This window comes from Prionailurus bengalensis, chromosome D2, assembly GCF_016509475.1.
Source record: "Prionailurus bengalensis isolate Pbe53 chromosome D2, Fcat_Pben_1.1_paternal_pri, whole genome shotgun sequence".
Lineage (NCBI taxonomy): Eukaryota > Metazoa > Chordata > Mammalia > Carnivora > Felidae > Prionailurus > Prionailurus bengalensis.
Window position 1 is genome coordinate 45,138,629 of NC_057351.1, and position 59,925 is coordinate 45,198,553.

At 44.3% G+C, this 59,925-nt stretch overlaps 2 long non-coding RNA genes across 2 annotated transcripts; both read right to left on the reverse strand.

Annotated features, from left to right (window-relative positions):
* Positions 1-2,130: 2,130 nt before the first annotated feature.
* On the reverse strand, positions 2,131-14,043 carry LOC122492950. The gene is made up of 3 exons (XR_006299790.1): positions 13,975-14,043; positions 12,478-12,555; positions 2,131-2,692 (listed from the first exon to the last, which is right to left on the reverse strand). It is a non-coding gene; the product is annotated as an uncharacterized LOC122492950 (long non-coding RNA).
* Positions 14,044-14,172: 129 nt separating this feature from the next.
* Positions 14,173-30,974, reverse strand: LOC122492951. The gene is made up of 5 exons (XR_006299791.1): positions 30,815-30,974; positions 29,526-29,597; positions 26,289-26,504; positions 25,162-25,238; positions 14,173-15,410 (listed from the first exon to the last, which is right to left on the reverse strand). It is a non-coding gene; the product is annotated as an uncharacterized LOC122492951 (long non-coding RNA).
* Positions 30,975-59,925: the final 28,951 nt, after the last annotated feature.

Below are 59,925 nucleotides of genomic sequence, written 5' to 3' on the forward strand. Positions count from 1 at the left end.
TTCTAGGTTTTTCAAGCCTGGCACAAAGGTTGCATACTCAGAAGCCATTCTGTTTAATCTCTAGGATTTCTATCTTTGCTAGTCGAACCCTCCATGGGGAGTTAAGTTCCCTGAAGTCTTTGAATTCTGTGAGGTCACAGACCTCATCAGTATATGGCACAGTGCTGCCATTTCACAACTGAGGAGGCTTGGAAAAGGCAGAGAGGCAGGACAGCTCTAGAGCCTTTGAATGGGTAATAAACAACGACAACAACAACAACAACAAAAACACGTGCTTTTCATATCATGGGGTGTGTGATGGTTCATTCTTCACAATGAAGCACTTCCTAGGTTGGTTAGTAGAACCCTGGTTGGCAGCCCAAGAAGGGTGGGACCTGAGGGAGAAGTATCCCCTTTGATAGGGAAGGGTGAAAGTGGTCAAAGGTCCTGTTAACATGGGGAGTTCAGTTTCAGAGTTTCAAAAATCATTACTTCATGATCCCATGCCCTAGGGCTCATAAAAGGTTGGACAGTCTGGGATTATTTTGTAGTTTCTTTCATTGTAAAACATGGTGTAGTACTGAAATATGTCTGTGTGGCTCAGGGGGTTGTCTTGCCGAGCTCAGACTGAAAAGAACCAAAAACAAGAAAAGCCTTTTTCAGGACACATAACAGAGACACGAAGATGAGTAAATAGTGTCAGGGGGTGACAGCCCAGAATGAACTGAGGCTATTGAGCACAGTGGAGGGACAGCAAAGGGCTCCTTAAGATTGCATAGGAACAAGGAGAACAAGGGCTGCATACATCCACTGGAATGTCTGGCTGGGAACCGTCTCTAGTGGCAAAGGGCATGGGTAGGTCCACGTAGGAAGAAGGAGCAAGGCAGCACCAAGCTGCTGTGCCTGTGATCTCCTGACTCAGAACTCACTGGCCAGGGCATGATGTGATCCCAGAGGTGACATCACGCATCTGCACAGGTCACCTGAGTGCTGGATCACAGGTCATCTGAGTGCTGGATCACAGGGGAGGTGCATGGAGCCTGGAGCTGGATGAGACCCAGAGTCTGATGCTGACCCTGGGAAAGGGCCTGTGAGTCCTTCAACAAGAAGAGACGAGCATCAGGAGCTAGCACAGGCTCACTGGGGACAGGCCACGCCAGGCACATGTCATTTTCGGCTGTGAGAGGTTTCAATCTGGTAATGTCATAGACAGTGGACCAGTTAAATTTGTTTTAATGTTTATTTATTTTTGAGAGAGACCGAGACAGAATGAGAGTGGGTTAGGGGCAGAGAGAGAGGGAGACACAGAATCAGAAGCACACTCCAGGCTCTGAGCTGTCAGCACAAAGCCCAACAAGGGGCTCGAACTCACGAGCTGTGAGATCATGACCTGACCTGAAGTCGGACGCTCAACCCACTGAGCTACCCGGGTGCCCCAAGAGTGGACCAGTAAGAGGGAGCCCCAGACAGAGTTTTGTAGGACATTGTTTGCACTTGCCTGAGTGACCTTACCTCAGCAGTGCTGATGCATGAGACAGAGGTGACCCTCCGGGAGCTTGGTGATACCAAAGGTCTCCAGCCAGTTCAGTACTCTCCTCCTTTTCATCTTCTTCCTCCTCCTTGTTCTTCTATTTTCATCTCTTTTTCTTCCTCTATTTTCTTTTTCATCTTCTATTTTCATCTTTTTTTCCTCCTCCTCCTTGTATAATAGTTATTATTATTATTATTATTACATCATCTCATTTTCATCTCCCCCTTCTTATTACTATTATTATATATTCATCATACGATTTCTTCCTCCTCCTCTTGTTCCCATTAGTAAGACTTGGGTGATACCATAGATGGAGCTGGAACTATGGATATCTAACACTGCAATTGGCAGAATCTAGACACACAATGGTCTCAAGAATCTGGGAGGCTGTGTTTAGGAACGTGGCATTTGGTGGGTTGGAGATGATGCACATGTGGCTTCCTATGTGTGGTTGTTAGAAAAATTACATGCAATAAAGAGAATTAAGCCTTCAGCATGTAGACACTTATGTAGTCAATAAATGGTGACTTCTGTAAAGGAGACACCATTATTCCCATCTTTTCAATGAGGAAATTAAAGCAGAGATAAGTAACAGCCAGTGAGTGGAGAAATGGGTTGCATTCACATTTCAAAGATCTTTTGGGCTTTTCACAAAGAACAACATTTGACTCAGACCCCATGCATCCAAGCCCTTCATGACAGATGAAGACCAAGCTGTGGGGAGTGGGGCACATCCATGTCTGTATCCATACATACCAAGGTGCTTTGTCCTGGCAGAAAGAGTATAGATACATTTCCTACAGTGGCACAATGCTCAAAAAGTAACAAACTCTCTTGTTGATAAGCAACAATTTTAACTCCTTTAGACCGTAAACCAAGACTCAATTTCTCTGTCCAATTTGGTACACAAAGAGCTCTTAACATTCTTGGGTCTTGGGGGTTTTAGAGGCTGGGCTATGGGGCTAGGAGTGGCAAAGTAGTTCTGGAGAGCGCGTGGGCAGGGGGAGGCAGCAGTGGCAGCATCCTGGAGGGTGGCCGGGAGCATATGGGAGAGGGGTGTTGGCACCATGAGCAGCAGTTATGGAGAGAGAAGCATTCCTGGCTGGCTGTAAGGCAGATGTTTGAGCCACAGGGCAACTGCCTGCAGAGGAGATTCACTAAAGTAAAGTTGAGGCATCGACCCTGCAGGGAAGAGAAGAGAGAAGTCACTGCGAATACATTGGAGCTAGAACCAGAAAGCTGTGGTGCCCTTGGCTCAAGAGGTTCAGGCTCATGACCCATCAGGACCCACATGGTAGGACCTTCATGATGCTCTTCCTCTTCCTGGGTGCTGGCCTCCAGGCTGGGCTGTTATTTCAAGGCTCAGTTGGAGTCTGCCCTGCCTCCTCCAGGCAGCCCCAGTATTCTGACCCTGGACTCCTTCTGTTCTGGTATTGAACTTGTCTGCTCCTCCCTGGACTGGGAGACTCAGGAACAAGAACAAAGCCTGACTGCCGCAGCAGCATGAGCCTTGCCCAGACTTCCCTCCCTCACCGAATGTGTGCTGAAGGGTTAAGTCCTCACTACAACTCTCAGGCCAGGCTCTGGGCTCCCAGGACAAGGGCAGCTAGGGGCATCCTTGGATTGGAGATGGGCTGTGGAGGCAGCAGCAAACATGAACCCCTTGGTTTGGGAAGAGAACAACATAGATGCTTCAGGACAGTAAACTTTGCCCCTAGTTTACTGTCATCTCCTCCTTGTCCCTAGCTCTGAATCAGCTGAGGACTCCTGGGTGAAAGGCTCAGATAAGCCAGAGAGGGTGGCCTGGGCACACTGGCCATCTGCCAGTATCTCTGGCCACTCTAGACAGTGGATAAGAAAGGGCCTGCATCTTCCATAGGCAGCACACCTGAGAGGAGGGAGACCATGTTGGCTTTTCCCAGACCTCTAGCTCCCTTCTAGCAAGTAGTTCCTCTAGGGCCACAGGGTCTGCTTTTAACTCAAACAAACCTACCAGCACACCAAGGTAGTCAGACCTTTAGGAACACTGACTGGGCAAAGTCTCTGGGCATGGCCCTTCCTTAGTGTGGTCTTTGCACACCCCCCTCCACAACATGTACACTTGCACCTTCAGGTCCTTATGACCCACTGCTCATTCTGTGCTGCACAAGGTGCAAAGTGCCAAATTGGACAGTCCCTGCTCTCAAAGGAGCTTCTAGTTCATTGGCTTGCTGTGGTCACTTGAACAATGGCCCTGAAAGATACCCAGGTCCTGGTCCTTGGAACCTGTAGCTGTTTTGGGTTACACTGGAAAAGGGCCTTTGTGTGATTAAGTTAAGGATCTTGAGATGAGGAGGTTATCCCGGGTTATCTGGGTGGCCTGCAGGCGACCACAGGGTTCCTGTGAGAAGGTGATTTAACCACCGAAGAGGAGAAGGTGTTGGGAGGGGTGAGAGGAAGGGAGATTTAAGGTGCTGCTCTGCTGACATATAAATGGAGAAAAGGGCCAGGAGCCAGGGAACCCTGGGAATGCAGCTCCAAAAGTAGAAAAGGCAGGAAGGGGATTATTCCCAGACCCTCCAAAACGAGAGCAGTTCTGGCGAGAACTGGATTTCTGCTCAGGAAAACCCATTTCACGCTGCCAGGCTCCAGGACTGTGAGAACTCTGGAACTGAAAACCTATTGCTTTCTGCTACTAAGTTGGTGACACTTTGTTAGAGCAGCACAGGAAAGTAGTGCACTTGCTCAACTGAGGACTCACAATGCGAGCAGTCATGCAAAGTGCTGGAGGAAAGAGCAGACTTAGCCTGGAGAGCACACCCCGTTTAGGATTCATGCTGAATCTTTGGAGTTGTGCACACCATTCCCCTGCCAGCTCCCACTTGTGGTGTGCATGTATTATGAGTGGCTCAGGCCACGAGTAGGGTTTCATCCACAGAGGAGGCGGGCAGACTCAGGAAGCAGGAGAGGGGGGTACCAGTTCTGGCCCAGCTGTCTTTTGCCTGAGGGGGCCTGGGTAGGCTTTGACCCTCAGTGTTTTTCTCTGGAAAATACAGATCATGCTGCCAGGGATACAGCAGGGATGAGATTAAGGCAGCAGACGTGAAAGAGCTGTGTTAATGACACGTGTGGTGACAGGCCAGTTAATGACAATACTGTACATACGGAGTGACCTAAGGATAGGGAGAGAGCTGTTGCTATGACATACAGGTGCTTCTGTGCCCCACCTGGGCTGGGCCCCTTGTCCTGGCTTCTGTAGCACCCCTGCCCCCCAATTCTGATGTCTGCTGTCACGGTCCTTACATGTCCCCATTTGTGGCCTGTCTCACTCTTCCCTATGGTCTTTTGCCTTGACTTCCAGTGGCCACAACCAGCTGTTAGGGCAGCCTGCACATGAAGACTCACAGGCTCCAGCACAAGGAGAAAAGGCTTTTCCTGGATGAGAGAATGCATGTCCTCTGGCACAAACTTGTGGCTGAGTGAGATGCTGTGTCTGAGCAGCTGTCAAGCCAATAATGTCACAGCCAGACTCACAGTGGAACTGAAGAGAAGCCAAAGAGAACAGAATGGGGAGGCTTCATGTCCATGCTATGTTCCTGATCTGGAGTCTCCTGGGAATGGAGAAGGATACAGGGGCCTCGGGAATGCTGGATGCTACAGCTCTTTGTCATTTTTAACATGGGTTTATTCAGGCCTCTATTCAGTGTGGATGCTGTAAGTGCTCATGGGCCATATACAAGAATGACTGCACTGCCATAGGATTTATTTTTCCCCAAATACCTGTTCTCCCCTTTGCCAGTGTGCTGATGCTAATCTGGTAGTAAGTGTGCTCTGTTCCACCCAGAACAGGCTGCACAGAAAAGACTTTACTTCAAAGAAAGCTGGTGGGGGAGGGGGCTGACAGGTGTGAAGAAAGACAGGAAAAAAGTGGTTCCTGATGCACTGGATGCCTGTCTTCAGAGGTCCCCATCCCTCTATGCTCTGGACAGCTTCAGGCCCATCCCTGGCCCATGGGCACACATCAACAAAGGCCATCCGTACCTCACACAACAGCTGCAAGACACACAGTTTTCTCTCCAAGTTTCTCTGGGTTATTATGTCTTTCTGTGAAAAGTTGATTTGGAAAAGCACTAAATGTTGCACACTCTATGTGAAGGGGAAAGAGCTGGTTCCTATTGTGTCTCTGACCACAGGCAAGTCACTCGGTATCTTGGTAACTATTTTCCCATCCTTAATATGGGGCTAAAATCTTTAATGTGGTGAGTGGGGAATGGCCATGTCCATTCTTCCTGTATTCCTTGGTAACAAAGACCTGATTTTGTTGGGGGAGGCAATGCACTCAGCTGTAAAATGACATTTCCAAGTCTCCTTTGCTGATCAAGATGGCCATGTAAATCAACTCTGGCCAATGGAAGGAAGATGGGGTTGTTGGGTAGTGATTTGTAGAAAGCCCCTGTGCCTTTCCTCCATCTTTCTCCCTGGAATGTGGATGTGATAGCTGGAGCTCCAGAAGCAATCTTGTAAGCATGAAGGCAAATAGAGATCCTGGACTATTAAAGATTAGGTAGGTTTCTCAAAAGGCTATGCTCTGGAGCTTAGGATGCAAGCAATCTGATAAAAGTCTTTCTCAGAACCACTAAGTTCCCATTTATCAGTTTTTGCTCAGGTTGTTCTGTCTCTGTGGAGTGCCTTTTTTATCTGGCCTGCCTAGGGGATTCCTAACCACCTTTCAAGACTGACTTTTCAGCCTTTCCATGTTCCAAGACCCAAAGCCCTGATGAATTGCTTGGCTCTTTTCTCTTCTTGGAAGGACTTCTGATTTTCACTCTATGGACTTCTTATCAATTGGCTCTCAGCTTAAATGTACTGTCACTGAGATTCTGCTCTGGCAACCAGGCACTAGGCATACTCATGACTTTCAAGTCTCTAGACAGTGTTTTTCACCACCTGATACTCTTCAAAAGAAATGCATGACATGGCTCCTACTCCCTCTTCCTGACAGGAGATAGCTTTTTTTCTGGCTAACCTCTGTCTCCCAGCAGCTGACATGCAATAAATCTTTGTTGAATTAATGGATACAGTTCAATCTGTGAATACGAACTTTTGTGATTTCCTTCCTCTGGTTTAATGCTTACCTAGACACCTAACCTTAAATAAATATTTGTTTGCATTTTATTCTATTACTATGAGTTAAAGCTTTTTAAATATTTAACTTTCAAAGGTACTTGGAATTTATGTTATGTTGTTAAATGTGCTTTAATTTGTATTTTTCCCCAAGAGCTTGCCAAATTAAAAAAAATCATGTTACAGAAAAGACTCCAAATAGCAAAGCAATCTTGAAAAAGAAAACCAAAGCTGGAGGCATCACAATCCCTCATTTTAAGCTGTATTACAAAGCTATCGTCGTCAAGACAGTATGGTACTGGCAGAAGAACAGAGACTCAGATCAATGGAACAGAATAGAGAGCCCAGAAATGGACCCACAAACATATGGCCAACTAATCTTTGAAAAAAACAGGAAAGAATAGCCGATGGAAAAAAGATTCTCTTCAGCAAACGGTGCTGGGAAAACTGGACAGCGACATTCAGAAGAATGAATCTGGACCACTTTCTTACACCATACACAAAAATAAACTCAAAATGGATGAAAGACCTAAATGTAAGACAGGAAGCCATCAAATTCCCACAGGAGAAAAAGGCAACAACCTCTTTGACCTTGGCCGCAGCAACTTTTTACCGGACATGTCTCTAGAGGTAAGGGAAACAGAAGCAAAAACGAACTATTGGGACCTCATCAAGGTAAAAAGCTTCTGCACAGAATAGGAAATAATCAGCAAAACTAAAAGGCAACTGACAGAATTGGAGAAGACATTTTCAAATGACATATCAGATAAAGGGTTAGTATCTAAAATCTATAAAGACCTTATCAAACTCAACACCCAAAAAACAAATAATCCAGTAAGAAATGGGCAAAAGACATGAATAGACAATTTTCCAAAGAAGACATCCATATGGCTAACTGACACATGAAAAAATGCTCAACATCACTCATCATCAGGGAAATACAATCAAAACCACAATGAGATACCACTTCACACATCACAGAATGGCTAGAATTAACAATTTAGGAAACAACAGATGAACAGATGTTGGCAAGGGTGTGGAGAAAGAGGAACCCTTTTGCACTGCTGGTGGGAATGCAAATGGGTGTAGCCACTCTGGAAAACAGTATGGAGGTTCTTCAAAAAGTTAAAAATAGAACTACCCTATGACCCAGCAATTGCACCACTAGGTATTTATCCAAAGAATACAAAATTGCTGATTCAAAGTGGGTACACGCACCCCAATGTTTACAGCAGCACCATCAACAATAGCCAAATTATGGAAAGAGCCCACATGTCGTTCAACTGATGAATGGATAAAGATGTAGTATGTATATATATGTATACACACACACACACACACACACACACACACACACACACACTGGACTATTACTTGGCAATAAAAAGAATGAAACTTTATCATTTACAAAAATGTGGATGGAACTAGAATGTATTATGCTAAGGGAGATTCATCAGAGAAAGACAAAAATATGACTTCAATCATATGTGGAATGTAAGATACAAAACAGATGAACACAAGGGAAGGGAAAGCAAAAATAATATAAAAACAGGGAGACAAACCATAAGAGACTCTTAAATACAGAGACCAAACTGAGGGTTGTTGGAGGGGTTCTGGGTGGGGGGTTGGGCTAAATGGGCAAGAGGCAGTAAGAAGGACACATTTTGGGATGAGCAGTGGGTGTTATATGTAAGTGATGAATCACTAAACTTTACTCCTGAAACCATTATTACACTACATGTTATATAACTTGTATATAAATGAAAAAAACATAACAAAAAAAGATAAAACCAAAAAAATATCATGTCAATAATTAAACATATGTGAGTACTCTCAAGTTCACGTGCTCACACAGATGTGCAAACACACATACTCTCACCAACTGGGGCCATTCCTTATTTATACAATCGCTTCCAGTGTATAAGTGTTTAGTTGAATTGAGGCCATTATTCTATAGGATCATTATATTTATTCTTTAAATTGCTGGAGCTTAATGTTTTAGTATATGATAAGGTAAATATTGCATTGTTTACTTTTCCAAAAATTCTTAAATGTCTATTTTTAGAGGAGAATTTTAAACGAGTTTGATCAAATTCCCTAAGCATGTTCATTACAATTACACTAAAGGAGAGCTAAGACCATGAGTTCCTCTGGGAAAAGCTGACGATGTGGTCTAGGTTTTCACATATTCAAATCTTCTGTTATAGCAGTGAGTGAAGGTTTGTGATTTCATTATAGGTCAGTACACTTGTGTTACACGTGTGCATGGGTGTGCTGCTACTGAGAACAGCAGAATCTTTATCTTTATTTCAGGCTCTTTTATTTCTGCTTATTTACTCCTGAGCATAAACAGATTATCTAGACCTAGTAACCGCTGTGGGATCTCTCTGATTTCATCAAGGGATGACTGTGGGGCACCTGTGCTGAGCCCGTCCTGTCTCCCACGCCTGAGTCCATCTCCGGGAGCTGCAGGCTGCATCTTCCCATGGACTGCTGGGAGAAAAGAGGGGCCCTACGTGGCAGGGGGAACGCGGAGGGCCAGAGAGACCCTGAGACTGTGTTGCAAGTGTCATGGGGAGTGGTGGAGGGGTCTGAGGGTAGAGGGGAGTCTCCTTCCTCTCTGCCTTCCTACCATTTGATGACCTAAGGCAGTGACCAATTACTGTTTACATCAGTTCAGTGCTGCACAGTGAAGGGATTAATCTTGGATCCACTGGCAAATGGGTCACTGCTAGCCTGAATCTCCATGCTTTGGGGCATGGGCTCCATTACCTCATTTCCTGCTACTTCATGGGGAATGTGTGCATGTGTCAGCATGTCCTTGCACATGCTTGGGTTGCCTGTGTGTGTGTGTGTGTGTGTGTGAGCATGTGTGTGTGTTTGAGTTTCGGGTCAGGGGGAGGAGAGGGTTGCAGAACACAGGAGAGCCAGCTGCATCACAATCCCAAGGTTATGATCTGAGATCTTCTCAAAGTTCACTGGCTTGACAGACAGCTATCAAGTTCAGTCTTCCTGGAGAGGGGAAACTACATCCCAGCTTTGTCACACCCCCCTCCCTGATGGAGCTCCCTCCGTGCTGCAAGGATGGGTGACGATGGGCAAGGACAGAGGACTCAAGAACTCCTTGGCATGAATACATCATAAGGCCGATCTGTACCCAGGTTCTAATTGTTCCATGGAAGAACACTTTCCCAGCAAACATACATGAGCTCATATTTAGAAGGAGGTCTGTTATCAGCATACTATCAAAATAACAGTGACATTCACAATTGTTTGCATATATAACACACTGCGCTGTGGACAGATGGACTCTGTGGACTCTGTGGACAGAGCCCAGATATTTCCCTATGACTCTGGCAGCATGATATGGGTGTTGGAGCCTAGACTTGTACGTGAACCTTCCGGGGGTCATCACCTGCCCTGCCGCACCTCTCCGCAGCCCCGTCACATTGAGTCCATCACGAAAATTCATGCACTCAGTTTCCACAGCTGTGACATGCAGAGAAGTGACCACCTTGCTAGAAGAGAAGGAGCCAGGCTGGCAGTGAGGCGTCAGCTCCTGATGTTGGCCCTAGGGCTTCTGGGCAGGAGACTTAACTGTGCGGGGCCTCAGCTTTCTCCCCATGGAATTGTGGGGGGAGTGTTGTATTAAACACTTAGAACAGTGTCTGGCCTTGGGAAGCTCTGTCACGGGCAGGTGTGATCCCTGCGGGGTGGCTGTGAGGAGGAAAGGAGACGCTGTGCACAGGGCGTTGTGTGGGGGACACACAGGGTATGTGCACTGGGACACAGCACTGTGACCGTGCATCACGTGCAGTGGGGGAGGGTAAGGTTGGCCACTGTTGGCCTGATTTCCTGGCGGACCAGTCGGTGAGCTAAAGGGCTTTCCTAGCTCACCAGTCGGTGAGCTAAAGGGCTTCCCTGGGATAAAGCAACAAAGGAAAAGAATAAGGACCTTGGATGGAAGCCAGGGTTTGACTCAAGATTAAGAAACTAGACTGAGTCTTGTTGGGTCATTCTGTATATGTGTGTAGGGAGAGACGGTCTTGAAGAAAACAGCCACACTCGAGTCTCCAGGAAGATGGTCAGAGGGACAAAGTCACATAGGAGGGACCCAGGAGTGGGAAGGGAGCCCACACCCAAAGGGCCTACTTATGGGCTCTCAGCTCTGCTCAGGATGAAGGGGGTTACTTTAGATGGCCCCGGGTGTTGCCACTTGCTCTCTGGGGGGCCTCTGTGACTTTGCTGGCCTCTCAGGACTGTTTTCCCATCAGCAAACAAACAGGGTCACTGTGACTCCCAGCTTGAAAGAATACTGGGCTGACTCCAGAGCTGGCACGGTAGGGGCATGGCAGAGCTCTGGGCAGCTGCAAGTGCCCCACAATCCGTGACATTCCCAGTGGGGTCTTGGGAAAGGGACCATATCAGAGGGTGCCCAGTGCCCCTGCTCTCCCCTCGATGGGGTAGGATGGCCCTTTCTGGTATCTCTCCCTTGTCTTCCCTCTGGTCTTGGACCTCCCTCCATGTCTTGCTCTGTCCCTCTGCCCGGAGTGGACGTGGCTGGGTGGGTTCAGGGCACAAGGCCGGTGTGGTGCTAGTGACCATAATGGGGCTGTGCCCCTGGAAGAGGCTCCAGGAGATCCAGATGCAGAATGGGCATCTGTGCAAACATGGCTGAGACCGCGAGCTCTGTTCAGACTCAGAGCCAGGAGCCCAGTGGTCTCCTGAGGAGCCTTGAAACCTCTGACAGCAGACATGGCCCTGCTGGGTGTCAACACACATCCATGTGTCTCCTCAGCAGGGTCCCCACCCCCAGGCGTGCCCAGGACTCCTAATGCTCACCTGGCCACCAGGGACAGTCATGCTTGCCTGAACTAAGAAATGACTAATGCAGCCCTCACTATAGATACTGGGGACACCACGTCCTCCAGGCACCTGGCCCAGTCTGAGGTTCTGATCATGGGGAAGCTTAGGCACATGATTCCCAGGCAAGCCAGGAGCATGCTCTTCATGGGCCCTAATTCTGAGCCCTGCATTGGTTTTGGGGAAACCATTATGGTTTCATGAGTGCTGACCTGGTGGGGGCAGGGCAGTGAGAAGGGTGGAGGCAGGCCCTGGGGTTCAAGGCCAGCTCTGCCACTCCCAAGTTCTGTGACCTGGGGCAAGTTGCTTGATTTCTCTGTGCCTTGGTCCCTCCTTGGTAAAACTGGCATATTAGTAGTACCTGCACGTACAGTTACTGGCAGGATTGAATGTGAAATTATGGAAAGTTCTTAGACTGGCAGCTGGCATAGGAGGAACTCTAACAATTAGCTGTCACAACCATTAAATTCCAGGGGACACCTGTAACATGCAGGCTTCTCCCCGTTGTCACAGGCAGTGGCACGTGGAGGGACTCTATTGGCTGGCAAAAGCATGCAATGTTGGCCAACAACATGGGGGTGTCACCATGCCCTCCAGCATTCCTGGCACATGAGGGAGCCGCCCAGGAGAGTCTCAGAGGATGAGGGTGTGGATCCAGCAGACACAGGTTGGGGAGCTCGGTGGGGAGGGATGATGGCTGGGGGTCAGGAGAACTTGCTGGCCTGCCTCCTTCTCCAGCCTCTTTCACTTAAGCTTGGAGGCACTGGGTAACACTCTCCCCAAGAAAGCTTCTAGTCCTTCTGATGGGGACCAGGAAGGAAATGCAGGCGCCCCATCCAGAATCCACACGGGAGGCTCATGAGCACCGCGTCTCCTCGTCTGGGGCATCCTCCCGGAAGATGCCTGGACAGGGCTCTCTGACCCATAGTCCCTGAGCTCAGCTGCCAAGGACAAAGAGAAAAGGGCGCCTGCCCAGGGAACATCCCTGTGCTCCTGCTTACCGCGTTCCTGGGCTGACACCACATCAATGGGATCTGGTTGCAGCTTTGCACAAAGTCACACAAGGTGTCCAGTTCGCCCTGAAAAGCAGATGTGGCTGTGAGGAGGGTCCAGGGCCTGGCCGTCACCTCCAGAGGGGTAGAGGGCCTTCTGCCTGAAATGGCTCCAGAGGGCTCTGTCCCCAGGAACACACTGAGGCCGCTCTGTAGTCTCTGCCTGGGGAAGGGGCCTGGTGGCCTTGCGTGTTTCAGGGAAGGCAGTGTCACTGTAGGTCACAGATTGTTTTGGAACCCGAAATGAGTCTGTATTTCTGGTGTAGGAGGAGAAGGCAGGGGCTACTTTGAGAGGAAGGGTCTAAGGTGGGGGACATGCAGGGTCGCAAGGAGAGGTCTTGCAGGGGAAGGTGATGTGGGCATCAGGGAGCTGGGCAGGAGCTGGGAGAAGGCGACAAGAACCTGAAGTGGGGCACACCATAGGCAGAAGGGGAAGAGGGCTGATCCCGGGGTTGCTGGGGAGACAGGAAGGGAGGGCACCGGCAAGAGGCCCTGGACCTAGGGACAGGTGGCCTCAGGACTTCAGGCCTCTCTGGACGCTACTGAGGGGGCAGGTGGGGCTGTGTCTTGTGAGCAGGAACAAGCCCCATGACCTCTGCCCTGTCTGGAGGTGGTTTGGCTTCTTTGAATCCCCAGCTGACTGTCTGCAGGCTGTCCTGTTGCCATCTGGGGCTCCTTGCAGGGTCAATAGGGAGACAGCCGGACTAGGACTAACATGCCCGGGCCCTGGTAGAATGGTTCCAACAGGTGCATCACCTGAGATGCAGGACCAGGAGGAGGGCATAGCCCATAAAGGAAGAATATGGGGTACTTCCTTTCTCAGCCAGGGCTGCCTGGGGCCTCCCCACCCTGTCTTCATGCCCCCCTGCAGGGCCTGGAGCTCCCACCCAGGGTGCGGCCCTAGCACTTCCTGTGAGGATGTTTCCTCACAGCCTCCTCCTCCTTGAGGCCCTTGTCCCCATGTCAGTGCGTCCAAGGACAATGTAGTTAGTTTAGTCCCTCACTCTGCTGAGCTGACTCATGGAACAAACTTTGCTCAGAATTTTCCTTAAAGGATTCTTTTTCTGACCTGTGGGAGACTGTTTGTGATTGAGCTTGTGTTTTACTCCTCTGCCTGGTGGCCAGGAAAATGGAAGCCATTGTTGGAGCCACTGACAACCTCAGACAGCCTGGGACTGGCGGGCTGTGGCCAGCCACGAACATCTGAAAACCTGGGCCCCTTCCAAGCCTGGTGCCGGGCTCCAAGTGGTGTTGGTGACAGCAAGAGTCCTCACACTCTTTGCCCTCTCCTGGGACCCGGGATCGGATGGCCTCTGCAGTTTTTCCCATGCCCAGGGATCGATGTAGTGCCCACAAAGGTCATCTCCACCCAAGCCACGGTTCATGTGGGGCCATGGACTGGCTGCCCTCCCTTGTCCCTCAGCCCCACCTAAAGGCCCTTCTCACCTCTATCCGTCTTATAGTGTCTTCCTGGTACATACAAGAAGGGACTATCACCGGGGTACATGTCTGTATACATGTCTCTGGCTTCTAGGAAGAGAAAGCACATTCTGCCGTTTTGTCTGGGAGCTTCTGGTGCAAACATATAACATCTGTCGCTCCCGCACCTCTTAATGGCCACTCAGCAATGGTGCATTGGGAGATTTTAAGGACACATCAGTAGCATCCTACACTATGGCAGTGTCCCACATGGTAAAAACCAGGAAATACAATTTATTTGTAAATATGACCTTTTCCCCAAAGGCTGACAAAGTCTCTCCTGTCCCTTTGGTCCCGGGGTCTGCCTTTGGTGGAAAATCCTGGTCTTAGGGCTGTGCAGTGGACAGGAGGGCTGTCAGGGTGGGAGCATTTGCAGGGGCCCGGGCTGCATTCATTTGCCCCTGGCAGATCCAGCCTCCTCAGGCAACAGTGCCATCAGTCAGTACAGCGCTGGCCAGTGGGGTCTTTTTCCTACCCAAACCCAGGCCCGGTCCCCTTCCTCTGACATAGTGTCCTGCTATAACTACTTCCTCTGGATCTCTTTTAGGCTTCTACCCTGAGGATCCACAGACAGCTCACTGGCCCTGGCTCCTTGTGCTCATCTGGGCCGGGCCTGCCTCACAGCTTAATGCCAAGTAACACACTCTCCTCCAACCTCCCCAGCCTGTAGTCACTAAAATATAATTGTGGCCAAACCTCTTGCCCTGGCGGGTGACAGGGATGGAGATCAACAAAATGCAGCCCAACATACATCAGAGCCTGGGCAGGGACCAAGTTCTGAAAGCGAAGGCTCCTTTTCTGAATGGTCACCTGTGTATTGTAATAATCTTCCCTCAGCATCAGAGGCCTCCTCTGGTGCTTGGTCTCCCTGAGTCCTTCAGAAGCCTGGCTGCTGTGATGCCTCCCTTGTCACTAGGTACTGGGGTGACTTCTCCCCAGAGGACAGGGTAGCTCATAGGCCACTTCTGGACACAAGCATGAAGCAGGGGGTCCCTGAGATGCAAGCTGAGTCTCTGCCCAGGAATGGTAGACACAGTCTGTGCCTGCGTTTGCTCATGTGATGAACTGGGAGCTGATGGGAACCTGCCCACTGGCAGGATCAGGGGGTGAGTCGGGCTTGGTTACCTTGTGGCCTGGGGACAGTTTGTGTCATAGGGCCGTGTGGATCACTCACAGGGGTCACTCACCTTCCTGCAGCAACAGAGACAGCAGATCACCACCACGATAATGATCAGGGTTGGGACGAACAATGGGAATAGGTAGTCAAGGGTAGGCTTTTCTGTGACAGCCATGGGTGCTGGTGCCTCCTGTGTGACAACTGTGGGCACTGTTGTCTTCTGTGTGACAACTGTGGGGACTGAAGTCTCCTCCTTTGGGGCATCTGTGGGCTCCGATGTATTGCCCTGCAAGAAGCACCAAAGTCAGAGTCCTGGGTGGGTCTGGATGGCCCTCACTGGGTGCCTCCCCCCAGCACCTTACACAACACCCGCACATCAGCGTGTTCCCACTCACCTCAGATTTCCCCACCTCCAGGGAGCACTGAAGGCCTGGAGGACAAGACTGCACTCAAAGAGCCGCTGTAGAGCCCTGGGCCACAGAGCCCACCACTGGCTTCGTTCCGAGGCTCTGGCCCAGAGCCCTGACAAGGACCAGAATCCCCATGTGTGACATGCCAGCCCTCACTGCACGCCTCAGCCGCACGCGGTACAGTCCTGCCCTAAACCAAATGCACGGCTTTCCCTGAGGCAGGGGAGCTACAGGGGACGGAGTCTGTGCCCAGGAGGGGGAAGCAGGGTGGGGGCCCATGAACTCAGGCTCCTCCTGAGTTCTTTCCTAAATGTGCCTGCTGAGGGCAGCCTGTCAGTTAGGCTCCTGAGGGACAAATGGCTGAGTGTGGTCTGCTGGTCGGTGAGTGCCTGTCCTGGCACAAGCGAACACACAGTCAGAGGGCTGTCCGTGCTCCTGGAACCCTCCCAGCTGGGACTGGACACTAGGCTGGTGGCAATCAGGCACGGGCATCGCTCCTCCCAGGCAGCCCTCTTCCTGTGCCTAACGTGCTCTGTCGCCCATGTCATGCTGCCCCGCCCCAGGTGCCCGGGTGATGTGGAGCTCCGAGAAGTGGGCACCTGGGAGCAGCACCCTCTTTCCCACATGCCCATCCCTGAGCTGAGTCCCAGGCCCTCCCCACAGCCCTGGCAGCTTCCCACCAAGTGCCGGAGAGCAAAGTCCAGCAGAGGTCAGAGAGTTAGCGGAGAGGGATGGCTGAGGAGCACAAGAAAGCAGCAGAGGCAGAGGGGAGGCTGATACCCTCTGCAAAATGACAGGGGTGTTCCTCAAGTGGGCTTGGGCTTGCGGGCAGTGATGGGCGTGTGTGGGTTCAGCTGTGTCAGCAGCTGCTGAAACACCCTGATTGCACAGGGCCACAGTGGGTCCCACCTTCACAGAGATCCCCTGTGTCTGGGGCCTGGGTTTGGAGCACCCCGCTGTCCCCAGATGTCCTGGACTCAGGCTCCTAACACACTAGCCTCCCAGCCTCTCCCACTTGCCCAGCTGGAATGCAGGATGGAGCCCTGAGCTCCCCACCACTATTCTTGGGCCAGCGGAGGTGGCAAGGGGCGAGGCGGGGTGGCAGAGCCCCAGCACCATTTCTGGACTCTGCTTAGAGCTCTAACCATTCCCTTTCCTGTGCCTTCAGGGACACCTGGTTCCCAGAGAGAGACAGCAGAGGTTCTGCAGGACCTGGACAGGAGGCTACATGGCAGGTGCTCTTGTGGAAGCACTCCCAGGGCACCTCACAAGCCCGATGTGTGGACAGCTTTCTGATGATCGGCTGAGGGCCCCAAGCTGGCTGTGAGAAGTTGTCCCAGCTGCCTGTCTGCACAAAGTAGTTGCTCGGACTGCCTGGGACATTTCCCCTTCTTTTGCCTCCCTTGGTGTCAGCTCCTCCCGTACAGTGGTCCTGGACAGTCCAGGAGGGAGGCCGAAGCCCCACCCTTGCCCTCACACAGTCGGTGCCAATGAAAATCATGTTGCCTCTGAATGTTTTGCCACTTTCCAGGCTGTATTGCACGACGAGGGTCCTAAAGCATAGAAAAGGAATATGGTAACCACCAATATAGATAGGTATAGTTCTTGCAGTAGGCTCAGCTGTAATCAGCAGCTTTCTATATTGCAATGATTTTGATCACCAGGCATTGGGTCCATCAGTGGGCACATGGCATGAGTAAGGAGGACTCACCCCAATTCCTACAAGATCAACCTCTGCACTGAAGTGTGTCCAGGCACAAGGAGCCCTGCATGGAGACAGATGCCTTTCCAGGGAGGGTGGCTTGGTATCACCAACACTGACTCTTTTCTATTTACAGTGCATGTCGACTTGGCTCTTGAATGGCTGTCTGCAGCACAGTTACCATCCCCAGGGACATCATCCTCCCAATCCTACCTTTCCCAGCAGAGCCTGGGCTGAGAGAATCCTTGAGTGCCTCTGGGAACCACCACCAGGGCAGGTGGCCAGGATGCCTTGAGTCCTCCCTAAGTTAGGCACGTACTGCCCATGACATGGCATCCCACACTCTGTACACCTCATGGTGGCAAAAATGCCCATCTGACCCCCAACCTGGGGTACTTACTCTCCATCTGTCTTAAATTCATGGCCAGGGCAAAGTACTGAGTCTCCTTTTGGAGGGTAAGGTTTATTAGCTAAGAGAAAACCACAAGAGAATAATGTCAATGAGCATGTCCATCCATCCATCTCCCCTCAGCTGGTCCCTGACAAGCAGACTAACAACATTCTGGTAGATGTGAGCTTCCCTTTGCTGCCTTCCTCTGAGTCCCTGCTACGCACCAGGCCCTGTGCAATGCCTGGTTGGAATGGAAAAGGCAGGCTGAGTTCCTGCCCTCAAGGGCCCTATGTTTGAGGGATGGGAGGGAGACAGACAATGAAATAACTAACAAAGAACAAAATAAATGCAGAGAGTGACAAGTCATGAGACAATCATAAGCCACAGAAGGCATAGAGAACAGAAGGGAAGGGACAGCTACTTAGGAATGCAGGGCCTGTCCTGTCCTTTAGAGAAACCGTTTCCCTTAGGGGAACTGAAACATTTATCCCACAATGATGTGATGGTTGGGATTTGCTTCAAAGTAATTCCTGATGAAGGCATCAACAAAAACAGACTAGGCAGTGTTGATTATTGAAAGTAGGTGAAGCTGTGTCAAGTTCATGATACCATTTTTGCTACTTTTGTATATGGTTGAAAATTTCCATGAAAAATAAAGTACCTTTGAGGAGGAGATCCAGAAGGGGAAACCAGGTGAGGGGAAATCTGAGGAAATATTCAAGGGAAGAGTGTCCAACCTGTTGAGTGGCATGTGCCAAGGGCCTGGGGCAGAGCTAGCTGAGCTTATTGAGGAAAGACGTGAGTGAGGAGAGGTGTGCAGGGCATTGTGGGCCCTCAGAAGGGGTTTGGGTTTTATTCTAAGAATGATGGCTCTGACAAGGGGCTGCCCCAGATCCACTGGGGCAGCAGGACTCGTTGGTGGACTAGATACGGAGTGAGAGCAAAGAGGAACTACAGTTGATGGGCAGGGTTTGGCTGGAACGACTGGGATGGTGGTACCATTTAATGAGATAGCAAAGCCTGAGGAAGGAAGAGGGGCTTTGTTTTGTTTTGTGCTTAAGCGGGAGCTGGGAGGTGGCACTCAAGAGGCCCAGAACAATTCTGTCTCTTGTAGCTGTGGCACTCTCTCTCTCCTGAGGCCTAACTCTTTTCATACCCCGAACTTTGGTCACAAGTCATGTATATTCCCTCAGAATGGTTCATTTTCTTGTGGGTGAGCTTTGGCCCTAACTCACCCATCAGATTAGCTATAAGCTCCTGACCCTTTCACTGGGATGATAACAAAAGTTCATCGCCACGTATGGTTATGGGAAAAGAGTTGTATCGGCGAGGTAGGATGGTTGGGGTTAGTGGGGAAAAAATCCCTAAGAAATGCAGTTTACTTGACAGTAGGGTGTTCCCAGCAGAGAATAGCTGATGGCAGGCAGCCAGCATACTAAGGCCCAGAAGCTTGCCAGAGTGTAAAGTTTTCAAACCACTATTAACTGATTAAATTGAATACTTAATTTGCCATGTTACAGAATTGCTTAAAACATAAAAACATTATACACTAAAGACAGAAAAGATAAAACACAAAGAAATGTTAATTTTAACACTTTCTATAAGCTTCTCTATATTTTCTAAAATGTTTTCTCAGATGTGTAAATCTCAGAAAAATGTAATTAGAAAAAAAATCAAATCACTCCTCATCAGTGCATCAGAGGTCTTGGCAATAAAAAAAAAATCCTGCTGGGCCACTTCCGACCAGCCTCTGAATGGATTCAGACTGGCCATCAGCTGAGATGCACAGGAATTTATGCTGGATTCTCCCACGTGAGGCCCTGGCACAGGTCCACACTGAAGAGAAACACTGGTGATCTCCAGAGTGGGAACCAGTACAGTCACAGACCACAGGGGAAGTATCTGTGCACATTTCCTAGGAGACAGGTTGTGTCTAATGTTCCCCAAGAACTATCAACTCAGCAAGGCAAAGGCCCAGACTAGGCAATCAGATCACCTATCTATTTTCTGGCTCTTCCTACACTGGCTCCTGGCCTTGAGCAAAATCATTAATTGCCCCTGTGCCTCATTCCACAGCTCTACAGAGAAATGACAGTAGGTCTATTTGAGAATTTTGGGGATAGCATACGCAAGGTACTTAGCACATTACCTGATGTAGTGAGTGCACTATCAATATTGGTTCTCCATGTAAGTCATACTCAGTCCCTAAGCCACTCCCGAGGAAGTACAGAACAAAGAAAACTCATTTCCTGAGGACATCTACACACTGCAAGTGTGGAAATGTGGCAACAGTTCCCTGCCCCATTCTGTGTACCCATGGAAAGGAGAGGGGCTAGAGATGCTCTGGGGGAGAGGATTTGCTATGGGTTTACCAGATGGCCTTGCAGTAAGACTTCACTGCATATAATCTCATCAGGTCCAATGGATGCACTGGGGGCTCAGTGGGAGACAGTCCTACTGTATCACCCTGCTCTCTGGGGAGAATCACACCCACCTCAGTGGTGAGGGCACATCTGTCTGCCCAACTGTGTGCTTCCTCTGACCGCTCACCCACCATGGAAGAACACCTGATGCCTGAGCATTTCCCAATTATAGGCCTACATACGTGATATGACTTAGTCAGCCCAGCTACCATATTGGCTTCATTTTACAGTAGAGGAAAAAGAGGTTGAGAACAGACCCCTCGTTTGGTCAAGGTCACACATGTGATGTGTGCCTGTGCCAGGATTCCAGGGTCCTGTTCTGGCAGCTGGCATCCTCTCTCAATCCCAGATGCACGCATTCTCCTGGGAGGCTACCAGTGAACCTGGCCCAGACTCGAAGTCCTAGGGCTGCCTGTGTTTCTCTTCAGCAGACTCAATGGATTTGGGTCCTTGTCTCTCAAGGTGAGTGAGAGCTGAGCCAAGGGAGGGGGAATACAGCTCTGGGGCAAACCCAGCACAGCACAGCCATTCTTGGCAGGGGTTAAAGCCCTGCTCTGAGAGGCTCTTGTGGTGTTGGGGGTTGATGACTTCCCAGCTTTGAGGTGTAGGTGACCAGGCTTCCCAGTCAGGTCCCTCCTTCTACGTGTCCATGCTGATCTATCCTCACAGTGCCCACAGTGAATGGCCAGCAAGGGCATTGAAGGCCTAGGTGGCTGAGGGGAAGGCAGCCTTTTGTAGGGCATTTGTCACTTGGAGACACCAAGGGGTATACTTCCTGAAGACAGTGATGTTGTTCTTAACATATTTGCAAAGAAGTTGTTTATTATTGGTTAGATCCACGCCAATTACGAAAAATTGTGCATATGTGGTTCTGCAAACGAAACATCCAAAGATCTTGTGAGGTAGTGCTGAGGGCTGCCTTCCCTCTGATTCTTCCCAGTGACTCCTGGGAGAAAGCAAACATGTCGAAACCTAGATGCGGGACTCCCTGGGGCCCGATCTTCACCCAGTCTCACTCTGAGGGTCCATTCTGAGAGAAAAGGGGCCTTGAGTATTCAGGGCCACTCTCCACTCCTGACTCTGGGACACCATTAAAGGCATTCAGCCTCAGTCTTGCATAGGGGCAATGCCAGCCATAAATTTCTGACCCTGAAATGCCCAAGTACATGCTGAAGTGTGCAGACAGTCCTCTCCATGGGGTCTCCCACATTAATGAGAGAAGACCCAGGACAATGAAGCTGGAGACCCCAGGAACAGGGCTGGGACTCAGATGAGGCAGACAAAGAGCCCAGGACCCTGCACAGAAGTAAAGATAAGTTAAAGTAAAGGTAAGTTCTGTCTTAGCTGTGGTTCTGGAAGTCTCACATGATTGTTCTTCCCCTGCCTTTGCCTGAGGCTTCATGGACTACACACAACCCACCCGGGATTCAACAAGCACTTCCTCTTTCAGTGTGGAGACACTAATATGTGAGGTGCAGGTCTAGACCCTAGACCTTCCCCAGGCTGCTGAGCCTCCCCTGAAGCAAACACCAGGGGTAGAGAAGACAGCTGGTAGACTGGATCCCTAAGGATTTAGCCAGGATAGCATGTGGGTCTTTAACTGCAAGCCCAAGGTCATTAGCCTCCATCACTGCCTCCTGTCCCAGACTGGGTCATTCCAATTCTGGAAGCTTGGTTTGCCCTAGCGCAATTTATTTATTTACACAACCTTTATTATAGCACAACCTTGGACCTGGCTGCCCTTATTTCTCCTGCTTCAGGTCTCCCTGCAACTCCCATTGATCAGGGCAGTGTTTGCAAATTCTCTGCTTTGAAGAAAATAGATTCTGAGCCTGTGGCCCAATGCTGGCTGCTGTTGTGGTTTGTTAGGCATTCAAGTGTCTTCCAAAAAAAGCCTGCACATTTTCCCTAATAACCCAGATCACTAGCATTCTTCAAAAATGGGAACACCTGGAAATGGTGGGTTCATACTTCTGCATGTCAACCATTGTCTGGGCCCTGTTCACATCAGGGGAGCTCCTCAGGGGCCAGCGCCTTCCTTACTGCACTACACCCCACATGCAGTCAACCATCCTTGGCTTGGCCTGACACATGCTTCCTGCTCACGGCACCAGCCTGGCCCCCGAGGGCACTGATGGCAGTGGTCCACCCAGCGGAGGCTTGATGTCTGTAAGTGACACGTCCTCTCCCACACACAGTAACCAACAGTACAATGCTGCTTTGAACTCAGTTGTGCCAGGCTGCCTGCTCAAGGCTCACACTTCATAAGGACCCTTCCCACCATGACACAGGGCTCTGTGATTGGCTTGGAAGGAGCAGTTGGGCTCATCTCCTGTGCACCCTTTCGCCAGCCGGGCTAGGGCCACCCTGAGCAGAGCTTTGGCTCTCAGTCTCAAGGAAGTGTCATCTGCAATTTATATTCCAGGATTTTTTATTGCAAAGAAGCATTTCCTTGCAAGACAGAACTGTAAATTGACAGCCCACACTGTAACTAGATACAGGCAGAGAAGGGAACAGCCAGCTGCATGTGGACAGATCAGGCTCCAGAGGAGGCAAAAATAGTGAGTAGATCCTTCCTGCCACAAGCACACAGACAGAAGGAACCGGAAGTGGGCAAATCTGTGCCAGGCCAAGCCATGTAACACTGGTGTTCATCCAAAATGACACTCCTCACTAACTGAGCATATACTATGGGCAGATCTACACTTTCCTTAACCTCTAATACCCGTGAGCTAGGCATTCCTACCCAAGCTTACAGAGAGAGAACCTGAGGCTAAGAGAGAGCAGGTGGCCTCCTGTACCCCTGGCAGGTACAGGGCCAGGATCTGACTTCAAGTACCCATTCCAGGACCCACTTCTGCCCCCTTTGCTCTTGTCTTAGTTCTGAGCAGCTATCATGAGGCTGCTTCAGAGGGATGGCCCCGCAGCGCCTGCACTTTTCGGGAAGAGCACATGCTCTCCATATGCCTGTGACTCCCTTCCCACCGTGCACTCCCTGCAGCCTTCAGGCCCTGCTCAGTCACCACTTCTCCTCACAGCAGGACCTCCTGTGTCCCTAGGCACTGCTGCTCTCAGAGGGTCTTGTCACTCTGGCAAGTGTTGGTACATGGAAGCAGGGTGATGGTGTCAGACTTTCAAGCAAAAGACATGTGGAGTTAAAGGATTTTGCTTTGTCTAGTAGTTTCTCCTTCTGCTCCAACACCCCTCACCCAATTTCTCCAACGGTAACACACACAGGAGGAGAATGAAGCCAAGGATGGATGAACACTGGCTTTCAGGGAGCTGTGTCTCCTAGGTAGACTCCCACTGTGTACCCGCTCTCAGGTGGCACAGGGACCATCCAGTCCCTGGCAGGGAAACCGATCCTTCTTTATGAGAGCTTTCTTTCTGGAGGAAGAGTTCTACATCAGGCCTCCTGGGGCTCCAGAGAGAGGAGCTGGGAAGGCAGACAGCCCGCTGACAAGGTCAGGAGGAAGCCAAGCAGTGAGGAAGGACAACCAACCAACCATGAGACTGACAAGGGCACCGGGTGGAAGTGACCTGCCCTGGGAGGGTCAGGCTCTGGGACACCACCTGCTGCTCAGCACCGGCTCTTTGGGAGAAATTCAACTCTACTGACCAACGTTTAAGCTGTGTGTCCTCTTAATGATGCAATTCTACTTCTGGAATTGATCCGGGGAATCCTGACCCACGCCCACAGAGAGGTGAGCCTCAGGGCGTGCACAGCCTGCTGTAGCCACATATTAGGAACCACCACAATATCGACCAGGGGAGACTAATGAAAGAAGTTTCCTCCATCCATGTAATGGAGTATGTGCAGATGGCTGGAAAATGTTATGAACTGCATGATCCCATTAATGTAAAAATACCTTGAAAAGCATATATAAATAGCTATTTGCATCTATATGATCAATTATATATGGTAGCTATTTCTGGGAGGCAGTAATAGTAGAAAAAGGGTAACTTTATGATCATAGAGGGACAGTAGCTATCCACATTGGTGAAAGTTGTGTCTTTGCACTGCATAGTGGGTCCTGCCTTCGCCCTTTGGGTCCTAATGCCCCAGAGTCCGCTCTACCCTCTGCACACAGTGAGTCTCTTGGCCACCCTGTGGGACCTGTCCACCGGATCTCGGAAGAAAGTCTTCCTCTGCCCTGTGTCCTACTGTGTACCCCCACTGATGTGCCCTGGATATTGGGGTTCTTTGCAGACAGGACACATCAATGATGGCACATATTAGGGCCATCTCTCTGGGCCATCACGTGGAGGAAAAAGAATGACAGCGTGCCAGCCACAGCCTGCCACAGTGGTGAAAAAGCCTCGAGTATACCCAGCAGACACACAGGAGGGATAAATCTCCAAATCACCATGCTAAGTGCATCGACAAAACACAGTGTTAATACCACATGGACCCATTAAAGAGAGGTTTTTATAGAGCAGCCAATGGATGGACAATCAGAACATTAAGTGCCTTTAGGTTTCAGGAGGAAGTTTTGCCAAACAAGGGTATAGAGTGAATTTTCTAGAAGCAAGTGTAATGGTCTGTGTTTTCATGGGGGTGTAGTCACACATCGGTTGTGCACATTTGTCAGAACTCATCAAATGATACACTTACATTTGTCCTATTTCATAAAAATAACTCTTAACAAATATAGGTCCCTAGTTCAAGATATGCATATGAAGGGTTTGGTAGCAGAGTAGGCTGATGCATGTAATTTACCTTAAAATGTGACAAAAATTAATATGAATTGATGGAGAGAGAGAGAGAGAGAGAGCAAGATACTAGACAGTGGCTTGTCTTATGCCATGTTAGACTCCAAGGGCCAGACCCTGACCTTGGCCAGCAGCCCACCATTAAGGAAGGGAAAGCCCTTACACCTGCACATGGGTGTGGAGTGGCTACCTGCTGCCCAGACACTAGGGGTGGGTTAGAGAAGAATCCTCTGGTTACCTATTCAGAATTACCTGGTTTCTGTCATATTTGTCGAATGCCACAAAGTAAACTAGGGACTGCTTTCTCACAGCTTTTCTAACCTAAGAGAAATAAGGCTTTCAGTACAAAATACCCAAATGTATGCAACAAAATACTGGTAATGATGGGCGGGACTCACTTGGATCTTAGTCTTCTGAAGTGATGTTGTTGATAGTGGTGTGGTGGTCGTAGCGATAATCAGGCTAGGCACAGGGGCTGCAGAGGAGGCAGAGAGTGGTCTGGTCAGTAAAGGCACCCAAGTGACACTCTGCAGGCTGCTGGGTCCACAGCACTTCTCCTCACACCTCATCCTCCAGAGGACAGGCACCCAACCCGAGCACCCACTATCAGAAGGGCCTAGAGGACTAGAAGCCCAATCCTGGAGGGAGGAGGGGCCTTAGACAGGAACCACATTATAGACGGCACTGAGCCCTGCTCCTACTACTGAACTGTCCTTCCTGAACGGCCCTTCCTACTGAACTGTCACTACGACCAGACGCACAACCTTTGCTCTGAAAGGCAACTCTATTGACTTCACTGGACAAGCGTCAGCGTTTTAGATAAGCAAAGGGAGTGACAGCCAGACTCGATTGTACAAGGTGTCCTACAGCTCGGTGGAAGGTGGGGCTCTGGATCAGGGCAGCACATACAGAAAGACCTGTTGTATCCGTAGGCCCAGGGATCCAGAAGGTAAGGTCAGAGGCTCTCGGGCTGAGGATGCTGTGCCCAGCTCAGTGCCTTTCCCCACCAGGCCCATGTTTCTTTCCTGGCAAGGTCTGGGGCCCTAACCTAGATGAACATGATTCCGGGCAGAGCACAGCCGTTTCCAGTGTTGGAGGCACAGTCACAGGACGACATCAACCAAAGGGAAGGAACCGCAGGGAAAAGGCATCAGGGCCAGAGAGGTGATGGAGACAAAGTGTGGGCAAGGGGGAAATCCAGGTCTTTTTTTCTGAAAACAGAATCCTGTCTGCTCCTGGTTCCCTTGGCTTTTCTTGTTCAGGCAGCCCAAGTGTTGGTCAAGCACCTCACAGTTACCAAGAGCCTAGATGGTACACACATGATCCCATGTGGTTCTGAGACTCATCACTGGGGGTGGTTTTCATCCTCACTGCATAGAGGAGGAACCTGTGACACAGAGAAGCCAAGCACTATGCTCCAAGAGTCAGCAATAGGAAAGGGGCTGAGGAGGGTCTGCACCTTGCTGAGGCCCAGGCCTGGCTCTGTCCCCACACCTGCCCATAATGAAGTCACCAGGAAGCTTACATTTGTGCCACTGATTATTAATCTGCTCATTTGACTGCTAGGATATGAAGGAGTGTTGGCGGGGGCAGTGGGAGGACCCAGGATACTCTAAGAACTCCAGAAAGCAGAGATCCTCAGAGCTCTAGATTCGGTACCTCCATAAATGCATACTCTATGTTTGTCTCTCCTGAAGGCTCTAGATTCTTAAGGTCTTTAAGAATGTTTCCTACTTTCTCCCTGAAAAAAAAAAATTAGAAAAGATTTTGAGGTCTAATTTGGGGTTGAATTTACAAGCAGCCCAAGCCGTCCTGGAGCCACTGTGCACTGTGCAGACTTGCCTAGTCAGGACAGGACACCAGTCAAGTAGCCTGGTTGTGACCTTATGCTCTGTGTCCTTGATATGGACAGGTCTTGCTCAGGCCTTCTCTGTCCCCTATCTGGTGAGCATGGTGTGGGGGGAGGCTGCTTTGCTGCTCCCATGGGTATGGCCTGGCTTTCTCTGCACTCACCACTGTCTCAGGCACACTACCTGGGGGACCCTCAAGAGCCCTGCCTTGACCATCCGTGGTGAATGTGGGGCACACCCATGGATGTGCCACTGTGAATCTGTACTCACAGTGTAACTGGAAGGGCTTCTAGCACCTACTGGGTCCCTTGGGAAGGCACACTCTTCCTTCAGCAGGTAAGGCTGAGTTTGGAAAAGGTCATCCGGCTGATAGCTCTGCTCTGTCCCATCCTCCCCTGTCACAGAATCCTGAGATTGACTAGCACCTGCCCCAAGCCTCTTCCCCTTCTGGATTGGCACCAAAGGAAGGAGAAAGCTCCTTAATGAGAGAACTAGGGCTCCTGGGTTCACATACTCCTGAAGAAAAAGGCCAAAAGCTGGGGAAGTGCCTTGAGGGCTACCCATGGAGGGGCAGTGCTCCCCTGGATGACAAGGGTATGTGGCCAGTTGGCTGCTGTTAAGGGGGATTTCACGGGTGGGACTGGGGCCCTAGATTCAGGCTAATCCCATGTGACAAGCCGAGTTAGCACAGCAAGGCTAGGAGAACTGGGACCCTGAGAGGGGTTCTCACTGTGGGGAGTGGAGGTGTTTCTGTGGGGTGAGACCTGAGAGCCTTGATTGGAGCTGGGATCAGCCTGGGATTGGCTTTCCTAACATGCCCCACTGCCTAGGATTTGAGGAGGCCTGTGGTGGGGTGCCTGGGAGGGACCTCATGCAGAGAGAATCCAGGAGGGGACACTAGTGCCTAATACAGGTGTGATCTAGCCCTGCCAAGCCCAGGAGGTGAGGCCTGGCACCCATGACCAGTGGAGGTGAAACCAGGTGCTGCTCCACTCAGCAGAAGCCCTCTCCCTCCCTCACCACATACCAGATTTTCTTCTACCCCTTCTCAGTGTCTGGCCCAGGAGCCCCCAGGCTTTTTCTTGCCCAAGCAGGCTCTCCCCAGGGAGTGTTGCCCCTCTAACCCTGCCCCCAGCTATGTCCACGGAGGGGATACCAGCTCCTTGTCCTCTAGTAGTCCTTCTTACTCTTTAACACCTGTCTCAACCCCTTGGATCCCCTCCATCTCTTCCCTGTTGTCACCCTCCTCGCCATCAACCCTGGGGGCTTCCTATCCTCTGGGCCCCTGGGTTTTCTAGTGCCCAGAACAAGCCCCCTTTCAACTGTGTCTCCTCAGCCTACTCTCTCTTAGCAGAAAGGGCTCAGAAAGCATTAAGCAGGGTTCCATCCCTGCTCCCACATTCTCTGCAGACCCTCAAGAGTCACACCTATATCAGGCTCTAGTGTCCCCTCCTGGATTCTCTCTGCATGAGGTCCTTCCCAGGCTCTCTGCCACAAACCTCCTCAACTCCTAGGCAGTGGGGCATGTTTAGGAAGGCCAATCCCAGGCTGAGCTCAGTTCCAGTCAAGGTCCTATGGGGGTTTGGGAGCTGGCAGCTTTAGGGCCCTGATCTGAGTGTGAGCTGTCTTCCCAGCTGCACATCTTTCCCCCTTACCCTTATTTCACCTCATTTCCACTCCCTTAGGCCTCACTCCCACTCCTGAACCCTGGCTTGGGGGAGATGTTACTTTGTTCACTCTCCAGAGATGACCATGAAGACCCTACCTGGGCTCTCCCACAGCTTCTCACATCTGGGCTCTGAGTCCCCTACCACGGAGGAGGCAGAGGTCTTACCCTCCCCAGCGGGCAGCAGCTTCTCCAGAGCCTCCCTGCCCAGCAGCCCTGCATCTCTCTGCCACCTGCCAGCGTCTCTCCCAATGGACTTGCTTCCTTCCACTTTGAACCTATTCAGGTCTCTCTGTCCTAAATGCAAAACCCCACCTATGCACAAATTTATGCCTCTCCTAGTGCTTGGGACAGCCAGCCCTTTCTCCCTGCTTGTCCTTGAGTCAGGCAGAAGAGTGCCACCTCCATGCATTGACATCACCACTCTGCTATTCCTGGCTTCTCTCCATGGTCCTGAATGGTGGCTCTGCCACAAATACTGGGGCCCATTCAGTTCTAAGGGTGCTCAACTTCTCTTTGGTCCTTCACTGTCTCTAAATTGGGTTCCAGTCATTTGTGTCCATGAGAATCAACATCTCAACTACTCAGAAGTTCCATTATTTCCTATTTCCAGGTTTTTGGGCAAACTGTTTGCCCCACCATGTTCCACCTCAAGCACCTTATCCTAGCTTTGTGTTCAGGACCCCACTCATGGGCTCCCCTGCCTCAGACACACCAAAGGGCAAAGATCTGTTTCCTTGTGATGAATCAACACTTCAATGCTGCCTATCCCTCCTCACCAATGGCCTAGGGCAGAGAGTGACACACAACAACAGGTGCCCAACTTTGGCCAGTGTTCATAAATAAGCTGCACATCTGACTTATCCCATTTGGGAAGTCCACACAGCTGGTCTCTTCTAAAGACAGGGAAAAGCATAGGCAGAAGGATACAGAACACATGAGGCCTGGCACCCATGGCCAGTGGAGACCAAACTGGGTGCTGCCCAGCCCAGCAGTAGCACCCTTAGAGGCCTTAGAGGGGTGAGGGTGGTCTAGAAGTACATGGTTGGCCATTGTCAGAGCAGCCAAGGATCAGAGGAATCAGGAGAGTTGGAGCTTGGGGTCACGGTGCACAATGAGGGAATGCCAGTCCAGCCCATGTTGCACACCAGTGGGTGCCCACTGTGTCTCAGAGAACCTCTTAGCTCCTTGGCTTTTTCTGGGGTCTTGCCCACTAGGACTGCCTTAGGGTCAATGTGACACTTACCTGTCTTTGTTGAGTCATATATGGGTGAAGCCATATGAGGCATAGGTGATTATGGAGATCCGCAGGTTTATGCTGGGGAGAAGCACATACTTATGAGAAGTCATTAATGCAGTCTCAAAATGAAGCCAGAGAGCAGGCCACACTACTGGGGACACAGCTCCCACCTCAACTTTTCTATTTTTGGACACACTTTTCAACCCCCAGAACTCCCTGTAACTTCAGTAAAGAATTCTGAGGACTGTGGCCTGGGCAGACTTCCTGGAAGAGTGTGCCCGAATGGCATCCTGATCCATCCTTATACTTACAGCATTCCAACACACACACACACACACACACACACACACACACACACGATCATGAGTACAGTGCATCACAAAGAGATAGACACCTTCTCACTTCTGAATGAGGACCTCCCAAATGGCCTCTTCTCTTCTGCAACCTATTTTGGACCTTCCTCCCCCACTTCCCTCCTTCTAACTCCTCCTCTACCTCCCTTTCTCCTCAAAAAGTTATTCTCCCTTTTGGTAGCCATTCATATATATCCCTCCCTTTCTTCCCCTTGGTTACTGTTTTCTGGTCTGCTGACTCTCATTATCTTTTATCTAAACTATTTTGGTTCTTTTACAACTCATTTTACCACTACTATCCGGCTTTTCTTCTTGGAGCACAACTTTGATATTATCACACCCCTGAACAAGAATCATCTGTGGCTTCCTATAGCTCACAGCAGGAAATTCAAGCCCCATGGCCTGGCTTGAGTGACTATGTTTTGGCTCCAAGCTGACCCATCTGGCTTAATCTCCCAACCCCTCCCTGAGTTAACTCTATTCTGTACCCAAACAGACTACTCGGTCCATAAGAAGTCTCCTTGTTCCTGTTACCCTGTCTTTTCCATACTTCAAGAAATAGATCAAATTTCCACACCCGCTGGGAAGACATTCTTGATTTTTTTCTGTGAATTCTTAATTTTTCCTTAAGGTTGCATGTAAGTCTTGTGCTTTTTCTTTTGAACCCTGATACCTTTTAACCAGGTGCTTAATTACTGTGTTACTGGTTTGCCTGTTTCCTAACCTGTCAGGTCCTCAAGGGCAGCCTGTGTCCCCAGAAGTGTGGCCTGACTCTCAGGCAGAAGCCATTTAAAGCTGTCACGACCTAATGGAATGACTCTAGTCTGTCCTTTTTTCCTGTGTCACAGCACTGCCCTGGGCTCTGTGCTCCTGACCTAAGGGACACTCATGCCCACTAAGCTAAAGAGCTGTGTACTCTGCCTGGCAGAGGAAAACACACACCTACTTTGTGAACCTCTTCACCACTTCCTCCACAAATTTGTGAATGTCCTTCCAGGACTTCTTTGCACTTTCTGACCTGAAAAACCAAGAAGACATTGAACAGAGGGATTGCATGCCTCCCCTGGGTGGGCAGCATTTCTACCTCCCATAATCCCTTGAGCACTCCCTCCACAGCCCACATAGCTGATGTCTGCTACACCCCCTCAGTGGCCTTAGTGGGTCACCTTGGTGGTGATTCTCATCAGTGTAAGTGGTGGGGAGGATGCCCATGTAGACCTGTGCTTGAAGATGGGGGACTTCTGGTGCAAACCTGGATGGGTGGTCATGAAAATGGCTTTGTTAGACAAGAAGGAAGGAGGATGGAAGAGCCCCCAGTGATTCTGATACGTTGTTCTTTTGGCTCCCCCACTTACCAACACATCAGTAGGAGCCCTGGCCTCAGCCAGGAAGGATGTGATACTCAGAATATTTTATTTCCCTCTTTCCTGTCAGCCTACAAAGCTGAACCACTCTGGATACAGTATGCCTTTTCCAGCCTCACTGCCATGGAAGGTGTTGGAACAGGCCCAGGACAGTGCTGTTCTAGTGTCATCATGATCCAACCATCAGGGAAAGCCACAGGTACCTCCTATTCCTACTTTCAGTTTCTTACTCCCATTGGCTCCCACTTTACTCCCTGGATGGAGAGTAGGAGTATATAAAGAATGTTTGTGTCATGATGACCCCTCTGCCTAGGTGGGAAGTACTTAAGTGTGCCCTAGGTGCCAAGGGTTCAAAAAGTCTTTGCAATGCTACATCTCTCTATGTCTGTACAATTCCAAATTGTGGAGGCTTATTAAATGTTTTGGTCAGGGTTCTGTAGATGGTGAGAGCAAAACACGCTGATGCCAATACCTGGACTCTTTCCTTGGATCTGTGATGTTTCGTGTCTTTCCCATATCATAGGAGTCAGAGAAACCCACAAGGAGGCTCTTCCTTTCACCTCCAATTATCCCTATATTCATTAACATCCTGAATGTCATGTTTACATGTGTTATTCCCACACATCCAAAAGCATCCTTATCCTCTCTGCCATTCCTTCTGCCTCCTCTAAGATGCTTCTAAAACTGTTGATAGATGGTGAGGGAACTAAGAATAGATGATTCTAACCATGTCAGGATGATCATCATGAAGCACATATATATGAAGCACTTTACATGCATGCTTTCCAATTCCAGAACAACTCTGTGATGTCAAAATTATTCCCACTTTACAGATGAGAAAACTGAGGCTCTCATAGGTCAAAGAATTTGGCACAATGGATATGAACTCAGATATAGCTGTAAAAGCCTTGTTCTTGCCATTGGACTTGGGAGACTGGGGTGACACTGCTGTGCCAATAATTGCTGGGAGCATAGCAGTGGACTCCAACAACTTACCCATAATATAGACTTTCTCATGGAAGCTCCATGCTAAAGTACAAGGAAGGCAATTCCTTTCCTAAGTAATTATAACTCTTCCCACTTTTCTTCTCATTATTACTCTCCCCTGTTTTTCCCCAGAATGAGGAAGATCTTCCAAAGAAGATTCACAGGATGAGTCTTCAACCCATCTACCAGCCCTGGGAAAGTTTGTGGTGGTTTTGAAGGAAGGTCTAGCATCTAGAACATGGAAGAATGTGAGTGCTCTTATGTAGTGGGAAAAACCACAAGGATATAAGTGTCTAGGAGAGAGGCAGTATGGAACAGAGCAACCACATAGAGTTCCAGCACACTGAGCTCCAATCATATTTTAGCACCCCATACCAAAATGAGAATGGAGAGATGGGGATCACCAGACATTTGGGGGCATCTCTACTGTTGTAACTTGAGTCCAAAATATCTTAGCGATGTAACTACTCTGGGTGAATGGAAAGGGTGGGCAAGGTCCATGTAGGAGAGCCTACATGAACTATAAGAAAACTAAATTCTCTTCATTCCTAGGCAGAAGTCAATAGAGAATGAGTAAACATCAAACAACAAGAAACAGTATCAGTACTAGCATGTTCTTAGAAACAAAGTTATAATACCAGAAAAAATACCAGAAAAAATCTGGAAGATTTGTAAGTGCCTGTCCCTGGGGAACGAGATGAGAGGAAATGAGAAGTGGTGCAGGAGCCCCAAGTTCTTTATTGTCAAGTTTGTAATGTGTTTAAATTTAAATTTATGGTCAAACATTTCTTCCTAAATGTAAAAAAAGGAATTAGAGGGGTGCCTGGTGCCTCGGTTGAGTGCCCAGCTTCAGCTCAGGTCATGATCTCGCAGTTCGTGAGCTCGAGACTTGTGTTGGGTTCTGTGCTGACAGCTCAGAGCCTGGAGCCTGCTTAGAATTCCATGTCTCCCTCTCTCTCTGTCCCTCCCCTATTCATTCTCTGTTTCTGTCTCTCTCAAAAATAAGCATTAAAAAAAAAGACGATTTCTGCATTAGCTTTGTAGGAGCTTCAGAAAACAATGAAAAGTTTATCACAGTAAAGCGAATGTGCAATCAAGAAACAGCCATCTTCAAAAATAGAGAGGTTAAGATGGTGGTGAATTAGGGGGACGCTGGGCTTTCCTTGTCCCTCAAACACAGCTGTATTGAGGTCAGATCACTCGGAACACCTAGGAAATCAATCTGTGGACTGGCAGGAGGACATCCATGGTTGGAAGGAGACAATGAGGCAGGTGTGAGGTGCATGGAAGTGAACTGGGGGAGAGAAAATTGTGGTGCTGTGGAGGGGAGGGAACACTTCCTGCAGGGAGACAAAAGGGAGAGAAAGGGAGAGGGGTTGAGAAAGTGTGGCATCAGGTATGCAGAAGAGGAAAACATCTCCCAACCATGGACTGGGGAAGGAGAAGTACCGAGTGTTGCACGTTTTTGCAAACAGCATGTGGAGCTCAAACTCTGAGGTTTTGGAAGTGTTTGACTTTCCCTAGAGTGGAGCTATGGTATGCACTCCTGGGGATAAGGAAGGAGCTGGCCTCAGAGTACATAGCATGGTATAGGGATTGTCAGGGCACATTGGGAGAGAATAGTCCCCTTCCTGGAGTACTTTTGGAAGAGGGAATATTGCCTCTCCAAAGACAAAAGACCCTATAGGTGCCAGCAAAAGGTCTTTCATCAGCAGGGGACAAAGGTGTGCCCAGAGAGAATATAACCTTTGCTACTTTTAGTGGTGTTACACCATAGGTTCTGCACACTGTGCAGACTTGAGATTGTTTTTCTAGAATAAAGGACATCAGACAAAGCGTAGAGAGGCTCCATTCTGGAGGAGGGGGCAGGTATACATGGTGCCAGGTCCTGTAAGATTTTCAGTTTTGAATCCCAGGCACATGCCAAAGAAAAAATGCAGGAGAGCTGTGGCACAGGGCAAGCCACAGTGTCCTCACTGCACCCTCACTATTCTGTGAAGGCTGCCTGAACAACAGAGCTCTGAGATCCCCTGTCTGGGGATGAGATATTGGGGTGGCACCATATTCCTCATATTCCTTCTTACGCCAAGCACTGTCCCCCTTTGCCTGGGAACTGCTTATTTATTGGGGCAAGACTGACTCTGAATGAATGGAATGGGCCTCTCCTCCAGGAGACCAGCACAGCCAGGTCCCTGCCCACACCAAGCGTACTGAAAATAAGTGCTTCAAAATGACACCTGCAATTCTGGTGGAAATAGAACCAGGCCTACTTTTTTTCTTTCTTCTTTTTTTTTCTTTTGAAATTAGGCTCAAAGTTTTTTGTTTGTTTTCATTTCCTTCTCTCTCTCTCTCTCTCTCTCTCTCTCTCTTTGGTCAGAATTCTTCTGTTATTTTCTTTTTCTTTCCTTTTCTTTGGGATCAGGCTTATAGTTTTTTGATTGTCTGGTTTTTTTTTCATTCCTTTTCATTTTCTCTTTTTTGGAATCATGATTTTCCCCCTTGTTTCCAGGTTTAACAAACTAATCTAAGCATATCTAGACAAAGGTCCAGACACTCCACCACTGCAAGCAAGGAGGAGATCTGCAGAGGACTGACTAGTGGAAAGAGCAGTCAAAATGCAATAGCAGAGTGCACACAGCCTATACCAGAAACACTTCCTGAAGTGTCAGGCTCTGAACAGTGTGTGACCCCTTTTTAATAGAGCAGCACTCTCGGGTACAGGAAACATAACAAGCTTTCAAAACATGCAAAAGACAGAAACTTAGCCAAAATGACAAGATGGAAGTATTCTCCTCAAAAGAAAGGTCAAGAAGAAATCACAGCCAGGGATTTACTCAAAACAGATATAACCAATATATCTGAGTAAGAAGTTTGAACAACAGTCATAAGACTACTAACTGGGCTTGAAAAAAGCATAGAAGACACCAGAGAAACCCTTGCTATAGAGATCAAAGACCTAAGAACTAGTCAGGATGAAATAAAAAAGGCTATAACTGAGATGCAAAACCAACTGGATATAGTCAAAATGAGGACTGAAGAAGCAGAGGAGAGAATAGGTGATATAGAAGAATAAAATTATGGAAAATAATAAAGCTGAGAGGAATAAGGAAAGAAAACTATTAGATCATGAGAGGAGACTTAGGGAATTTAGTGATTCCATAAAATGAAACAACATTCATATCATAGGAGTCCCAGAAGAAGAGAAGCAGGAAAAAAGGGCAGAAGGTTTATTTGAACAAATTTTGGCTGAGAACTTCCCTAATCTGGGGAAGGAAACAGGCATCCAAGATCAAGAGGCACAGGGAACTCCCATTAAAATGAATAAGAACAGATAAACACCATGACATATCAATTTTAAACTTGCAAACTACAAAGATAAAGAGAGAATTTTTTTTAAAAAAGCTTTTATTTATCTATTTTGAAAGAGAGAGAGAGTAGGGTAGGGGCAGAGAGAGAGGGAGGGGAGAATCCCAAGCAGGCTCCATGCTGTCAGTGCAGAACCCAAAGTAGGGCTTGAATTCACAAACCATGAGATCATAACCTGAGCTGAAATCAAGAGTCAGATGCTTAACCGGCTGAATCGCCCAAGTGCCCCAAGAGAGAATTCTGAAAGCAGCTAGGACACATGTCCTTAACCTACAAAGGTAGTCACATAAGGTTAGCAGCAGACCTGTCCACTAAAACTTGGCTGGCCAGAAGGGAGTGGCAGGAAATATTCAATGTGTTGAATTGGAAAAATACACAGCCAAGAATTCTTTATCCAGCAAGGCTGTCATGCAGAATAGAAGGAAAGATAAAGAGTTTCCCAAACAAAAACTGAAGGAGTTTGTGACCACTAAACCAACCCTGCAAGAAATTTTAAGGGGGACTCTTTGAGTGGAGACAAACAAACAAAAGAACCCAAAGTGACAAAGACTAGAAAGGACCAGAGAACATCACCAGAAACACCAACTCTACAGGTAACACAATGGCACTAAATTCATATCTTTCAATAATCATTCTAAATGTAAATGGACTAAATGCTCCAATCAAAACATAGGATATCATCAGGGAAATACAAGTCAAAACCACACTGAGATAACACCTCACACTGGTAAGAGTGGCTAAAATTAAGAACTCAGGAAACAACAGATACTGGCTTGGATGTGGAGAAACGGGAACCCTCTTGCACTGTTTGTTGGTGGGAATGCAACCTGGTGCAGCTGCTCTAGACAACAGTGTGGAGGTCCCTCAAAACATTAAAAATAGAACTACCCTATGATCCAGAAATAGAACTACTAGGAATTTATTCAAAGGATACAGGGGTGCTGATGCATAGGGGCACATGTACCCCAATGTTTATAGCAGTGCTTTCAACAATAGCCAAATTATGGAAAGAGCCTAAATGTCCATCAACTGATAAATGGATAAAGAAGATATGGTTTATATATACAATGGAATACTATTTGGAAATGAGAAAGGATGAGATCATGCCATTTGCAACAACATGGATGGAATTGGAAGGTATTATGCTAAGTGAAATAAATCAGTCAGAGAAAGACAGATATCATATATTTTCACTCATATGTGGATCTTGAGAAACTTAACAGAACACCATGGGGGAAGGGAAGGGGGAAAATATAGTTACAAACAGAGAGGGAGGGATGCAAACCATAAGAGACTCAAATACAGAGAACAAACTGAGGGTTGATGGGGGCGGGGAGAGGGGAAAATGGGTGATGGACATTGAGGAGTGCACCTGTTGGGATGAGCACTGGGTGTTGTATGTAAGTGATGAACCATGGGAATCTACCCCCAAAACCAAGAGCACACTTTATACGCTGTATGTTAGCCAATTTGACAATAAATTCTATTAAAAAGTAGGGTATCAGAATGGATAAAAAACAAGATCCATCTACATGCTACCTAAAAGAAACTCATTTTAGACCTACCTAAAGAAACCTTCAGATTGAAAGTGAGGGGATGGAGAACCATCTATCATGCTAATGGACATCAAAAGAAAGCCAGAGTAGCCATACATATATCAGACAAACTAGATTTTAAAATAAAGACTGTAACAAGAGATGAGGAAGGGTATTATATCATAATTGGGGGGTCTATCCATCAGGAAGATCTAACATTTGTAAACATTTAATGCTTCCAACTTGAAAGACCCAAATATATTCAGAACATTTCATCCTAAAGCAGGAAAACACATTCTTCTCATGGAGAATGCACATGGAACATTCTCCAGAATAGATCACTACTGGGTCATAAATCATCCCTCAATAGGCACAAAAAGATCGAGATCATACTATGCATATTTTCAGATCACAATGCTATGAAACGTGAAGAAAAAATTTGGAAAGCCCTCAAATACATGGAGGTTAAAGAATATCCTATTAAAGAATGAAGGGTTAACCAGAAAATTAAAGAAGAAATTTAAAAATACATGGAAGAAAATGAAAATGAAAACCTGATAGTCCAAACCATTTGGATTGCAGGAAAGGAAGTCCTAAAAGGAAACTACATTGCAATTTAGGCCTATCTCAAGAAGCAATACAGGTACCAAATACACAATTTACCTTATACCTAAAGGAGCTAGAAAAGGAACAGCAAATAAAGTCTAAAGCCAGCCAGAAGAAGATTAGAGTAGAGATAAATAATACAGAAACAAACAAACAAACAAACAAACAGTAGAACAGATCAATGAAAGTAAAAGCTGGCTTTTTGAAAGAATAAACAAAATTGATAACCCCCCAGCCAGACTTTCAAAAAGAAAAAAGACACAAATAGATAAGATCACAAATGAAAGAGGAGAGATAACAACCAACACCACAGAAATACAAACAATTATAGGAGAATAGTATGAAAAATTATATTCCAACAAACTGGACAATCTGGAAGAAATGGACAAATTCCTAGGAACTCACAAACTACCAACACTGAAACCATAAGAAATAGAAAATTAGAACAGACCCATAACCAGCAAAGAAACACAATTAGTAATAAAAAATCTCCCAAGAAACAGGAGTCTTGGGCCAGATCATTTCCTAGGGGAGTTCTACCAGACATTTAAAGAGGAGTTAATACCTATTCATCTCAAACTCTTTCAAAAAATAGAAACGGAAGGAAAGCTTCTACACTCATACTATGAAGCTAGCATTACCTTGTGTCTAAAACCAGACAAAAGACCCCATTAAAAAGGAGAATTACAGGTCAATATCCCTGATGAATCAGGATGAAAAAATTCTCAACAAGATACTAGCAAATCGAATTAAACATAACAGTAAAAGAATTATTCACCATGGTCAAGTGGGATTTATTCCTGGGCTGCAGGGCTGGTTCAATATTTGCAAATCAAACAACGCAATACACCACATTAATATAAAAAGGATAAGGACCATATGATCCTGTCAGTAGATGCAGAAAGAGCATTTGACAAAATATAGCATCCATTCTTGATAAAAACCGTCAACAAACTAGGGATAGATGGAACATACCTCAACATAAAAAAATTCCATATTTGAAAGACTCACAGCTAAAATCATCTTCAGTGGGGAAAACCTGAGAGCCTTTCCCCTGTGGTCAGGAACATGACAAGAATGCCCACTCTCATTATTACTATTTAACATAATACTGGAAGCCTTAGCCTCCGCAATCAGACAACAAAAAGAAATAAAGGTCAGACACATAAGCAAGGAGATATCAAACTTTCACTATTTGCAGGTGACCTGATACTGTATGTAGACAACCCAAAAGACTCCACCAAAAAACTAATGTATGAATTCTAGAACTAATATACGAATTTAGGAGAGTCACAGGATATAAAATCAACATGCAGAAATTGGTTGCATTTCACACATCAATAACAAAGCAACAGAAAAAGAAATCAATCCCATTTATAACTGCACCAAAACCAATAAGATACCTAGCCAAACACCTAAATAAAGAGGTAAAATATCTGTACTCTGAAAACTATAGAATACTTATGAAAGATTTTGAAGAGGACACAAAGAAATGGAAAGACATCCCATGCTCATGGATCAGAAGATCATTGTTAAAATGTCTATACTACCCAAAGCAATCTACACATTTAATACAATCCCTATCAAAATACCACCAGCATTTTTCACAGAGATAGATCAAACAATCCTAAAATTTGCATGGAACCACAAAAGACCCCAAATAACCAAAGCAATCCTGAAAAAGTAAAACAAAACTAGAGGTATCACAATCCTAGGTTTCAAGCTGTATTACAAAGATGTAGTTATCAAGACACTATGGTACTAGCACAAAAACAGACACATAGATCAATAGAACATAATAGAAAACCCAGGAACGGACCTATAACTATATGGTCAGCTCATCTTTGACAAAGCAGGAAAGAGTATCGAATGGAAAAAAAGACTGTCTCTTCAGAGAATGGTGCTGGGAGAACTGGACAGTGACATGCAGAAGAATGAAACTGGACCACTTTATTACATCATACACAAAAATAAATTCAAAATATATGAAAGACCTAAATGTGAGAGAGGAAACCATAAGAATCCTAGAGAACACAGGCAGAAACATCTTTGACTTTGCTGTAGCAACTTTTTTTACTAGTTGTGTCTCTGAAGGCAAGAGGAACAAAAGCAAAAATGAACTACTGGGACTTCATCAAAAAGCTTCTGCACAGTGAAGATAACAATCAACAAAACTAAAACACCGCCTAAGGAATGGGAGAAGATATTTGTAAACAACATATAAGAAAAAGTTGTAGTATCCAAAATCTGTAAATTACTTATCAAAGTCAACACTCAAAAAAAACCCTCAAAAAACAAACAAACAATCCAGAGAAGAAGTGGATAGAAGTCATGAATAGATACTTTTCTAAAGAAGACATCCAGATGGCTAACAGACACATGAAAAGATGCTCAACATCACTCATCATCAGGGAAATCCAAATCAAACCCATGATGAGATGCCACCTCACACCTGTCAGAATGTCTAAACTTAATAATGCAAGAAACAACAGGTGTTGGTGAGGATGTAGAAAAGGGGAACCCTCTTGCATTGCTGGTGGGAATGCAAACTGGTGCAGCCACTCTGGAGAACAGTATGGAATTTCCTCAAAAAACTAAAAATAGAACTACACTATGAACCAGCAATTGCACTATTCACTATTTACCCAAAGGATACAAAAATACAGATTCAAAGGGGCACATGTATCCCAATGTTTATAGCAGCATTATTAACAATAGCCAAACTATGGAGGGAGCCCAAATGTCCATTGACTAATGAACGAATAAATAATATAATAATATGTGGGAGATATATGTATATATATGGGAATATTGCTCAGCTATCAAAAAGAATGAGATCTTGCCATTTGCAATGACACGGATGGAGCTAGAATATATTATGCCAAGTGAAGTAAGTCAACCAGAGAAAGACAAGTATCATGATTTCACTCATATGTGGAATTTAAGAAACAAAACAGATGAGCATATGGGAAGAGGAGGAAAAGAGAAGAAAGGGAAACAAACCACAAGAGACTCTTAATGATAGAGAAAAAACTGAGGTTTGATGGAGGGAGGTGGATAGAGGCTGGGCTAGATGGGTGATGGGTATTAAGGAGGGCATTTGTGATGAGCACTGGGTGTTGTATGTAAGTGATGAAATCTACTTCTGAATTAGTTTCTACTTCTGAAACTAATATTGCACTGTATATTAACTTAAATTTAAAGTAAAAAAAAAAACCCCAAATGGTAGTTTGGTGGCATTTTTAATCACCCTTCTCCCACTCTCTTTCTAGCTGGTGGCAGTTTTGGTCTTGATTGGTAGTCTAGTTCCAAGTTCTCCTTGAATCAGAGGGAGCAGTGAGAACCTTACTTACAAATTATTGTGTACATCTATTAGAATGGCTATCATAAGAAAGAGCAGACATAACAAATGCAGGTGAAAATGTGGAGAAAATCTTCCCCCTTATATAAAGAAGCAAATTGAAGATAGTGTATTAGAGGGTGGGTCAGTCCCTTGATATCATTCAGACTGCAATCCAGTTCTTTGAGTAATAAAAACAACTGCACTCATCTTACAAATTGAGTCTTTATAAGAACATAAAGGATCTATAGAAGTGATTCAAAGCCCACCTATCCTTTTTACCAGTCCCAAGGGAGTACAGTACCAAAGGAACACTTCTGATCAGTGCATCATGGTATTGGAGTCACCAACGAAATCACAGTGGTTGAGCACTGGATGGAACAATGCTTTACTGACATAAAGTGACAGAACAAAATCAACTTCACTAGTGGGCATTGGTCCCCAGGCCCAGTGGGTGTATTCTGGTGGCTGAGTCATGGCAATTGGCCTAAGTACACCTCTCCTGCCACAGTGGAAGGAACCTTGTCCCCTTCCACATAAGACAGGTATAACAGTGGATTGGTCAGGTACCATGTGATGCATATCCTTTAAGCAGAGACAAAAGAACATTCAGAAAGTTAAACAAGGAGCAACATATCCAAAGTGATAAGCCTGACACATGATATATAGGCTCTTTCTCTTTGTATCAGGAAGCACTCCATACCCAAGCTCTATTCTCATGTGGCTGAATGGGGGGTGAAAAGCCTGCATGCATGAGACTGTCTTTATAAACAATTTCCAAATAAGGTATAAAATACTTAAACAATTTGTTAACAGGTTTATCTAATTTTGGCTTATTATAGAGGAACTAAAAATATTTGGGCTTGTTAATAAATATGTGCCACACTGAAAAAATTCCTATGAGGAAGAATATACTAGCAGAAATTATGAAATGCATTAAAAAATTTGCCAATCTACAGATTGCTGGGATAAGTCTATACATGCTTACTTCTTGGTTTTTGCAAGAATTTAAGGTTTCTAAAAGTTAATAATTCTAATCAATATATGTAATTAAAACCACTAGAACTAATAAAGAAAATGAGTTTGTACGGGGAGAATAGGATGTGTTTCTGGTAAGATAAGGTATGAGGCATGGAAATGTGCTTTTGTTAAGGGGAAAAGTAAAATTGTTTAAAGGAGAATAGTCATTTCAGAATGAAAAAAGGAGGAATAATGGCTAAAAATTAAATAAATGGAACTAAAAAAAGGAAGAGAGAAAAAAATCTTATGTGGTCCAAGTGGTTAAAATGGAATTAATTCATTATAAGAATTTAAAAAATAAGCTTTGATACCAATACTATGTCTATCAAAATTAAAACATAATTCTCTTTCATTTGTTGAACAAAGTTTTCTTGGACTATTGGTGTGCTCTTAATAAGAGATTATGAAAAGTTGTTCTTTACCCTTTTTGTAATCTGTCTTCAAAGAAATATTTTGTGTCTTACCAAAATATTTTCCTGCATCTCATGTTGTCATTAGCAAGTCTTTGATTACTTGGGAGAATTGAGTCATCTCTATTCAAAGACCTAAGCCTTTTTACAAGAGCTATGGTTTTTCACGACTAGGTAACTTCCTGTGTTTGCCTTAGAAATCTCTTGTCACTTTGCTTTAATAGATAACCCAGAATGTATTTAATCAAGTGTTGATACCTTTTGATTTTTCTTTTTTTAGAAACTTCTCTTTGTCAATTTTGAAATGAAGTCTTTTTGACCTCAAGATAACTTTGGGATATTTAAGAGAGTCCCTGGAACATCTCAAAATATTTTTCGTCTCTCCTTATAAAAGAGACATGTTATACTAATTAGGCTAGTTTGACATGTTGAATTACAATGGAAGCATTGTCAAATAAGAAAAGATGTTAAACCCTTTTTAGGTTATATTTGTTTGGATATATATTATTAATATGTGTTCCAGAAATTGTATGGAATTCCTAGAAATCAATATGTCTTGGTATTATGCTATTAGTCATAATTCTCAGCCCAACAGATAAGTTGCAAATGGAACCAAGGCAATGTCTCCAAACTCTCCAAGCATGAAGATCCGACCCCTTTGTGGGCCAAGCTGCCTAATGCACAGGTCACCTTCCCAGGACAACACTCAGTCAGATTTAACTGTTCTGAAAGTGCACACAAACTGTAATGTGGTCTCCAACTGACTGAAGAAAGAAGCAAAACACTTAGCAGCAGGAGGTCAAAGGACTTTGTAAGTAGTGACACTATGAGAATGTCCAACAGAAGCAATAAAGCAATCTCTCTGGGGCCCAGTAAAAATAGAATCCACTTGGACAAAAAAACAACACAAACAAAAAACCTCACAGATGGAAACTGAAACACATCAAGCTTCTAATAATTGAGAAGGAGCTCCTAGCAATCACCTGCCTCTCCACCTGTAAACGGATATGCAGATCACAGATCTAGGCCTTGTCAGAGGAGGGACTGAGAGCCACCCAGAAACCCAATGGTGGCTTTTTTTTACCTTCCCAAAAGCTCCAGGGGACAAATTCTTGTTGCATTCCTTCTGCCTCAGGATCAAGGGGGACACAGAATAAGGGGCTTTTATCTTGGGTGTTGGTAAGACTATCCCCACCTCCCTTTTCCCAAGGCTGGGGTCCCCTTGAGCCCCTTTATGACCTGAGGTCAGAGGTGCCTTGAGGGACACCCAGGGCCAGCATGGGAGGGCTGCTCACATGTCCAGGAGAAGTAGACATTAAAATAACCCTCACAGGTTTTTGGCTTCTCTATCTTGCTCCTGTAGTGCCTGGTGCCCTGGTGGAAGGGTGTCCAGGCTGGGAGGCGGTGCAGGAAGCTCCCTGTGCTCAGCAATGGAGGTGGCAGCAGCAGGAAAAGGAGCAGGAGCAGGGAGAGTGCAGGGCCTGGCACCCAGAGGCTACTGCTCCCCATTTTCTTAGTTGTCCCTGAGGCCCCACTCTCTCCTGGAGCAGGGGGATCAGCGCTGGCCATGCCCGGCCACCACAGGCTTCTGCCTCATCTGCTGTCTACCCTTCAACCCTGTGTCCTGGAGCCTTGTTCTCTCAAGCTCTTTCTCCAAGGTGCTCTTAGAGCCTCCACCTGGTACCTGCCCTTTGGGCGGAAGAGGCAAACAGCTGGATCTGGGGCAGTCGTCCCACTACCTGAGTGGCCCTTCCCTGCCCCACAGAGACAGAATTCCCTGTGATGTCCCTTATGATGGACAGGAAGGTTGGCATGGTGACTTTGTGACCTGCAGCTCTGCTCAGTGTCCTGCCTGTTGACAACCCCAGGCAGGAGTCATGGGATCTTTAGATGGGGGATAAGGTGAGGCCTCCATTTGTCTCTTACCCTAAACCCTCACAGGTGGCCACTAAAATCCTCAAGACTCTTCTTTTTGTATATCAAAGAAGGCAGCTGAGGTGGTTTAGATGAAGACATCCCTGTGAGTGTCCAGGAGGTTGAGGAACTGGGAGACTAGAGTACAGTAATAAATGGTCATTGGTGTGAACACTGAAGTCACCCATGGACATGGAAGAATCTAAAAGGCCTAGAAGGTTTGTGTAAACATTCAAAGTTCTTTGTGAATAAGGGACATTCTGGTTATCTACTGCTGTGTAACAAACCACCCAAATGTAGTGACATACACAAGAACCATTTTATATGTGCACAGGTTCTATGGATCAGACATGCAGAGAGGGCTGAGTGGGGATGGCTTCTCTGTGCCCCATGGAAAATCATGGGCATAGACACCTCTGAGTCTGATTCTGTTACTTAGACTGTGATGTAAAAAAGTATTTAGAAATTCATCAATCAACTTATTCTGTTTTGTTTTCTTTATTTTGTATGCACAAAGGAAGAGTGATACACCATAAAAATCATTCTAAGCCTAAAATAGACCTTTCAATACACATTACATAAAAATTACAAGTGATGAAAAGCATGGTGTAGGTGTGATTTTTTTTGAATGGTACTTAAAAACATAGGATATCTTAAATAAATGATATTTTGGAATTAATGGAATGAGTATACATCTCTCATTAGCATATTAGCTTTTCTTTGCTTCACATCCTTTGTAAGACTTGGTATTATCACATTTTTATATTTATCTATTGATTAGACATCTCATTGTGGGCTTAACTGGCATTTTCATGATTTCTGGTAGGATTGGTTTTTTGTTCAAGAGATTTTGGGTCACTCATTTTTCTTCATTTGTGAAGCACTGTTTCTTACCTGTACCCATTTCATGATTTGGGTGTTTAGCTTTTTCATACCAATTCCTCAGCATTTCTTACATAATCTGCATACTAATCTTTTATCAATTGTTGTGAATAACTTTTCCGAGAATGTAGCTGTTCACTCTATTTATTGCCTTTTAATAAACCAGAAGTTCTTGATTTTAATGGAGTTGATGTCATTTTTAAAAACTTTTAAGATTTGAACTGTTTTTGTATCTTATTTAAAAAATTCTTCCTCGTTGGGGTGCCTGGGTGGTTCAGTCAGTTAAGTGTCTGACTTTGGCTCAAGTTATGATCTCACACGGTTTGTGGGTTCCAGCCCTGTGTTGGGCTCTGTGCTGAAGAGCTCAGAGCCTGGAGCCTGCTTTGGATTCTGTGTCTCCCTCTTCCTGTCCTTCCCCTGCTCGTGCCCTGCTTCTTGCTGTCTCTCAAAAAGAAATAAACATTAAAATTTTTTTTTGGAAAAAAAAATTCTTCCTTGTTAAAGTGGAACACATTTTATATTAAAGTTTTAAAGATTTGATTTCACACTGAAGTATTTAATCAACCCATAATTAAATAATAAGTGTGATTTGTGCCAGGAATTTAACTTCATGTTTTATCATATAGAGCAATGTGTCTCAGCACTATCCTTTTTGATTTGTTGACTATTCCATCTTCTAAATGATTTGCTTGTCACCTCCGATGTGCTCCAAGTCCCATGTAGGTGTTGATGTACTCTCTTATCCATTCCATTTATCCATCTATTGGCTTATGTTTGTAGTGTCAATACTACACTATCTTAATTATTATAGTCTGGATGAGTTCATTAGTTCTCCTTGCTGTCCCTTCGTCTGGTAGGGAAGGATTGTGCTTCCCTGCCACATTCATAGCAGGCTTGGACTTGATCCCACCAATGAAATGTTAACAGAAGTACATGTGCCACTTCTGGACAGAAACTTTAAGAATCTAGGTATGATAAAGGTAGACCCAACAGCCTGGTACCTGAGCAACTGTGTTGTGCAATGCCCTCCTGGGAACCTGAGGCAGATATGTATATGCAGGAGAGTGAGAAATATGAGTGGAAAATAAAGTTTGTGTTTTCAAGCCTATCAGATTTGAGTGTTGTTAACAGAAGATAATCCAGCCAAATTGAATACACACAGAGCATCGGTTACATAATCTAACATACAGAGTTCAACGCAAGCCTTAGCAGGGTAAGGTAAATCATCCACCTTATTTTTCTTATGGTAATTGTTCACTATTTGGTTTTTGATGTACATTTTAGAATCAGTTCATTAATTCTCCACTCCCCCAAACCCTCTTTTTTTAATGATCGCTTTTTTTTTTATTTTGAGAGAGAGAGGTGGGGAGGAGCAGAAACAGAGTTAGAGAGAAAGAATCCCAAGCAGGCTCTGCGTTGTTAGTGCAGAGCTGGATGCGGGGCTTGGATCCACCAACTGTGAGATCATGACCTAGACCCAAATCATGAGTTGGATGCTTAACTGACAAGAGTCACACAGGCATCTCCTCCCAAAAGCCTCTTAATATTTGATGACAACATTAAATATATAGATATACTTGGGGAGATTTGAATCTGCCATCTGGACTCCCCATATCAGTGAACCTGGCCTTTTCTCGAGTAACATTTATTTAGGTCTTTTCAATGCCTTTAATATAAAATTCCCTATGAAGACCTTGATCTCTTTTGCCATTTTTAAACTGTTTATTGGTGGTGTGGAGAAATATATTAATCTATTAATTATTCCCCAAGTTTCTGGCTCAACTTATTCTAAAACATATCTGTAGAATCATTTGGGTTTTCCCACCATATTACAGTACTTCTCCAGTTAAATGCTATCTAGTAGCTGTGATGGAGGAATTCTTGATTTTAAAGAGAATGCTTCTTACACATTAGCATTAGGAATTATCTATATTGAAGGCTTTTGATAGAAATCCTTTATGAGATTAGGGCATTTTTCTACTACTCTTTGTTTGTAACAAATCATGAATAGTGTTGCATTTTATCTAAATTATTTTTCTGCATATTTTGTGAGGAATATATATTTTCTTCAGTGATCTATAAATATTAATACCTGTAAAACCAATTTTAACATTTTATTTAAAAAAACCATGAGCACCTGGGTGGCTCAGTTGGTTGGGCGGCCGACTATAGCTCAGGTCATGATTTCATGCATGGTCTGTGAAGTTGAGCCCCACGTCAGGCTCTGTCCTGAGCACTCAGAGCCTAGAGCCTGCTTCCGATTCTGTGTCTCCCTCTCTCTCTGCCACTTCCCTGCTTGCTCTCAGTCTCTCTCTCAAAAATAATAAACAATAAAAAAATAAAAAAGAAAACAGCTTGGCCATGAAAATATGGTTAAAACACTGCTGGATTAAATTTACCATTAGTTTATAATTTACCTATGATTATGAGAGAAGCCGGCCTATAATTTTCTATTTCAGTGCTGTCTTTATCTGGTTTTGATATTATGTAATACTAGCCTCATAAAATGCACTTGGGAGTGGTTTTACTTTCTTTCCTCTTGGAAAGACTTTGAATATGATCACAATAATCTGCTTCTTGAATATTTGGTATGATATCATCTGTGCCTGTTTTCTCTGTGGGAAGTCTTGAAGTTACCAATACAACTTATTTAATATTTACTGAATGTTATGGACTGAATTGTAGCCTCCATCCCCAAATTCATTTTTTGAACCCTAACCTGCAATGTGACTGCTTTTGGAGATGATAGAGCCTTTAAGGAGGTGATTAAGGTTAAATGAGGTCATGAATTTGGGGCTCTAATCCTACCGTCTGGTGTCCTTCTAAGAAGAGGAAGAAACACCAGAGCTCTCCTTCCACAGAGAAAAGGCCAAGTGAGCACAGAGCAAGAAGGCAGCTGTCTGCAATTCAGGAAGAGAGGTCTTTTCAGAGACCAACCATACTGGCACCTTGGACTTGCAGCCTTCAGAACTGTGAGAAAATACATTTCTGTTGTTTAAGCCACCCAGCTGGGGTACTGTGTTATGCCAGCCAGAGCCAACTAACACACTGGATTATTTAGTGCTATTTCTTTTGTAAGTCATTTAGCTATTATATTTTTCTAAGAATTTGAACACCTATTCACATATATTCATATAAAGTTGTTCAGAATATGTTTGACTTTTATATTTCTGCTCTACCTACAGTTATATTTTCTTTGTAATTCCTACTGTAAGTTAATTATGTCTTTTCTTACTCTATGCATTCACAACAGAGAGGATATTGCTCCCCAAGGGGGTGGAAATTCATCTGTTTTTAATTATAAGGCACAGTACATTAGGGAATAGAGTAAATCTGCAGTATTAACATTTCATGGGAGGTTATAAGGAAAAAATTTGTTTAAAAAAGCTCTTGGCAGGGGCGCCTGGGTGGCTCAGTCAGTTAAGTGTCCGACTTCGGCTCAGGTCACGATCTCGTGGTTCACGAGTCGAGCCCCGAGTTGGGCTCTGTGCTGACAGCTCGGAGCCTGGAGCCTGCTTCTGATTCTGTGTCTCCCTCTCTCTCTGACTCTCCCCCCATTCACACTCTGTCTCTCTCTGTCTCAAAAATAAACGTTAAAAAAAATTTTTAAAAAGCTCTTGGCAGAGTTTACAATGAAAACATAATCTGGGTACTCACTGTTATCTGGTACAATCATCCCATTTCACAACTGAGGAGGGTCATCAAAGGCAGAGAGGAAGACGATGTGGTAACTTTCTTCTCTAATCTGTTCCGCACTCCACCTGTTGTCATTGCACCAACAATTCAGTTACCTGAGTCGCTTCTTCCGTCTCCTCTCACCTGTCACGTCACTACAGGGCAAAGCTCTAGGTTGTTCAAGCCTTGGCACAATGAACACCTACTCAGAAGCCATTCCCATCAGTTCCCACCTTCTTAGCCCTTATCTATTCCACCCTCAATAGGTAGTTAGGTTCCCAGGTACATTTGCATTCTGTCAGGTCATAGAACTCACTGTTACCTGGTACAATCATCCCATTTCACAACTCAGGAGGATCACCAAAGGCAGAAAGGGAGAGGGACAGTATAGATTACTATCATTTGTAGTTCCACATGAATTTTAGAGGTTTTATTCCTATTTATATAAAAAATGCCATTGGGATTTTTTTTTTAATTTTTTTTTTCAACGTTTATTTATTTTTGGGACAGAGAGAGACAAAGCATGAACGGGGGAAGGGCAGAGAGAGAGGGAGACACAGAATCAGAAACAGGCTCCAGGCTCTGAGCCATCAGCCCAGAGCCCGATGCGGGGCTCGAACTCACAGACTGCGAGATCGTGACCTGGCTGAAGTCGGACGCTTAACCGACTGCGCCACCCAGGCGCCCCGGGATTTTTTTTTTTTTTTTAAGAGAGAGAGAGCAAGCACAAGAAGAGGAGAGGGGAAGACGGAGAGAGAGAGAATTTGTAGCAGGCTCCACACTTAGTGCACAGCCTGATGTGGGGTTTGATCCCATGTCCCTGGGATCATGACCTGAGCTGAAATCAAGAGTTGGATGCTCAACCAACCAAGCCATCGAGGTGCCCCACCACTGGGATCTTGATAGATATTGCATTGAATCTATAGATGGCTTTAAGGAGTATGGACATTTTAATAGTATTATTTCTTCTGATCCATGAACACAGGATATCTTTCCATTTATATATAATCCTTCATCAATGACTCACAGTTTCAGTATGCTGATATTTTTTACCTCCTTGGTTACATTTATTTCTAAATACTTTATTGTTTTTAATCTTATTGTGAATGGGATTGCTTTCATTTCTACTTTTTCAGACAATTCATTGTTAGTGTATAGAAATACTAGTAATTTTTATATGTTGATTTTGTATTCTGCTACTTTACTGAATTTAATAAATTTTAATAGCATTTGGATTCTTTGGATTTCCTATGTAAAAAATGTCATCTGCAAACAGAATATTTTACCTTTTCCTTTCTGATTCGGAGGCCTTTTATTTCTCCTGTATTATTGCTCTGGCTAGGACTTTCAGTACCGTGTTTAGTAAAAATAATGATGGTGGGTTACCTTGTCTTATTCCTGATCTTAAAAGAAAACCTTTCAATCTTTGCTCATAGTATGACATTGACTGGGGGACTGTCATATAAAGCCTTTATTATGTTAAGGTACAGTCCTTCCATATACAATTTTCTGAGAGTTTTTTTAAATCATGAATGGATATTGATTTTGTCAACGATTTTTCTGAATCAATTAACATGATCATAAGATTTTCTTCTTTCATTCTATTAATGGGATGTATCACATTTATTTATTTGTGTTTGTTAAACCATCCTTGCATACCAAGCATGAATCCCACTTGATTATGGTGTATGATCTTTTTAATGTGCTGCTGAATTTGGCTTGCTAGCATTTTGGGGTGGGGGTGATTTTGGCATGATAATCATCAGTGATATTGGCTGGTAGTGTCCTTTCTTGTGGTTTCTTTATCTACCTCTGGCATCAGGGCAATATTGCCTTGTGAAATGAATTTTGGAGTCCTCTTCAAGGTTTTGGAAGAGCTTAAGGACTGGTATAAATTTTTCAAATGTTTGGTAGAATTTGCCAGTAAAACCTTCTGGTTCTGGGCTTTTCTTTTTTGGGAGGTTTTTGATTATTGATTGAATGTCCTTACTCACGATCACTGTGTTCTGATTTTTTATTCATGATTCAATATTGGTAGGCTGTATTTTCTAGGAATTTTCTATTTCTTCCAAATCATCCAATTTGTTGGTGTATAATTGTTCACAGTAGATTTTTATGAACCTTTGGATTTTTGTAGTATCAGTTTTAATGTCTTCTCTTTCATTTATAATTTTATCGATTTGGGTCCTCTTTTTTTTTTTCTTGATTAGTCTAAGTAAAGTGTATCAATTTTGTTTATGTTTTTAAAGAACCAGCTATTAACTTTTGTTAATCTTTGTGTTTTTTTGTTTTTGATTTATTTCTGTTCCAATATTTATTATTTGCTTCCTTCTGTTAATTTTATGCTTCGATTATTTTTGCTAGTTTATTGAGATGTAAAGTAAGGTTGTTTATTTGAGATTTTTTTCTTCATGTGTTTATTGTTATAAGCTTTCCTCTTAGTCTGTTGTTTTCCCGCATCCTATACATTTGGTATGCTTTGATTCCATTTTCATTTTAAAAAAAATTTTCATTTTCCATTTTATTTACTCCTGATCCACCGATTGTTCAAGAGTATGCTGTTTATGTTTTTGATATTTTCTAGGTTTCCTCATGTTATTTATTTCTAATTCCATAATTCCATACCTTTGTAGTTACAAAAGATACTCGGTATTTCAATCTTCTCAAATTTTCTAAGACTTGTTTTGTGGCCCATCACATGATCTATTTTAGAAAATGTTTCATTGGTTCTTGAAAAAATTGTGTATTCTGCTGTTGTTGGATGAAATGTAACATATATATATCTTAGGTCTTATTTGGTCTGTAGCATTGTTCAAATCTACTGTTTTGTTTTCAATTCTGTTTGGATGGTCTTCCTATTGTTGATACTGGGATATTAAAGTTTCCAACTGTTATTGTATTGCTATTTATCTCTTCTTCTGTTCTGCTAGCAATTTATTTATATATTTAAGTTCTGTGATGTTGGGTGCATAAATGTTTAAAATGGTTATATCTTCCTGATGGTTTGACCTCTTTATCATTATATAAGTACTTTCTTTGTCTCTTGATCACTTTTTTACATAAAGTATATTTTATTTGACTTAAGTATAGCTATCACTGCTATCTTTGGGTACCATTTGCTTTAAATATATTTTTCCTTCCCTTCATTGTCAAGCTATGTGTTTCTTTAGGGCAAAGTGAATCTCTTGTAGACAGAGTACAATTAGATCTTTTTTTGTTTTTATCCATCCAGTCATTATATGTCTCTTGATTGAAGAATTTAATTTTTTTTCTCATTAATTATTGACAGGTAAGGACTTACTATTGTGATTTTTAAAATTGTTTTTGACTGTTTTGTAGGTCCATTGTCTCTTGCTTCTTATCTTGCTGTTGTTTTGTTATTTGGTGACATTTTGCAGGTCTTTGGTTTCTTTTTCATAATCTTTGTGTATCTACTATAAAGTTTTTCGTTTGTGGTTATCAGGATGCTTACATAAAATATCTTTCTTTGAAGCATAATTAACATACAGTGTTCTATTAGTTTCAAGTGTAAAACATAATTCACATGATTCAACAATTCTGTACATTACTCAGTGTTCACCATGATAAATGATGCTCAGTCACCATCTGTCACTAAACAATGTCAATACAATATTATTGACTAAATTCCTTATGCTGAAATTTTCATCTCCATGACTTATTCCTTTCATAACTGGAGGTCTGTACTTCTTAATCTTCTTTACCTATTTCGTCCACCCCCCACTCACTTCCCTTCTGGCAAACACCAGTCTGTTCTTTGTATTTAAAAGTGTATTGTTTGTTTTTTTGTCTCTCTGCTTTGTTTCACAGATTCCACATATAAGTGAAATCATATGGCTTTTATCTTTCTCTGACTTACTTCATATTTACAAAATCCTACTTGAAGCTGACAACTTAATGTTGATGCCCTATATAAACTTTATTCTTTTACTTCACTGACCCTCACATTTTAGGTTATCAAAGTTATAATTAATATACTTTTATATTGTGTATTCAATAAGAAATTGCTGTAGTTATAGTTAATAATTTCTTTAAATATTTATTTATTTATTTATGGTTAATACTTTTTTATTTTTATTTTTTTAATTTTATTTTTTAAATTTACATCCAAATTAGTTAGCATATAGTACAACAATAATTTCAGGAGTAAGTTACTTAATGCCCCCTACCCATTTAGCCCATCCCCTCCTCCCACAACACCTCCAGTAACCCTCTGTTTGTTTTCCATATTTAAGAGTCTCTTATGTTTTGTCCCCCTCCCTGTTTTTATATTATTTTTGCTTCCCTTCCCTTATGTTCAACTGTTCTGTGTCTTAAAGTCCTCTTTTGAGTGAAGTCATATGATATTTGTCTTTCTCTGACTAATTTCCCATAGCATAATACCCTCCAGTTCCATCCAAGTTGTTGCAAATGCAAGATTTCATTCTTTTTGATTGCTGAGTAATACTCCATTGTATATATATACCACCTCTTCTTTATCCATTCATCCCTCGACGGACATTTGGGCTCTTTCTATACTTTGGCTATTGTTGATAGTGCTGCTATACATTGGGGTGCATGTGTCCCTTCGAAACAGCATACCTGCATCCCCTGGATAAATACCTAGTAGTGCAATTGCTGGGTCATAGGGCAGTTTTATTTTTAATTTTTTGAGGAACGTCTATAGTGTTTTCCAGAGTGGCTGCACCAGTTTGCATTCCCACCAGCAGTGCAAATGAGATCCTCTTCCTCCACATTCTTGCCAACATCATGGTTGCCTGAGTTGTTAATGTTATCCATTCTGACAGGTGTGAGGTCGTATCTCATTGTGGTTTTGATTTGTATTTCCCTGATGATGAGTGATATTGAGCATTTTTTCCTGTGTCGGCTGTCCATATGGATGTCTTCTTTGGAGAAGAGTCTATTCATGTCTTTTGCCCATTTCTTCACTGGATTATTTGCTTTTTTGGGTGTTGAGTTTGATAAATTCTTTATAGATTTTGTATACTAACCCCTTATCTGATATGTCGTTTGCAAATATCTTCTCCCATTCTGTTGGTTACCCTTTAGTTTTGCTGATTATTTCCTTTGCTGTGCAGAAGCTTCTTATTTTGATGAGGTCTCAGTAGTTCATTTTTGCTTTGTTTCCCTTGCCTCCAGAGATGTGTTGAGTAAGAAGTTGATGCAGCCAAGATCAAAAAGGTTTTTGCCTGCTTCCTCCTTGAGGATTTTGATGGCTTACATTTAGGTCTTTCATCCATTTTGAGTTTATTTTTGTGTATGGTGTAAGAAAGTGGTCCAGGTTCATTCTTCTGCATGTCGCTGTCCAGTTTTCCCAGCACCACTTGTTGAAGAGACTGTCCTTATTCCATTGGATATTCTTTCCTGCTTTGTTAAAGATTAGTTGGCCATATGTTTGTGGGTCCATTTCTGGGCTCTCTATTCTGTTGCATTGATCTGAGTCTCTGTTCTTGTGCCAGTACCATACTGTCTTGATGATTACAGCTTTGTAGTATAGCTTGAAGTGTGGGATTGTGATGCCTCCTGCTTTGGTTTTCTTTCTCAAGATGGCTTTGGCTATTCGGGGTCTTTTCTGGTTCCATACAAATTTTAGGATTATTTGTTCTAGCTCTCTGAAGAATGCTGGTGTTATTTTCATAGGGATTGCATTGAATATGTAGATTGCTTTGGGTAGTATCGACATTTTAGCAATATTTGTTCTTCCTATGCAGGAGCATGGAATCTTTTTACATTTTTTTTGTGTCTTATTCAATTTCTTTCATAAACTTTCTATAGTTTTCAGTGTATAGATTTTTCACCTATTTGGCTAGATTTATTCCTAAGTATTTTATGGTTTGGGGCACAATTGTAAATGGGATCAATTCCTTGATATCTCTGTCTGTTGCTTCATTGTTGGTGTATAGGAATGCAACTGATTTTTGTGCATTGATTTTATATCCTGCCACATTTTGCTGAACTCATGAATCAGTCATAGCAGTTTTTTGGTGGAATCTTTTGGGTTTTCCACATAGAGTACCATGTCATCTACGAAGAGTGAAAGTTTAACTTCCTCCTGGCCGATTTGGATGCCCTTTAGTTCTTTGCGTTGTCTGATTGCAGAGGCTAAGACTTCCAATACTATGTTGAATAACAGTGGCAACAGTGGACATCCCTGTCTTGTTCCTGACCTTAGGGGGAAAGCTCTCAGTTTTTCCCGATTGAGGATGATATTAGCGTTGGGTCATTCATATATGGCTTTTATGATCTTGAGGTATGCTCCTTCTATCCCTACTTTCTTGAGGGTTTTTGTCAAGAAAGGATGCTGAATTTTGTTAAATGCTTTCTCTGCATCTATTGAGAGGATCATATGGTTCTTGTCCTTTCTTTTATTGATGTGAAGAATCACATTGATTGTTTTGCGGGTATTGAACCAGCCCTGAATCCCAGGTATAAATCCCACTGGGTTGTGGTGAATAATTTTTTTAATGTATTGTTGGATCTTGTTGGCTAATACCTTGTTGAGGATTTTTGTTTCAATGTTCATCAGAGAAATTTGTCTATAGTTCTCCTTTTTAGTTGGGTCTCTGTCTGGTTGTGGAATCAAGGTAATGCTGGCCTCATAGAAAGAGTTTGGAAGTTTTCCTTCCATTTTTATTTTTTGAAACAGCTTCAAGAAAATAGGTGTTAATACTTCCTTAAATGTTTGGTAGAATTCCCCTGGAAAACCATCTGGCCCTGGACTCTTGTTTTTTGGCAGATTTTTGACTACTAATTCAATTTCCTTACTGGTTATGGGTCTGTCCAAATTTCCTATTTCTTCCTGTTTCAGTTTTGGGAGTGTATATGTTTCTAGGAATTTGTCCATTTCTCCCACGCTGCCCATTTTATTGGCATAAAATTGCTCATAATTGTCTCTTATTATTGTTTTTATTTTTGCTGTGTTGGTTGTGATCTCTCCTCTTCCATTCTTGATTTTATTTATTTGGATCCTTTCCTTTTTCTTGTTGATCAAACTGGCTAGGGGGTTATCAATTTGGTCAATTCTTTCAAAGAACCAGTTTCTGATTTCACTGATCTGTTCTACTGTTTTTTTGGTTTTGATAGCATTAATTTCTGCTCTGATCTTTATTATTTCCTGTCTTCTGCTGGTTTGGGGTTTTATTTGCTGTTCTTTTTCCAGCTCTTTAAGGCGTAAGGTTAGGTTGTGTATCTGAGATCTTTCTTCCTTCTTTAGGAAGGCCTGGATTGCTATGTACTTTCCTCTTATGATTGTCTTTGATGCATCCCAGAGGTTTTGGGTTGTGGTGTTATCATTTTCATTGGCTTCCATGAACTTTTTAATTTCCTCTTTAACTTCTTGGTTATCCCATTCATTCTTTAGTAGGATGTTCTTTAGTCTCCAAGTATTTGTTACCTTTGCAAATTTTTCTTGTGGTTGATTTCGAGTTTCATAGCATTGTGGTCTGAAAATATGCACGGTATGACCTCAATCTTTTTGTACTTGCTGAGGGCTGATTTGTATCCCAGTATGTGGTCTATTCTGGAGAACATTCTATGTGCACTGGAGAAGAATGTATATTCTGCTGCTTTAGGATGAAATGTTCTGAATATACGTGTTAAGTCCATCTGGTCCAATGTGTCATTCAAAGCCATTGTTTTTCTTGCTGGTATTTTGATTAGATGATCTGTCCATTGCTGTGAGTAGGGTGTTGAAGTCCCCTACTATTATGGTATTACTATCAATGAGTTTATTTATGTTTGTGATTAATTGATTTATATGTTTGGGTGTTCTAAAATTTGGAGCATAAATGTTTACAATTATTAGGTCTTCTTGGTGGATAGACCCCTTAATTATGATATGACTCCCTTCTTCATCTCTTGATACAGTCTTTATTTTAAAGTCTAGATTGTCTTATATAAGTATGGCTACCCTCGCTTTCTTTTGTTGACCATTAGCATGCTGGATTGTTCTCCATCCCTTTACTTTCAATCTGAAGGTGTCTTTAGGTCTAAAGTGTGTCTCTAGTAAACAGCATTTTGATGGATCTTGTTTTCTTATCCATGCTGTTACCCTATGTCTTTTGATTGGAGCATTTAGTTCATTGACATTTAGAGTGAGTACTGAAAGATATGAATTTATTGCCATTATGTTTCTTGTAGAGTTGGAGTTTCTGGTGGTGTTCTCTGGCCCTTTCTAGTCTTTGTTGCTTTTGTTCTTTATTTATTTGGGTTTTTTTTTTCATCTTTTCTCCCCTCAGAGAGTCCCCCTTAAAATTCCTTGCAGGGCTGGTTTAGTGGTCACAAACTCCTTTAATTTTTGTTTGTCTGGGAAACTTTTTATCTCTCCTATTTTGAATGACAACCTTGCTGGATAAAGAATTCTTGGCTGCATATTTGTCTGATTTAGCATATTGAATATATCCTGCCACTCCTTTCTGGCCTTCCAAGTTTCTGTGGATAGGTCTGCTGCAAACCTGATCTTTCTTCCCTTGTAGGCTAAGGACTTCTTTTCACTTGCTGTTTTCATGATTCTCTCCTTGCCTGAGTATTTTGTGAATTATACTATGATATGCCTTGTTGATGGTCAGTTTTTGTTGAATCTAATGGGAATCCTCTGTGCTTCCTGGATTTTGATGTCTGTATCTTTTCCCAGGTTAGAAAAGTTTTCCACTATGATTTGCTCACATAACCCTTCTACCCCCATTTTTCTCTCTTCCTCTTGTGGGACCCCTAGGATTCTGATGTTGTTCCTTTTTAATGAGTCACTGATTTCTCTAATTGTTGTATCCTGCTTTTTTTTTTTTTAATTTTTTTTTTCAACGTTTATTTATTTTTGGGACAGAGAGAGACAGAGCATGAATGGGGGAGGGGCAGAGAGAGAGGGAGACACAGAATCGGAAACAGGCTCCAGGCTCTGAGCCATCAGCCCAGAGCCCGACGCGGGGCTCGAACTCACCGACCGTGAGATCGTGACCTGGCTGAAGTCGGACGCTTAACCGACTGCGCCACCCAGGCGCCCCCTATCCTGCTCTTTTGCATTAATCTCTCTCTTTTTTTTCTGTTTCATTATTCTCCATAAGTTTGTCCTCAATATCAGTGATTCTCTGTTCTGCCTCATCCATCCTTGCTGTCGTGGCATCCATTTGAGATTGCAGCTCAGTTATAGCAATTTTTATTTCATCCTGACTAGTTTTTACTTCTTTTATCTCCGCAGAAAGGGATTCTAATCTATTTTTGACTCCAGCTAGTATTCTTATTATCGTGATTCTAAATTCTTGTTCAGACATCTTGCTTGTATCAGTGTTGGTTAAGTCCCTGGCTGTCGTTTCTTCCTGCTCTTTCTTTTGAGGTGAATTCCTTTGTTTCATCATTTTGGAGGGAGAAAAGGAATTAATGAGATAAAAAAATTAAAATTAAAATAAAAATTAAAATAAAAAATATTAATTTTTAAAAAAATTTAAAATAAACACACAAAAAAATCGAATAAATGATGATAGATTCTAAATGTGTTTTGGTCTGGGTGTTGAAAGAGGCTTGATAGATTAGAGAAAAAAGGGGAAAGGAAGAAAGAAAAAGGAAATCGTTTGAAAATTTGAAAAAAATGAATACACAGAAGGAGACTAAAATGAAATGATGGAAGTAAAATAGAATTTGAAAAAATTTACACAAAAGTAAAAAATATAGTAGAAAAAATTAAAGAAAATATTTTTAATCAAAATTGAAAATAAAAATGAATTTTTTCTCTTTCTGCTGATTTCTCTGGTTCAGGTTGTACAGATTGTTGTGTTAATCCTCAGATAAGTTTTCTAGGTGTGCAGGATGGCTTAGTGTTGTTCTGGCTGTATTCATGGATGCGAGACACAAAACACTTCCATGCTGTTCCGCCATCTTGGCTCCTCCCCTTTGGTTAATACTTTCTAAACTTTAAACTAGTGTTCTACATGAATTATGCACTACCATTACAATATTAGAGGTTCTGACTTCCACAGTATTTTTGAAATTACTAGTGAGTTTTACAAATATATTCTTATGTTTTCATGATGTTAATTTTTCTTTATTTATGCTTGATGACCATCCTCTAACATTTCCTGTAAGGCAGGTCTCCTGGTGATGATCTCCTTCAGCTTTTGTTCATTGGGAGTATTTTTCATCTCTTCTTCATTTCTAGAGTACAGCTTTGCTGGGTAAAGTATTTTTAATTGACAGGTTTTTTTTTTTTAATATTTGAATATATCATCCTTCTTTCTCCTGGCCTACAAAGTTTCTGTTGAGGAATCCAACCTAGGTCTGATGGGGCTTCTGTGTTTGTGGTAACTTGTTTTGCTTGCTGCTTTCAAAATTCATTCTTTAACTTTGGTCAATTTACTTAGAATGTGTCTCAGTGTAGTGTTTTTGTTTTTGTTTTTGTTTTTTTTTGGTTCAACTTATCTGGGTCCTTTGGGCCTCATAAAGCTGGATGTCCATTTCTTGTTCCACATTTGGTTACTTTTCAACCCCTATGGTTTACAAATATTTTCCCATTCTCCTTATCTTCTCATTCTGGTATTCTTACAGTTCATAGTTCTGCTGATACTGTCTCATAATTAAGTCTTTCTTTACTCTTATTTCATTTTCTTTTTGTTCCTTTGATGGGATAATTTCAAATGACCTTTTAGTTCATTGATTCTTTCTTTTGCTTGGTCACATTTGCTTTGCTGTTGAAGATTTCTATTGTATTCTTTAGTACAGTCATTGTATTCTTCATATCTAGTATTCTATTTGCTTTTTTGATGGTGTTAACCTTAAAAGTAAAACTGTCAGACATTTTATCAGCAAAAATGGGGTTATTCAGGAATAGCAGAGAATTGCAATTTGGGACAAGTAAGCTACAGCAAAACCATAGGCAAGTTCTGAGAACAAAGGAGAGAAATGTTCTTTTATAGAGGAAAAGGGGAATTTGGGAGGGCTGCTTTAAACA